Here is a 72,089-nt window from a genome sequence, read left to right as displayed (position 1 = left end):
ACCTCTGTTGATCGGACAGACAAACAAACATTTGTGTGTCAATACAACCAGCTACTCTGTCAATGGAAGACAAATATACTGAGCACAACAACAGACAAGATTCGTAGGTCATTATCATGTGGTGGCATAAAGGACAAAGGGCTGTTTATATTGGATATGGATTTAAAAACTCCAAGGAGAACTTCCATATCATTTCCGCAGAAACAAAAGAAAATAAACAGTCATCTGTGAAAACGGATACATTGTACTTTATAATGGCTTGTATACAGATATCTGGGTCTCTGGAGTCTCTGCCCACCCATCAAGTGTGAAATTAAAGAACCAAGTAAACCTTTGCGTCAGCATTTCTGAAAATGTGTCTTTTAGCAAGCTGTTCTGCACTTTCACCCCATCTTTATGTCGTCATTTACATAATAACCACCTCCACAACCATGGTTGGGTAGATTGTGCGCTTTTCATTAGTAGTCTGGATGTGGTGGGGTGAAAAACTCCAGCTCTAGAGGAAGTCTCAGAGTCTCCAGAAGTCTCCAAGTTTTTTGCTTTGAATTGTGAGCGCTTTGTGGTGGCGGTGAACGCAATTCAACTAATTCCACAATAAGCAACAATAAATAAACAATTCATTTAAAAAAAAGAGGCTTCAAGCTGTTTAATGCCCCTCCAAGTTGGAGTTTACTGTCAAAGGAAAGAGAATTACACTTTACATATTTGAAAGAACCAACCAACATTGTCTTAACAATGGCCTGCTAGCTTAATGCTAACAAACAATGGAAATCCCCAATGAAATGCTAACAGTTGGCATCGGTGTAGCTATTTAGAACCCTGGAAGCGATTGATAATTGAACACAAACTGTGGCGCAACACATGTAGACAGATAATATAACAATACTGACAGGCATATATTCTTTATCCTCTACGAAATATGACTAATATTACACCATCTTACTGAGTCACTTGCAGTAGTAGTTAGATGGCTTGTTGGCTAGCTGTGGACGACCAGAAGAAGTAGTACTATTCTTCTTCGTTTGTGTCTTACAGTGTTTTTCAGGTCAATTTAACTAGGTATAATTATGACAATGCTGTCTTTAAATGAAATGATGTCAACACTGTGATAGGTCGGAACACTTTCCTACAGACACACGTGTCCAAATGGTGAATTCCGTCAAGGGATGTCCTTTTACAGATGACCCTTGAATCAAGTGTCTTTAAAAACAGCAACAGTGGGCCTGATGAGTGCTCAAGCAGGCCCCCCCCCCCCCACCCTCACCCTCCACATCCCAGTGCTGTGATTAGAGACGTTGACCCTCTTTAAATATGCGAAATTCCCATTTTCTTTGATTCATGAGTAAGAGCCCTCAGGGGAAGCGCAATGAGTGGCAGTCTGCCAAAAAGGCCTTCCTTGAAGCAAAGCTCCATAAGTTGTGGTTGCGCACCGTTAACATCGCTTGTCTCTCGCTAACTTTGTTATTGTTATTGGCAGCTCGCAATTAGGGAAGGGGGTTACACAATACCACCTGGTCTGGGCTTTGCAAGCTATTTGGACTGTTTACCTTTGAACATTAGCAGATTACACATAAACGTATTGGGGAAAAAAACATGAAAAATGAGTCAAATTGTGCACATAAAAAGACAATGTTGTATTACACTTAGCTTTAGAAAATTAATTGTCACTGAATTATTCACTGATGAGATGCTCTTCCCTTCTAATTATAGTTTCCCTCATGGGTTCAACTATACAATATCTGCTTCCTGTCTATCTGTGGGAATGCAGTATTGTAACATGCCAATTAAAAGACATGCACATCAGTTCCAGTCCAGACTTGCCGTGTGTTATGTTGTAAAATGATGTGATCTTCTCCCTATTAATGGCCGTGTTAGATGAGCTTGAACCTGACCTTTCGCTCGTCATACAGAAGCCATCCGCACACATCAGCACGTCCTCCAAATACTAATCTATCATCAACGTGATATTTGACACATTTTCAGGCTCACTGTTCGATGCGAGGCAGGTTGGCGGCTTAATTTAAGGTCTCGTCTAGAGTATTATTTTCATCCGTGGGTTAAAGGGTGTGCAGGCGGCCAAGCACACAAGGCCCACTGTTGGAGAGCGGGCACGTGATGACAGACCCACCAAGAATGTTGCCCCGACCGCCAAATGTAATAGAGCACCATGGTTCTCTTATTAAGGGGTGAAATAATTTCCACCAAAGTGGTTGGCGGTGCTGACAGCTCAGATGAATGCTGTCTGTACAAGAGCCAACATAACAACTGCTCCTGCATGCATGGTGAAGGCTGAGGGACGCCTGCCAGCTCCACATTCATGCATATTTGCCTCTGTGAACATCTGCCAGAGCAAATAATTGATGCTGTTCTCTGCGCTAAGGGCCGATGAATCCCCTCTGATAAGTTTTCTACAACTTCTACGTGTACTGTAAGCCTGACTCCCCTCCATCCTGACCACAGGTCACGCTGGACGGCGAGGAGCAAATTCCCAGCCAGCACTTCAGCGGGGAAAAGAGTCAACTGTTTCCTGTCCCTGCTAGGAGCTCTGGGTTAAGCAAGCTGTCAAGGCCACATACCCACAACATCCTCCTCAGCCGCGGGGCTCCGATGGAGCGTTGCCGTGGGTGGGATCCACACGGCGGCACTCAACGCATATTCGTATGCACGCACGCCACAGAGCGGTGAATATCCAATGAGCATGCTTGGAGGAGGATCAAAACATTTGAGTCCAACAGCGCTGTTGTTGTGTTCCAACACTACGCTATCAGGTGATTAAACATCCAAAGGGAGTCTGAAACGCCGCCACCAGCAGATGGCGTATTAATCATTAATTGACTCTGTGCAATTTCTGTAGCATCTAGACCAGCACACAAATGTGGGAGAATTTAACGTGGTGACGACAGCCAACCAACAATATGTGGACTAAATTACTGGGACATGTTTCCGAATCAATTTATTAGTCAATCAGGGGTGGGCTACTTGCCCTTAGTACCTAGTCATACAGTGATGCCTTGAGATAAAAGCTTAATTTGTTTCGTGACCATGCTGGTAACTCAGAACACTCGTATTTTAAAGCATCTTTCCCCATTGAAATGAACGGAAAGGCCATTAATCTGTTCCAGCTTCTCACCCCCATTCTTATTTTTTGTGGGGGACGGGGTGGGGGGGACTATACAAATGACACTGTATAGTATTTTACTACTTTTTTAAAATCTTTGTAATTAAATAGTAATAACATAATTAAAAAGAATGTAAAGAATTAAACAGTGTGCATCATGATTAATTCATTGTGGCTCCTTCTGGTGTGCACGACTTCGCCACTGGGACGCAGTATAACAGTCATGGAGACACATACGAAGAAGAGTTTCACAACTGCTGTAAGTGACTCATTAAACTGCTGTAATATTAATTGTTTTTCGCAGCGGATAAAGAATATAGGCCTATGAGTATTGTTATATTTTCTGCTGCGTTGTTTGTATTCAAATATCTGTTTAAAAGTGTTACATACAGTGTTGCTGCTCCATACAGTAGATGCTTCTCGTTAGCCCATCTATGGCGGTGTGTTACCATTCAACTAGCAGATTTCAAGGGAAAGTTATGTGGTTATTTTCAATACAGAACGTGTAATTCTCTTTGTTTTATGTTTCGTTTAACAGTAAACTCAAACTGGGAATGGAAATAAACAGCTTGAAGCCTCTCTCTTTTTTTTTTTTTTTTTTTTTTTATTTAGAACTGTGCACACTATCTGTCAAACTCCCTCTTGTTGTGAAGTTAGCTGAATTGAGTTCACAGCAAATATACAGCACTTGTATCCAAAATTTCTATTCACAAGTCAGAGCACAAAAAAAAATAATAAATAAATAAAATCTCGAAATACTTCCATTGGTATCTCAAGGCATCACCCTATTATCAAGGCATCATAGAGTATTGTGTGCTACTGTGCTTTTAAGGAGGGAACACACACATTTTGCAGCATGGTAAGTCTAGTGGCTAGCACATCCGCCTCACAGTTCTGAGGTTTGGAGTTTGAATTGAAGCCCATGTTAAGCGCCCGTTTCTTTTTAACATAAACACTCGACTAAAAGTAAAAAGTATGCTTCATTCAAACTATTCTGACAAGTACAATTTATCCAAAATGTTACTTGAGTATATGTAACACCGTAAATGTAGCACGTTCCTACCCACCTCTGGTGGTGTCAAGTTTAAAGTCTAGCCTGACTAAACTAGAACATAGAATGTGAGCCAGTCACAAATATTCCCCTGGATCCACTCCCCAAAAAAAAAACGACTCTATATTTTATTCCATTTCCACTTCCTAAAGAGGTAATAGGGAGAGGTGTCCCAATACCCCAGTACCAATACTGTGACTTGCCTCTTAAATCATAATAATATCCAAACCTCTCTGCTCCCAGAGACATACTATCCTCCATTACATAAGACTGCATTTGAAAAACAACACATAAAATGTTAGTATACACCTGAGGAGTGATTATAGTGTGTAAAACCCTTGAAGGGAGAGTCAAGCATCAAATGAACACTCACACAGGGGAAGTGGGAGTGATGAAAGTGCGGAAACCCTCATTCGCGCGCACACGATAAAAGTAAACTTGTACACTGTGTGTATGTGTGTTTGCGTGTGTGTCACTCAAGGCAAAGAGCTGTCGAGAAGTTTTCCTCGTTACCCCTGCGCTGCTCCCTCCACGCTTCTGCAGAATGGCAGGAGGTCAGCGTGGGGCCTCCGGCCAGCCGTCCCCAGAGGGGAGCCGCTGTCAACAAGCGAGGAGAACAGTTAGAACACCGAGGGCATCGCCTCGGCTCGGCGAGGTCAGGCCCAATCACTCGAGCCCGAGCTGACCGAGAGCGCAGCTGGACAACATGTCACGACTCAGACCTCCTAATGACCTCACGAGCCACCAATCGACTGTACACCGCTGCGTGTGTGTATGTTGGCGGTCGTACGAGGAGATCACATTGTTGTTTTCACTTCTATTTATGGACCTTGACCTCACATTTCTAGCTTGGAATCCACAGTGCAACATGAACCTAAATGAAAAGCACATTTTCTGGTCTATGAGAAACAAACTGTTTCATCGTTGGAGAATTAGGTTGATCAAGCTGTACTAGTATTGGGCTACACCGTGAAGTAGTGGTCAGCACGTCTGAGCAGATAGAGGAGGGGATTTTTTTTATTTAAAAAAAACAAAACAAAACAATCACTCTCAACACAGGATAATGTTCCAGAGACTTGAAGAGAATTGGGCCTTCGCTGACTTTGATCAGAAGGGCAGCAAAATTATTAGATTCGGCTCGATTATCGGTATATGGTACGTGTGTACCCATTTAAGTGGACCCAAGTATAGCTTAACCAAAACACCCAAGTTTTACTATTAACACGTGCTACTTGTATAACAACTTGGCGATAGCTATTTGGCTTAATTTCTTTGATAGTCTACTGGGAAAATATAATCAATATTTTTTTCAAGGCAGCACATGGGTCTAGTGGTTAGCATGTCTACCTTACAGTTCTGAGGCCCGTGTTTAGATCTCAGCTCCTGCCTTCTTGTGTGCAGTTTTTCTCTTTTTCATGGTTTTCTCCCAACGATTCCAGCTTCCTCCCACATTCCAAAAAAACCCCCACGTAAAGTTAATTGAAGACTTCAAACTGTCCATAGCTGTGAAGCGTTGTTTGTTGCGAATGCTCGTTTTATCGCACTGAACGAGGTTAAACCAGGTGACCAAGGAACTACCATTTACAGCTTCAGTTTCTTTTGCAAACAAGTCTGCTCTCTGCAGGTTAAATCGGGAAGCACGTCCCTACAATCACCCCACTTTAATAGGCACACCTAAAGACATGTGTCTCCTGTGGAGCTAAAGTCCTACTGAGCGACGGTTTCTTTATTTTGTCCAGCTCCATATGATCAAATAAAGTGAGAAAATATGCAAAGGTTCCTTTGTCTTTGGTTTTCTGTTAATAACCCAGTGATTCCTGCATCCACTACCAATCAAAGTAGCTTGAGTGTTGTTTAAAATGTGTAAATCAGAACATAAATTATATGAAAATTGAGTTGAGGTTTAAAAGAAAGTGTCGGGAAATGAGACGGTACAGATAGCTGTTATTGGCTCAGGCCGGCTGTTAGGTGGCTAAGCGTTAGCCAGTCTGCGTGTAGAGTTAGTGTAAGTCGGCAGCTCTTGTATGAATGAATGAATTCTTTGATTCAATAATTGCATCGTTATGCTTTGCGTAAGTATCAATGAAATTAAAAATAAAACAGATCTGTCCTGAATGAAACGCTACACAGTACAATGGGGCCCTCTCCGAAGGTTTAAATGACACGTGTGGTGTGCATTTTACTGTATGTCGTGAAGGGCCTCTTGAGTGATCGGTCAATCACGAAACATCAACGAATGTACGCGAGCGCTCAAGAGACCGAACAAAGAGGGGACGCACCAGGGAGAAGCACATGAAAGAGGAGAACATTAAGCTGTTTGCTAAGGTGCCATGAAAAGGTCTTTTGGCTGCGCCTAATGAGGGACAGAGTGGTGGGGCTGTGGTGTTTTATCTTATTAAATATTCCAAGCTGACACTTCAAAGCCATTACAGTCATGCTCACCATTATGGGCACCCCTTCCTTTTGTTTGTTTTTTTGCATAGCCTGTATAACATCTTCATAAATAAATGGAAATGTACCAACATTATATCATCAGGATCTTTAATTAATTTAAGTAAGATTTTTTTTTTTTCAACTTAGATTTTGTAATTTCAAAGGGGAAAAAGAAGGGGGGAAAAACCAAAAAAAAGCATGTGCCGCAATGTTGACACCCCTCCTTAATATTTGGTTGCTCACCCTTTGGCAGAGAATCTTTCTTGTATCCATCGATAAGCTTTTTGTACTTCTCAGGTGGTATTTTCTCCCACTCTTCCTTTGCAATTGGTTCTAGCTCTTCAACATTTGCAGGGTTCTTTTCACCAACGACAAATTCCAGCTCCCCCCAAAGATTTTCAATTGGATTTAGATCAGGACTCATTGCTGGCCATTTTAAAACAGTCTTTTTTTTCTTTTCCTTTTCAACCATTCCGGTGTTCTTTTGGATGGGTCCTTTGGGTCTTTGTCTTGCTGGAGGACCCATGATCTTTGCCTCAAACCAAGTTTTCTTACTCTGGGTAAGACAACATTTCATGATGCCTGTGATACAGTCGAGGCCTCCAGTACCAGATGTGTCAAAGCAGCCCCACGGCATTATGGATCCTCCACCATGCTTGAATGTTGCCAGTTGTTCTTTTCCTTAAAGACTTCATTGCGCCGTCTGTAAACATACTGTTTGTGTGCATCGCTAAAAAGCTCTATTTTTGTTTTCATCTGTCCATAAACTATTGTTTATCATTTGCTCTTTTGTAACAAGCACAAGTTCTCTCTAGAAGAATGATGTGTCACGATTATTTTTCTTCACCAGATATTCCACATTTAGTACTTAAACTTCATGCCAATAATGGCGATCACGACTGGACATCCATCCAAACAAACGACAGCTCATGCATGAACACAGAACATTTCACTGGTGGGAAATGTGCGCAAACACGCCAGCACTAGCGTGTAACTGTCCAAGTTTTACTGCACAATCCTTACTTTGATAAAGTCTATCAGAGATCGGGGGACTTAAGTCAATTGACTTGACGCGAGTCAATTTACTTGACTTGAGTTGCCAGTTTTATGACCTGCGACTTGCTTGCCAAATACTTGAGACTTAACTTTGACTTGAACTACATGACTTGACAAGTCATCGCGTTTAGAATTGGAAATCAGCATTTTGAAATAAAGAAACGTTTTGGGGCGTCATTTGGACCAACGTGGCAACACAGTCTGCGTTGTTGCCCACTTGCCAGTGTGACGTAGACACCTACATGAACAACGATGGAAGGAGCTCCAAAGATAAAATTTGGATTCAAGTATCATGATGTCGATGAAGTCTGCAAAAAGAGAATGGCAACCAGCATGGGTTGCAACTTGCGCATTAAAGACACAACAACAGCGTCGTCGAACTTCTTCCATCACTACAAAACTCACAAAGACAGCTAAGCTAATTTACCAGTTTAGCTTGGTGGTCAAACATTAAGCTTCACAGACTGGTTTGGGATGGTTAAAAATAAAAATTATGTGGTTGTGAACGTTTTAGTACAGATAAGTAACGTAACTAGGGGTGGGACGCTTTATTATGATAACCTTTATTAACCTTAGGTTCTTAGGGCTGCGTGCCTAAGAACCGACACGAACAAAAAAGAGAGCATAAGAGAAAAGAGATGAAAAAGATTTGTTAATTTTGTGCTCAGACCTAAGCCCTGTCTAGTATAAAAGTATTGCTTTGCCACCATCTTGTAGCATCTTATTGCCAAGGAACTATGTTCAAGTGAGTTAAGGCGCTTCATGCAGTGCTTTTCTGCCATCTTGTGGCATCGCTAGGCAATTATAAACCATTCTAGGTGTGTGTCATTTACTCAGATTTTCGCTATTTGCAGCAAGACCCCATTCTATCACAGTAATAAATATATACCCCTCTGACAGTGTCAGTTAAAGATGTTAATGCAGTAGTAGTACAATGCACACATTAAAAAAATCTGCATGGTAAATGTCTCGGAACAAGCAGCAGACACAGGCTAATTAAACATGTGATGTCAAAGCTAATTTGGAAAATGCCTCAATGTGTTCTAAAGCTTTAATGAATTAGCCTCCCACCGAGCAAGATCCTGTGCTCGAAACCGCTTCAAAACTGCACCGCTTGCATTGGAAACAGATGGATCAAACAGCCCCTTCCTTTTATTTGGACTGTACTGTTATTGGAAGGACTTTCAGCAAGAACAGCCAACACTGGCTGCTGTTCAGCAAAACAAATAGACACAGATGTAGTTTTCCATTTTACAGGCTGTTTATGTTGTGCAAATTCCTTCCCCCCGAAGAGCTGGTATGTTCTTTCATGTTTTAGTGGCTCTGAGTGACCGCAGCCCTTTGTGGCGAGTGTACTTTTCCAATACTAATGACATGCAGTCACACAAAGCTCTGGCAGCCGTTCACTGGCAAGACTTGCCGCCCAATATCTAATTAGTCCACCACTAACTCGCAGTCTGAGGAAACATTCAGTACCACATTAAACGCTGGCGGTTTTTCACCTCAAAGAGTCCCGAGCACATGGATTTGCTGTTGAGGAATCATATGAGGCACAAATCGCCTCAATCAGTCAGTTAAAGTGACATTTGCGGGGCTGCGGTTGTCACTCATCCTCTCTCTTGAATTGATGCATCTTGGAGGGAGCAGAAGATTGGAAGATAGTTTCGTCTGTTGCAATGACTCTATGGTGGTTTGTGTGCTTGCATTTCTATCTTCACGAAAACATAATGGACAACAGTGGAGTTCATTAGTGACAGACACTTTGTGGAATCCTGACATCTAATGGCTGCTTTACACCACAACAACTCCAACATCCTAAAACATGCACTGTTTCGCTGCAGAATAACCCAATATCCATTTCTGGCGCAGGTCGACTGTTCAGGGTAAAGGGAAAGGCTGAATACAACGTGGACTGGTCGCCAGTCAATCACTGGGTGGTTGTGCCAGGGCACCGAGTGGGAATTGATCCCTTGCCGTCATCTTTGTGAACCACCGCTGGTGCTATGATTGAATGTATTGTAGAACCCTAATTCCAATGAAGTTGGGACGTTGTGTTAAACATAAATAAAAACAGAATACAATGATTTGCAAATCACGTTCAACCTATATTTAATTGAGTACACTACAATGACAAGATATTTAATGTTCAAACTGATAAACTGGTGGGTGCCATGATTGGGTATAAAAGAAGCTTTCCTGAATTGCTCAGTCATTCACAAGCAGAGCTGGGGTGAGGTTCATCTCTTTGTGAACAAGTATGTGAGAAAATAGTGGAACAGTTTAAGGACAATGTTCCTCAATGTACAATTGCAAGGAATTTAGGGATTTCATCACCTATGGTCCATAATATCATCAAAAGGTTCAGAGAATCTGGAGAAATCAGTGCATGTAAGCGGCAAGGCCGAAAACCAAGATTGAATGCCCGTGACCTTCGATTCCTCAGGTCGGCACTGCATCAAAAACCGACATAAATGTGTAAAGGATATCACCAAATGGGCTCAGGAACACTTTAGAAAACCAATGTCAGTAAATACAGTTCGGCGCTACATCCGTAAGTGCAACTTGAAACTCTCCTATGCAGAGCAAAAGCCATTTATCAACAACACCCAGAAACGCCGCCGGCTTCTCTGGGCCCCAGCTCATCTAAGATGGACTGATGAAAAGTGGAAAAATGTTCTGTGGTCCAACGAGTCCACATTTCCAATTGTTTTTGGAAATTGTAGACCTCCTGTTCTCCGGCCCAAAGAGGAAAAGAACCATCTAGACTGTTATGTACGCAAAGTTCAAAAGCTAGCATCTGTGATGGTATGGGGCTGTGTTAGTGCCAATTGCATGGGTAACTTACACATCTGTGAAGGCACCATTAATGCTGAAAGGTACATACAGGTTTTGGAGAAACATATGCTGCCATCCAAGCAACGTTTTTCATGGACGCCCCTGCTTATTTCAGCATGATGATGCCAAACCAAATTCTGCACGTGTTGCAACAGCGTGGGTTCGTAGTAAAAGAGTGCGGGTACTAGACTGGCCTGCCTGCAGTCCAGACCTGTCTCCCATTGAAAATGTGTGGCGCATTATGAAGCGTAAAATCCGACAAAGGAGACCCCGGACTGTTTAACACCTGAAGCTGTTCATCAAGCAAGAATGGGAAAGAATTCCACCTACAAAGCTTCAACAATCAGTGTCCTCAGTTCCCAAACATTTGTTGAATATTGTTAAAAGAAAAGGTGATGTAAAACAGTGGTAAACATGACCCTGTCCCAGCTGTTTTGGAACGTGTTACAGCCATAAAATTCTAAGTTTCATTGGAATTGGGGTTGTGTGTAAAGGCAGTACTGGTTAGCATGTCTACTTCACAGTTCTAAAGATACAGAGTTAGAATCTCAGCCTTCCTGTATGGATTTTGCATGATCCACCCCCGTGCTTGTGCAGCTTTTCTTTTAGGTATTCCAGCTTCTGCCCACATTCCAAAAACATGCACGTTAGGTTCACTGAAGACTCTGTTATCTATGGATAATCATGTGCGTGTGAATGGTTGTGCCATGTGATTGGCCAGCGACAGCCTCCAGAGAAGCTATAGAAAATTGATTGATGGAAGTATTTTTGTGCCGGTAAAGTCGGTCTGATTAGCCATCCTATGAAAAGCATATATTTCAAATGTTATTAAAAATACATAGAAAATGTGTTTTGCAAATGCATTCAAGTCATTCTTGATTATTAAACGGCTAAATTATTTGCGGTTTGCATAACCCATCGAGATACAGCACACTCATTTGTTGGATGGCTTTGGACATTTGATTTGTCTTTGAATTACTGGAACGTTTAAAATATTTTGAAAAGTAATGTGGTAAACCATCTGTGTTTCTGATATTTAAGACTTTTTGGGCCAAATCTAAGAGTATGTTAAATGAAGAGCTGCTTATGATAGATTATCTGATTTAAAATATGAACCGGATCACTCCTGCAAGCCAGATTGACTGGTCTTCAGCTGGGAGACAACAAAACAAAACAAAAAACAAACAAACCAAAAAAAAGATGTGTCAGGGCTGCGCACGGAGCAGACACTCCAGTGAAGCTACATGTGTCTTTTGTTTACGTCAAGGGGGGAATGGTATTAAACCCAGTCAGCAGATATAAAACCACAAATCAGTCTGAAAATAACATTTTTCGTCTCCATTTTTTTTTTTTATTTCAACTACATCACAGCAGTTGAGGGGAAGGCCGGTTGCTGCCAAACATCTCAAAGCCTGACACATTTCTCTCTTCAGTGTCACATGCTTCCCATCATGTCTGCTGGCAGCAGAGGCACACAGGGACATAATCAATGCAAACCAGAGATCAAATAGGCTCCATGTTCTTTGATGATCATCACATTGGGGCTATTGGACAGGCCTTCCAGTTTGAGATACGATCAATTGATCGCTGGATCAGATGTTCATCCAGTTAACCATATGACGGGCCAAAACAAACCAATTTAAAATGTGATTCTCACTCCCCTGCCATTTTTCTTTTCAGGACAACGTCCAGATTATGCCAAAGTGTGAAACACATTCCATCTTATCTCACTTTCATTCAAGTGTTACAGCCAACAAGCTGGAGTTCGGAGAAAAGTGGAATCTTTCATAGAAGTCCCATAAAGCAAAGCAAAGACACATGAAGAAATGAAGTAGTTTTATTAGAAAATTATGATTGTATGTGAACAAAAATAAAGAACCAAAAGGTGAAATGTTGAAGTTCCTTGTCAAAATACCTGTCATTGAAACTAAAGGGTGGTATTAAAAAAAAAAAAAAAAAAAAAAAAAAACAATACAGGAAGAGTGTACTTAGCAGCTTTCCAAACAAAATAAACTTGACAAGTTGGTCTGAGACTTCCTTGATGAGCCACACATCCTGATCCAATATCCTCTCCCTTACTCGCAAAGCTCAAACAGCCTTGCGGTGGTACTCTGGCGGAGCCACCTCGTAGTCGCTGGCGCTGAAGAGCGTTGCGGAATTCTTGACGAGATACCTGCAACAAAGCGACATGTCTCACACGACTGCTTTGTTGTACAGGTGAACTGGTGATGATCCAGCTAAAAAATATATGTGTGCAGATGCTCACTTGAGGAAGTCTTGCAGGTAGGTGAGCAGCAGGGCTAGGCTCTTCTCATCCAGAGGAGTGTAAGCCAGCATGGCTCCGATTCGCACTTGCAAGACCAAAGAAGAAGATATTACAAAGAAAGGGCTATAGTGGCAAATTCCTCAGATATCGGATTGGATAGCATTGCAATATTTATGCAAATGTTCCAGCACATCGCAAAAGGTGCTCTATTGAAATCTGGTGACTGTGGAGGACAACTGAGTACAATGAAGACATTGTCGTGTTCAAAGAACAGATTGGAGATGGTTTGAGCATGTCCAGACCCTATCCAAAAAATTTGAATATCATGAAAAAGTTTATTTATTTCCATAATTCCTCTCTTTGAGCCGCTGCTCCTCCACATTGAGAGGAGCCAGATGATGTGGCTCGGGCATTTGTTTAGGATGCCTCACTGGTGAGGTGTTCCGGCCACGTCCCAACGGGAGGAGACCCCGGGGTCGACCCAGGATACGCTGGAGAGACTACGTCTCTCGGCTTGCCTGGGATCCATCCCCTCGGAAGAGCTGGAGGAAGTGGCTGTGGAGAGGGAAGTCTGGGCTTCCCTGCTAAAGCTACCGCCCGCCGCGACCCAACCTCGGATAAGCGGAAAATGGATGGATAGATTTCCATAATTCCAATCAAAAAGTGAAACTTTCATAGATTATAGATTCAGGGCCCACAATTTTAAAAAAATTAAAGTATTTATTTGTTTATTTTTACATCCATTTTATTTCCAGCTCGTAAAACCCACAAAATCAGAAATTCAAAAATTTTAATACTGTGACGAAGTCACCATTTACTTCTCAGTTTTTGTAGAAAAAAAGAAAGAAATTAGGGTCACATTAAAATCAATCAAAATATGGTCCTTTCAAAATCACTTTGCTTTAATCACTGCCTCGATGCGCAGTGGCATTGAGACAATCAGCCTGTGGCATCTCCTGGGAATTATGGAAGCCCAGATTTCCTTGATGCTTGCTGTCAGTTCTACTTTGTGGGTCTGGTGCCCCTCATTTTCCTCTTGATAATACCCCATAGATTCTCAATGGGGTTAAGATCCGGCGGGTTGGCTGGCCACTCAAGCACTGTGATGCATGAGCATCAAACCAACTTTTGGTGCTTCTGGCGGTATTGGCAGGGGCCAGGTCCTGCTGGAAGATGAAATCAGCATCTCCATACAGATCCTCAGCAGAAGGAATCATGAAGTCCTCTAAAGCATTCTGGTAGACTGTTACGGTAACCTTGGATTTAAGAAAGCAGAGTTTACCAACACCTGCACTGGACATTGCACCCGAAAATCATGACTGAATGTGGATATTTCACACTGGACCTCAAGCAGCTCGGGTTCTGTTCTTCAACTGTCTTCCACCAAACCCTTACACCTTGATTCCCGAATGAAAGGCACACTTTACTTTCATCGGAAAAGGGGACCTTGGAACACTGGCCAACAGTCCAGTTCTTCTTCTCTTTGGACCAGTTGAGACAATATGTTGGCTCAGGCTCAGAAGTGGCTTGACCAGAGGAACCCAACAGTTGTAACCCATCTCGCGGATGCGTCTGAATGTGGTGGTTTGTGAAGCTGTGACTTGCGCCTCAGTCCACTCTTTCTGAATCTCTGCTAGATTCTTGAATCTTCTCTGTTTGATAATCCGCTGAAGCCCACGGTCATCTCTTTTGCTGGTACATTTTGTCCTTCCATTAGACTTTCCATTGATATTATTGGACACAGCACTCTTTTGTGCTCAACCTTTGTGGCTTACCCGTCCTATGGAGGGTATCAATGATGGTCTTCTGGCCAGTTGTCAAGTCTGCAGTCTTCCCCATTTTGAACCCAACTGAGACAATTGAACCAAACTGAAGCAATTTAATGAGACCTGGGGAAACCTGTGCAGGTGCTTTGAGTTTAGTAGTTTTGAATGGAATTATGGAAATAAACTTTTCCATGATATTCCCATTTTTTGGAAAGGGTCTGTAAGATCATTGCATAACCTCCTCACCATGACAACACCGCGGCTAAAGTGTTGATACGACGCAGGAGGGATGGATTTTTACACCTAACTCAGATCCAACTGTTCAGATGTTGCAGCAGAAGTGGAAACCAGACATTTTCCTACCTTCTAGTGTGCAATGTTATGAGCAGACAGGAGCCCATTGTAGTCCTCTTGTATTGTAGTTCAAGTCGGAATGTGTTTTTCTGCATATACCTCACTTGTAACAAGTGGTTATTTAAGTTGCTAAAACAGGCTGGCCATTCACCCCTGATATTGACAAGGCGTTTATGATGATGTTGATCATCTTGACCATGTTTATTTATACACAACGATGCATTAAGTTTGTTGTCATGGCATTGGATGATAGACATTTGCATTGACCAGAAGTTGGATGGGTGTACATAATGAAGTGACTGGTGGATATATTTTAGAATCACACACCTTTTGTTGATCTCAGACATGCACTGATGTCGCGTTGGAGTATGTGAGTATATCCGGTGTATCGAGATTATGCTGTACTAGTTTGCTAGCAGGTACTCAATCAGTGAGGATAGTGTGGTGCAAGAGGGTTTACCAAAGAGCCTTAACAGGTGTGGGGCGCCGTAGATCTGTGACATGGATGTATCTGGGTGGTTGGCCAAGATGTCTGCGTACTGTGGTCTCTCAAATTTATAGAGCAGCTGGGTGCCCAGCATAACGTTAAAATATTCCCGCACTCCGGCAACAACCTCACTCACGGCAAACTCCCTGAAAGTGAGGAACATAAGAGAACCTTTAGACTCCGGACAGTATGCTAGAAAACAAGTAAATTTCTGTGAACATTAGAAACAAGTCTTACTTGCTGTCAGAGGTTCCTCTCGATTTCTTGTAATTTGCGTAATCTTCAAGCACCACATCAACGTTCTTCTTAGCAGGCAGATGGAAGAGCTGAAGACAGAAAACAATCAGAGGTTGGTGACACTGTATGGAAAGGTCAGAAGGTCCACTGCCCTCTGTGCTATGCAACTGAACGCAACTGCGGGCCAGGGTTGTGCAATAATTTGTAGCCGACCATCACCAACAGGTTTTGCTGCGATTAAAAATTTTAAATTGCAGGTGAACAACATTGCAACGTCGCAGATGAACAGCCAATCAGCAATGCCACGTTGTATCACATGATATTTAAAGGTCCCATAGTTTGGCTATTTCGACCTCCAAAGAGTAACTAACATGGCCCACGCCATTAAAGCTTATTGGCTTCCCAGTGACGAGGACTGGCTAAGTGTGGCTGAATGTTTAGCTACACACAAGTATGGCTAGAATAATTTGATACTGTTTAGCCACATTGGCTAAGAAGTTTCATGACCTAATGCCAACCCTGCTATGGCTAAAAAGCAAAGCGTGGAGAGTGTCTTTCACCGAAATGCACAAATGCAGTCAATGAATGGGGCTATCATTCCGAATACCCACTCAAACATCCAGACTCTCTCTTTTTATTTCTCACAAGTTTCCGCTCTTGCTGTATTATAATAATACAGCTACTGCAGGCAGGGCAATCCACTTCTTCCTTAGAAATTGCACGAAGTTGACTGTGGTACTGTACTATAAAAAAATAATACACTACATGTGAAGCCTCAAAATTTGGTTCCCTGATAAGAACACCATGGTCACTGTTTTCCTGGCAGCAGGTGTCACCGACTGTACTTTGGTTGCAATTGTTCAGTTCAGTAACGCTGTTCGGTGTACAGCGGCCCTAAGACAACAGAAAATAAATATACTACTAACCTGTTTTTGTCGTGTAATCAAATCCCAGTCATCTACAAGCCAAGGTTTCAGCTCCTCAGGGATTTTGACTTTAACTTCCACTCTGTTTATGAAGGTCTCCTCCTGACCAAACAACATACATCAAGTAACATGATATTACACAAGACAACCAGCAACACTTACTACCACACACAGCACAAACACAGTATATGATGTGATTTAACTTCTACGTAGGAGAGTGGTGAACATACACTTTCAACAGTGGGGTCAACACGAGCCCTCTTCTTTCGTGGAGGGTGGGCTGGGTCCCCTCCTGAACTCGGCCCTTCTCCTGGACCAGGAGCTAGAACCGACAGACATACTTAACTCTTGCTGAGGAGGGCTGTACACAAGAAATAGCCTCAAAATCTGACGCATTTTGTAGAAATATGTAGTGTTTGTAATATTGACATAATGTGCCATCATCTCTATCCAACAAAAAGGATGCCCCCCCCCCCCCCCAAAAAAAAGTATGTTCTGTGTATTGTGTTTTGAATAAAAATATTAAAAAGAAAAACAATTTAGAAATATAATATATGATTTGTGTTTGACAGCAAAACCGTTCCGCAAAGAGATTGAATGATGTCATTTAGGGATGCACCGAAAATTTGGTCGCTGAACATTTTTGGTTGAAAATGGTCCGATAGTGCCTTTTTGGTTTTCATCTGATTTTGTCAACAAAAAACAAAAAAAAGCCGCAACGCCACTCTGGGCAGGCTAAGCAGTGCAAAATACCCAGTCTCTGTCGCACTTGGTTGGCCACAAGGCACTACCTTGGAGCTCGACGTGAGATAGACTTAGAAGAAAAAGGTGGGTGGCGAGAACTAGCAGAGGAGACCGGTGTTTCGTACTGGTTAGCCCGCTCAGACTGCACGCATGCCGGCCACGACGAAGTGAATATCAGGGCGCACTGCCATTGAGCTCAGGGTAAGATTAGACATAGGAGAAAAAAAGAAACAGCCAGTTAGCGGTGCGTCATTTATCATAATTTCTTTCTGTGTTTCAATGATTAGTTAGTCTTTTTTTTCCCCTACATAACCTAGATCCATCCACTGCAAGTGCAAAAATATTTCAAAAACGAATGCATTAAGTTAAAAATAAAGCTTGTGTAACAATTTTAACACTAGCTTTATGTCAGTCTACAAGCCTGATGAACATGAACATGCGACAAGACATGATTGACTCAGTTACTCAGTTATACAGAGAAGTCAACACTTTAACATGAGAAGCACATACTTTTTTGTTTGTTCTTTTTGGTTTTCCTGCAATAGAAAAAAAAAACATTATTTACAACTGTAAAAGTATGATGCAGCATTACAAAGCGTGAGCGCCAATGAACACTGAATGTTGCACTTACACGTCGTTTTTCTGTGAAGTAGCAGGTATCTTCTTATTCGGTGCAGCACCCCTCATTCTTCCTTCAACATAATGGTCTCTAGGATAAGAAAGGATGCAACAAACAGTCAACGTTTTGGAAATCATCGCTATTATAAATGATTGATCATATGCAAAGTTAGATATGTGGGTCTCTGCCTCTGCACATTTGTATATAAGTTAGGTAGTTACAGTAGATCAAAAATATGTATACACCCCTGTTTAAATGGCAGGTTTTTGTGAAACAAAAAAAAAAATTACCATTTATCGCAAAACTTTAAACCATTAATGTGAACATATAACCTTTTATTATCTTTTTGAGAGGGGAGTTAAAAATAACTGAATAGTGTGGTTGTACACACCCTCTTATAACTGGGATTCAGCTGTGTTCAGAATTAACCAATCACATTCAAACTCACATTAAATGGGAGTCAGCAAACACCTGCTTCTATTTGAAGGTATGGTGTTTCATAACCAGGGCTCGAGACTGTGACCAAATTGGTCACGTATGAGACCCTTTTCTGTGTGAGCGAGTAAAGTTTTCATGTGGTTGCATTTTTGCAAGTGGGTGTTTTAATGCTCCCTTATCACAGTCACACTGTTTAGAGACATTGTGGTTGAAAGTCACCATCTTTTTCACTGCTTTAGTCAATCTCCTCCACCTACACGCTGTCCTTTCTGAAGATAGATACAGTGCCATCTCATGACTTATATTCAATTGCGCTTGTGAATTGTTGAAGGTTTCATTTGTGGATCAGCAGGCATCCATGTTTGTTTTTGAGACAAACGTAACAGTTTTCAAGACACACACAATTTGAGACTGTTCACACGTGTGGGAAGGTCCGTCCCTCCATCCACTAGGTGGCAGTGTTGCTGTCTCCGTTGACTGCAAGTCATTTTTATGTGAATCCAAAAGTCTATGGTCCGATCCTTAAATACATGCGCGCATGCGCGCGCATACACACACACGTACTGGTGCGACCAACTGAAAAAGACCAGTGCAAAAGTTAGTGTCGAGCCCTGGTAACACACTTTCTCCACTCATGTTTGGGAGATTTAGTTATGGTCCAATGAAACAAAGGCTGAACTTTTTGGCCATGAATCCTTAAGGTATGTTTGGTGCAAGCAGACCACTGCGTAGCACCAAAAGAACAGCATACCTAGAGTGAAGCATGGCAAATAGCCCAGCATACTTTTGGGCTATTTTTCTTCAGCTGAAACTGGGGACTTACGCAAAGGTAGATGGAATTATGAACCGTTTAAAATGGCAGTCAGTGTTACCACAAAACCTTCAGGCTTCTGCTAGAAAGCAAAAAATTTTTTTTAAAAACTCTGGAAAAGCTCACTAGGACAACTGAAGAGGCACTTTAAATGGTGGTAGGTGTGTGGTGACTCCCTCATGACTAGTTTGAATGTGAATGGATAATTCTGAACTCAGCCACATCCCATTTATAAAGGGGTGTGCACACTTGTGCAACAAAATTATTTCAGTTTGTTTTTGCTTCCCCTCTCAAAATATTTTTAAAGCATTGTGTTGTACAAGTTATGGGTCACATTAATGGTGAAAAAGTTTTGAAATTATTTATCTTGGTCTCATTTTTTTCATATTAAAAAAACCCTGAATTTTGAAGAGGGGTGTGTGTAGACCTTTTATATCCACTGTACACACTTTTTGAATGTGTTAAACTAAAGAACTGTAGAATGGACATACTGGTTGGCCTTCTGAAGCTCTTTCTGTTTCTGCAGATTGCTGTCCACATACTTCAGCACTCTACTCTCAGGAACCCATTCGTCCCAACTAGAAAGAATGATGTAATAGACAATAATGCATTTATGTCAAACCAAAATACAAATGTTAACCGACTCACTTACTTTTTATTCCACCCGCTATAATGAATGAAGTACTTGATTTGTTTCTCCTTGACGTTTATCTTAACACACTGCACAGAAACACATTTGGTACACTTACAGAAGGAGACATAAGAAGGAGGCTTTCAAAGAAGCAGGGAAACTTGCTGTGGAAATTTACCTTAGCTTCGTAGAGCAATGGCCCATGAAAACACAGCACTCTTTCACCTGGAAACAACAGTCATTCATATACAGGTCAGCCTTGTATAGGTGTGTGTGTATCTGCCGCTAACTGGCACTCAAAAGGGGGCACTCGATGAGCCACACTCACGATTGCGCATATTGAGTGGCAGCAGAACTGCTGTTGTTCTTGATTTACTGCGTTTTCGTTTCCCCCCCCCCCACTTTACCAACATACACCACTAATGATGACAAAGAACAGATGTCCTAGTCTTAACAAGACTTAAACATTTCTCGACAGAGCAAGTGCATGCATTATAATTCTCACACAACATTCCCCGAAGTTAACAACTCCCCCCAAATGTCGACATGAGTAAGGCTATTTTTCAGATCCATATAGACATCTTTATTATATATTTTTTAGGCTTTACACGATCAGGATTTTTGGGGTCGATCACTGATCAGCGAGTTTAAAATAACGATAACAGATCACTGATCCGATCACAAGATGGAGCAAGGAGCAATGTGTCTATTTAAATGGCTTGTTCATTTGCTGTTTAGACTTGTCTACTGTATACTGAGTATCTTCAAAAGTATTCCCTAGTCCAGTGATTCCCAACCAGTGCGTCGTGGCACATTACTGTAGCGTGAGCGATCTTCAGGTGTGCCGTGGGAAATGATCACATTTTACTTAACTGCTCAAAATAAAATATTTGTTTACAAGAAATAATGCATCTTTGTTTTCTCCATTTTGTTCTTATATTACACCCAGTCCGATATCGTCACCATGGTAACGAGGGTATCCAATCGCGTTTGAGTTGACAAGATAAAGCCCCGTGATCGTAAAAGACGGGAAGCGAAGATTTTTTTGCAGTACCCTGACATAGTGCAATCATGAAAGACCAAACTTGTCTTGTAGTCTGATCCACGCATTACGTGCAGTCTGTCTCAGACGTGTTTTCTGTCCCACACCGCCGACATGTTCATTTTTTAAAATAACTTTATTGGCTGTCAGATATTTACAGTAGTACATCAAAAGACATGCGACAACGCTAAAAATAAATTAGCTTTTGGATTCAAATATACTATACACGATGGCGGTGCGGAGTAAATGTCTTTTGCGCAGCTGATCAATGACGTCATTGATCGCCTCGGCGAATGACAAAGCTGATCAGCATAAAATGCTAATTATCGGCCGATACCGATCAAGCCGATAAGATCGGTGTAAAGTCTAGTATTTTTCTATGCTTCTGAAAATTTTTATGTAAATTGGTGGATGAACAGAGACATTATTGAGACAAAGAGCTGGCCAAGTCCCTTCATGTGACGTTACTCTGACCCCTCGCCCTCCTGGCTCATATTTTCCCATCCGTCGCTTCCAACTCTATCCATCCATTTTCTGAACCGCTTATCCTCACTAGGCTTGTGGCTTTGCTGGCGCCTATCTCAGCTAACTTCGGGTGAGAGGCGGAGCACACCCTGTACTGGTCGCCAGCCAATTGTAGGCTTCCAACTCTAATTTTATGAATTTTATCAACTACCAATGCCGCTTAACTGTGCTCTATTAATTCCTTCCTATGTAATTTAACAATGGTGTGTTTGTTCATTCTCGACACGTTTTTTTTCTTCTATGCATGGTTGAGTGTCAAATTAAACCGCACATCACCTGACTGCCATCTGCAAACTCTGTTTGGCGTAGTTGTTTTTTTTGTTCTATAGCACAATAGATGTACAAATATATGTACACATATACAAGATGTATTGCTTGATTGCACCATTATAACAATTACAGTGGTGTGAAAAAGTCCTTCCGGATTTTTTTATTTTATTTTCACGTTTGTCACACTTAAATGTTTCTTATCAAACAAATTTAAACAAAGACAACCCAAGTAAACACAAAGTTGAGTTTTAAATGAAGGTTTTTATCATTAAGGGAGGGAGGGGGGGGGGGGGGGGGGGAAATCCAAACCTACATGGCCCTGTGTAAAAAAGTTAAGACATTTCTAAAGCTTTGGGACTCCAGCGAACCACTGTGAGAGCCATTATCCACAAGTGGCAAAAACATAGAACAGTGGTGAACCTTCCCAGGAGTGACCGGCTGACCAAAATTACCCCAAGAGCGCAGCGACGGCTCATCCAAGAAGTCACAAAAGACCCCACAACAACATCCAAAGAACTGCAGGCTTCACTTGCCTCAGTTAGGGTCAGTGTTCATTACTCCACCATAAGAAAGAGACTGGGAAAAAAATGGCCTGCATGACAGTTCCAAGATGAAAACCACTGCTGAGTAAAAAGAACATTAAGGCTCATCTCAATTTTGCCAGAAGACGCCTTGATGATAATTTTTGGAAAATACTTTGTGGTCATTTTGGAAGGTGTATGCCCCATTACATCGGACGTAAAAGTAACACTACATTTCATAAAAAAACATCATACCAACAGTAAAATATGGTGGTGGTAGTGTGATGGTCTGGGGCTGTTTTGCTGCTTCAAGACCTGGAAGACTTGTTGTGATAAATGGAACCATGAATTCTGCTGTCTCCACATTCCTCCACAGCGCTGTAAGAGACTCATTGCAAGTAATCGCAAACGCTTAATTGCAGTTGTTGCTGCTCAGGGTGGCCCAACCAGTTATTACGTGTTTTGTCACACAGGACCATGTAGGTTTGGATTTTTTTTCTCCCTGAATAATAAAAACCTTTATTTAAAAACTGCATTTTGTGTTTACTTGTGTCATCTTTGACGAATATTTAAATTTGTCTGATGATGGGAAACATTTAACGTCACAAACAGGCAAAAAAAAAAAAATCGAGGAAACACTTTTTCACACCACTGTATGTACAGCAATAGTCATATAGCCTTCGTTGCTGTCTTTTACTACATTTATATTTACATTTTTACATTGTATTACTTTACTAAAGGTCTTTAGACTATTCTGTGTTGAACATTTTAACTGAATATTCATTGTTCTTTTCAAATTATGATTTTTGTTATCCCAAGTTTTTCCACTTCGATCCTTTCGCTTAGTGACTAGAATTAATTACTTCCCTTAGACATAACATAAAAAAAGGGTCACACTTAAAATCATTGACTTCGTATAAGCGTTGGCCAGAAACGGGTGCATTTTCATCAGTTTTAAAGAGTCGTACCTTTTTTTATATACTGCACGAGCCAAACGATTTCTTTTGACAAACTAATTATACTACATTCTGAGAAACAAGCGCACGGATACTGTAATGGACCGTTAACTAATAATTTAGTTGCACTAACCTGCTGCTTGTGCACACGACAAACAACCTCGACTATAGATTTAGCCCAGCTAAGCTAACAACTATCTCAAGAGGGAGCTGGGGCGTCTAAATGTCGCTGGTCAAAATGTTTTTCAATTGATTAATGGGTTGACTTTGACGTTACGATGATATAAGTCGTACATTATGCAGCAGAAATGAAGATAATACCAGGAATAAAGACATGGCGATGTGCCCTGTGCTAATAACAACAACAATGAAAGCTAAGCTGCGGCTGAGAGGCTAGCTGATGTCTGAGCTCCATTCCATCGATTTCGACGCTTACTATCATCGCGGTTCTAAGACCGCACGGACAGAGAGCACGGTACCTTCTTGAAATTTAGGTTTCGGGTCCTGTTTCGGCGCCATTCACGGATTAAACGATCAAAATAGGGGAAAAATCGCCAGCTCCCATTCCAATCTGAAACGGTGCCGCTCACTTATAGACGTCATCACCGATGTGGTGACGTCACTAAACGCGACCAAGCAGAGCGCGACAAGGTAATACAGATTTAAGGGGAAAAAAATAAAAATAAAAATAAGGTAACACTTTACATTAAAAATAGCAAGGCAATACGTAACCTTTTTATTTTAGGGTTACGTTGATTGTGTGTCCTAAATCAGTGGTTCACCTCAAAAAATTCTTAATTCTGCAAGTACCACCATAATGCTAGTTATGTCGTTAAGTCTCATAGTGTCCATCAAAAGCGAGAAAAAGGTTTTATTTCTAAATATTGTATTTATCTTTGACGTCATGCAGTTTGATATGTATAATCTAATAATAATAATTCTAAAGTTAAATAGTAAATGCAAATGTATTGTAGGCCTACTCAAAAGTTAAATACAACCAACTATTCATTAAAAAAAAATATTGTGCATGAAAACTAAAAACTGCACTGTACTGGATTTACAAAAAAAAAAAAAAGTTTAAACGGGCTGTATATTTACAAGCTTCCTTATAATGTACACTGGCATTGATGTATGAAGTTATGAGCAAAGATATATTTGTAAGAAGCTTTAGACAAATTAAGTGAAATTTAATAATTTCCCATGGCAACCTTCATGATCTCTTACAGCACACTAGTGTGCCACTTCACCCTGGTGTCATAGAGTTTGGAGGTTAGATTTTGGTCTGGGCCGGGGGCTGAGCCATTCCAACCCATTTTCCCCCCTCAGATAGGTTAAAATAGCGTTGCTATATTTGGAAAAGTCTTCATCAGTTTACCTATTCCTCAGCCTGTGAATCGCAGCTTGAACAAAACAATAAATTATCAGCCACAGATGCACATTTTCCTGTTTAATTCTTATAAATATCAAACAGCACAGTAGACCTCTTAGCGGTTCAAAATGGTCAAAGCCTCTATTAAGTTATTGACATCATCTGAAAGGTAAAACGGACAGAGAAACGGAAAATGTTACAATGTATGTCAAGCAACAATGACATTTTTTAAATAGCATTAATAATTTCATTATAAAAGAAATCTCACATACGACAGCAATGCATAGCCACAAATCAAACAAATGCTGAAAATATATGAAAATAAATAATAGTAAGCATAAGTTGAGAATAAAAACATGGTGTCCACGTTGACTTCGATAGTTGGGCTAAAAGGTGTCTTGAAGATAAAGCTGTCACCAAATATCTTCTAAGTTGAAAAAAGATAACACTAAATAACGTATGGCTTCAAAGAGCAGAGGAATAGCCATTTAATGGGTGATCTTTGGGAGAATTTTCATTTTCAGAGACGCAAACAGCTCTCAAAGTGGTTGCTACTGGTCAATGCTTGACTTCTGTGCAGAGCCTGAATGGAGAAAGCAAGTGCTCAAATAAAACATCAACAAGTGTCACATCCATTTGTTGTATTCAAGCTGAAAGGGAAGTGGTGAGTCTTTCTACTTCCCTGACATTGATCTAAAACTAAATAAAAGCAGCACTGGAAGGAGGAAAAGAAACACTAAATTTCCATTTTCTATCAGACGACCATGGTGACGCTTACCGGCTCAAACACATTCATTCACACACCGAGGAAGAATTTTCCTACAATACTGACTATATATACTTAGCTTCAATTTATGCTGGATAAGAATCTGCTTGATCTGACTTAAAATAGCAAGCAAAGAGGAAAGTGATGACAGGAGGATCTGCTTTGCATTTCTAGTGGCAACAGTTCGAGGCGTAGGGAATGCTTTTAAAAACCAACAACAGTATACATCCAACATAACTTATATCATAAATAAGTCTTAAAATAATGTGACCACGGCATGAATGTCTACAGTGATGGCAAAACACTTTCTGCTGTCTGTTTTCTTTTTTTTTTTTTAAACAGAACTGTGCAATTTAGAAAAAGTTACCCTTTTTCCTCATTTGCTGACTCGCCTTGTGAATGAACATCTATGACAATGCCCATTTTATTTTTATACTGAATATTGTTCCATAAGGTCTCACCTCATGAAGGTTCTGTGCACACAATATAATAAACTAATGCCATTGACATGAAATATCGAAAACAAAACTGTAAAAACCAAGTACAAAAGGTACAATATAATCAAAGGACCACATGAAGAGGTGTGAAAAAGTCTTCAGTATTCACAGAAAATATTGAACTGAAGCAACTCACCGGACAGGAAGTGTCCTAAGTTCATATACACATGATAATTAAATTGAAAATAGATTTTCCTCTCTGTACATAGTACATTATTCTTTCATCTCTCTCTTCTGTATTTACAAAGATCTTGTCTCAATGTCTCCCTTGTGCATCAGTTTTGTGAGAATCTAATCCAGAGAGATGACGTCAGATATTGAGCCATAAATGGCTGCCGCCTCCACCGAGGATCTCGACAATCCTGAGATGGTGTGGCTGTCTCTGTCGCGCTCTCGGTCTTTGTCCCGCAGACTGCTGGAAGACACTAAACTACTAGTGCTGCCACTGTTGCTGCCTCCGTTGGTGGCTACCAGCGTGCTGCTGCCCGGGGTGCCCGGCGGCTCCCGCAACATGGGGGACGAACCGTAGGGCAGGTAGCGGTTGAGGAGCAGGTCCGAGTCGTCCGAGGCCGACGCGGCCGCCGCAGCAGCCATCACCATATTGTAATGCTAAAAGAAAGGAGGAAAAAGGACGTTGCACGGGGAAAGTGTGATGATCTCCACATGCAACCAAGGGTCATGATGAATGTACCTGATTGTCGCCTTGGAGGAAGGAGAAGAAATTTAGATCTGCAAAAACATTAAAAAAGCGTTAGCATTATTTGTGACTCATAACAACATTGACATTTTAGCTAGGCAATATGGCCTTAAACGGGAAGTAAACCACATTTTTCTTTTTCTGCTAGAATGCGTTGTATGTGCCTCCACTAGTCTAAACACAGTATTTTGATTAAAATTGCATTTGTGTAATAAGAATTAAACAGATTAATTCATCAATTTTCATCCATCTCATGGGGCCGCCATGTTGGATGATATCGCCCTCTGTTGTCAACCGAAATTCAGATTACAGGAAGTCCTTGAGTTACGACACACTCGACCCACGACGTTTCGACTTTACGACGCCCGTGCCTCGTCCGCCATTAGGGCCCAGCACCATAGTGTTTCTGCTTAGCTAGTGCATAGTGCTTGTCTGTGTTTGTGCGGCGGGAGTATCTTTGCCTTTTTCACCCTCCTTTTTTCACACTCTCAGCAGTAATGGTAAGTACAGCATCTTATTTTTTTTATTTTAATGTATTTTAGTTTCTTTATATGAAGTGTTAACCTTTCCTGCTACGCTCACCTGACCGTGGTCGGGAGACGCAGGGGTTAACTCCCTTCTCTTGTTGGACAGCTGAGCTGGGGGGCGGCACCAATAAAGGCACGAAGCACCAATTTGCTGCTTTAATGGCTTTATTAGCTCCTCTGCACATTCAACGTCAACGGGTCCTCCGCTACTCTTCCCCGGTTGCCGTCACTACACTTGCTAATGTACACACTTGCACCGGCGCGCACTCGTTCCTCCTTCGCAGTCCCGTCTCACTCACACGCCCACACACACTGAGCTTGCTGTCACAATCACGTGGGACAATACCTGTAACAGAAGTATTTCGCCGTAAATTTCGACTTTAACGGTGAAATCCGACTTACGCGGAAATTCGTGTTACGTCGCCAGCGTAGGAACGGAACTCGTTCGTAAATCGAAGACTTCCTGTACAATGTCCCTCGGGCTTCCACGTACAACATTCATATTCTTGCAAAAAGGGCTAAGTTCCTTTTTGAAATAAAATCTATGATTTTAAAGGCTTTTTCCATTTTTTTCCACAGAGGACAATTACATTATTCAAATCATGTTTTGTGTTGATAAAACAAGGTTTTATCCCACCCACCCCCAACCCCCAAGCATTAACTTGCATCAACTACCACAGAAATAAACTTTTTTTTGCGAAAATAAGCCCTTCTTTTTTGGGGTGGGGTGGGGGAATCCCTTTTGTCAAAAGATCTACGTTAACAAACTCCTTTATAAATTAAGTCTTTGCAGCTTGGAAGCACACACCTTGGGTCAAAAGTAATGTAGAAATTGGCATTATTAGGCTCTGGTTTCCTAGTATGTGTGTGTGTGTGTGTGTGTGTGTCCTTGTGGACAAGTAGTGAGGGCGTGGGTTGATTTTGATTCATGTAAAGCACTTTGGGTTGCATTGTATTTATGAAAATTGCAATACAAGTAAATTTTGATTGATTATGTCTTTGGAAATGTTAAACTCGATTGACTCCATGACAATATGAATACAATTCAGCTCATGCTGTCTGTTTCTTAGCAGGAATTAAACTCTCAATCGATAAAATGGATTGTTTGGGCAGCCCTCCCCTGGACTGGTAGCCAACCAATCGCAGGCCAACATCAAATTCATAAAAAACAGCCACTGAGAGCCCCGCCCCCAAATTATTCTACTCAGTTCACTTCCTAATTAAATTGAAGTGGAATCCTTTCAAGTCAAACAGGTTGGTTGCTCAGTTTAGCAAGCAAGCACCAAATAAATCATGTGTGCATGCATTTACACTTTATAGTTATTCCAAAAGAAGTGCCAGTCTCAACAAAGTCTGTTGGGATAAGTACAATATGAGAAGAGATTAGTACTCACAGAGTTATAGTTTATGAGATAAGGGGACTCACATTCAAAGACTCCAGCTTTATCATATGCCCCTTCCTGTTGCACTTGTGACAAGAATGTGAAAGTTAATCAAGTAAGTTAATCTTGTGAATCACCTTCACGTTACATCCCGTCTTCATTAAAGTCAAGACCGAATTTTTGATTGTTTTAACGGTTCTTTTTTGACAGTTACGAATATGAAAATGTTCATTAAAACTAGCTCTAGGGGTAAAGGTTTTACAATAGCATCAGTTTCACCTTGAATGTGTTATTTTTTTATTATTCATTATTTCCTATGGAAAAAAAAAATCTGGTTTGGCTTGAGTTTAGAGGTTGTAATGTACTTGGTAACACACAAACAATACCAGTGTGGAAACGGGGAATATTTACAGCAAGAAACAGTCGTTTGACGAGATGTACTTTTAACATTCCGGGCCTACCTGGCAGCTCACTAGCTGAGTGATAAAAGTGGCGGTAGTCCTGAATAAGTGGCGGCGGTGGAGGAATGTAGCTGGTCTCCAAAGGGGGCATGCTGGGAGCTCTTGTCACTGGTGACGTCTGGTTGTGAAGGTTAAGTACTCTGCGAGGAAAAAACAATGTTACACCATGTCATGAGTTTCAACAAGAAACTTGACAGGTGCTTTTAGAGGAGGCTGCAGACTGACCCCTTAGTTGGAGGTGGAGAGATAGGCGACAGTGATGGACAGCTCCTTTTAAGAGGTGGCTCATCGTCCGGCTCATCTTCCGACGAGCTGTCCAGTGTCAGGTCAATCACGTCCACTTTCTTACTGTTCTCAACGGCTGACCCCCGTTTCTGCTCGTGGTTTTCCATTTTAGGCACATCTGCACACAGAGACCCAGCAAATTCACATTGATTCCACATAAGAAGACCGCATAGGGTTGGAAACCTTTGTAGTACGCACCGCTGTCTACTCCATAGTAGGAGGCTGACACCTCCTGCACTTCTTTTTTTGACCTCATGGGTGCCCAACTTCCATCCTCTTTAAACTGGATTTCATCACAGTCAGAACAGCTGTTCAGGATTTCCATGAACAACCTGCAAAATAGCATGATGACTAAAAACACATCCTTTCATCATATGACACCTGGTCCAACAATACATTTCAGATTCCCCCCCCCCCCACCCCCCAAAAGTCCGATTTTCAATTTTAGTCGGTTTTTTACCCATTTGCTTACTTATTAAAAAAGAAAATGACAACCAAAACAAGTTCTGCTTTTTGTTAGTTCCCCTTCTGGGATTTGCTTTGTTACTTGAGATACCACTGAAGCTTTGAAACATAAATGATCAAATGTTTTCTTTACATTCTTGACAGATTAAAAAAAAAATAAAGTACTTCCTCTTACAAAAAAGTCCCTTTCAGTCAAAACATGCACTGTATATAAACAATCTCAATTTGAAATGTTTTCAATTTAACATAAATAATGCTTCAAACTGGATGGTTCAACGAATCCATAATACAAGAGAGATGGTTAACTCTACGACCCTCCAGCCCTCTTACACTGTCTTCTCATGTAGTGTAGTGTCTCATGTGGTCATGTTGTGAGGCAAGGCGACCTTGGAGAAATATTTGCGGCTTGAAAGCACAAACCTCGGGTCAAAAGTTTACAACATGTCCCTAAATCACTGCTTTTGTAATATATCAATGAGTACCATGTCATTCGCAATGCTTGGCGCAATTGTCCCCGTGATTGGCTCCTCTCTAGTCATACGGAAAACAATGCAAAAATGATTCCACTCATGTTGTGTCTTTCTTAGTGTGAATTACCTCGCTACTTGCTTTTTTGAACAAAAGGTTCGCTGGAGAGGTCAGAAAAGTCGCTAAATCTAGCGACCAAAATGCTAAGTGAAAGGTCCGCTTGGCAGCATGCAAGGACGACAGCCTGAACTTGGAAGTGCTGACGTAGCAGCCTATAAGGAAGTCGGTAGGCTTTCCCGCTGGTGGATGAGTAGTCCACAACTTGGCAATATCTATTTGTCATTGCTGCAAAAGAAAGCCCTGGCTTTGCTCATTTTGAGGCAATAAGCAGCAGCAGCAAAAAAACTACAACACTTTTACACCTTCTGTCAGTCCATCTCAGATGAGCTCGGTCCCAGAGAAGCTGGCGGCGTTTCTGAGTGTTGTTGATATATGGCTTCCACTTTGCATGGTAAGAGTTTTAACATTTGTAGATGTCGCGACAAACTGTGTTAACTGACAAAGGTTTTCTGAAGGGTTCCTGAGCCCAAGTGCCAATAACCTTTACACACTGATGTTGGTGATTAATGCACGAGGGTTGGGCATTGTTTGAATTTGAGCGATTCCGGTCCTGATTCCGGTTCCTCATTTCGATTCCAGTTCCAAACGAAAAAAAAAATGGGGTGTCAAAATTATGAGCATCCATTTTCTTAGCAAAAGTGCTTACTACGTACCACTAATTTAATTTCTGCCACAACTGTAGGCTATTAATTGCACCACCTCGTTCTTCTTTCATGTTTTTCCGACGGGTGTCATGTGTAGCTACCACGCTGTCGCCAGCATGAGCACTATTCTTGTTGGTGACAACTTCCACCAATCCAAAACAAATATACAGGCGATTTTTTTTATTTATGTCCCGTGCTATATTGTATTTTTGTTTTAAAAATGAAAATTGAAAATCAAACCGTCATTTAACTTTTCCTTACTTTTTACAGACAACAGAAAGAAATTCAGGCTACATTTGTATTTTGGTTTATCTATTTTAAAACGCAAATAAAAAAACAGTCCTTTTTCTATTTTTAATATCTGTCTCCAAACATTATAGCCAATTACCAAAAGAGACAGGGACCAAGATGGAACATTATATTGTCTTCATTTGACTTCTCTTCTCCCACACATACTGCCTACAAATCTCATTAATTGCTTCATCCGTGTTTTCCGACGGTTGGCATGTGTAGGCACCACGCTATCGCCTTCTACTGGCCAGCATGAGCATGTTCTTGTCAGTGAAAACTTCCACCAGTCCAAAGCAAATACACAGGCCATTTTTCAATATGTCCCGGCTATATTCTATTTTTGTTTTAGAAATGAAGTTTGAAAATCAAACCATTATTTAACTTTTCCTTACTCATTCCAGACAACAAAAAATAAACTGAATTGTTCCAAAATGTTTTTTGAACATTCCTCAACTTCTTTTGTTGCCCCTGTCCCAACTTTTTTAGAACCTGTTACAGGCATCCAATTCCAAATGAGAGAATATTTGCAAACAAACAATAAAGTTAATCAGTTTGAACATCAAATATCTTGTCTTTGTCGTGTATTCAATTGAATATAGATTGGAAAGGATTTGCACGCAATTTCATTGGAATTTGTAATTTCACGGCAGGATTTCTGAGTTTAAACTCGTCTGTGAGCTACAGTTCCACAAAGAGCACTTTGAGGTGTATTTCATGCTGAGTAGGGAAAGCCAACTGCAGAGACATCTCTGTATATCATTTTTCTATTGTCCTAAAAGCTCTTGATAGTGTGTCAACGCATTTATTATGACTTCCTCCATTTTCGCCTTGCTATCTACAGTGCAAGTCCACTCACCCATCAATAATGAGATGCTCGTATGGCGCCTTCTTGTCACACACTGGACACACCCATGTGGGCTTCTTCTCATTCATTTGGATATAAAGCGTAGCATCAAAGCACTGGAGGTGGGAGCATGTTAATGCTCGACACGCGATTGTCAGCCTCATTTTTCCAAGCTTTAAAAAAAAAACAAAAAAATAACATGAAGTACTTCCCAATGATGATAAGTGTATTGTCAGGCTTAAAATAAAAGTGGCAAAACCTACAGGACACAGAAGAGACACTCGTAGACTGGTGGTGGCAATCTCGCTCTCTGGATCAGCTGTCAATTTCTCTTTGACTGCGAAGAAATCAGTAAGGTACAAAAATGAAAAGCGAGCCAAGTATAAAGATAATCAATCACATTTTCTCAAATATTGGCCTTGGCTGTTTGTTTATTTACTTGAATGCAGAGAGTACCAGCCATATATTACAAAGGAACTTTTTTTTTTTTTTTAAAAGAATGATACACAATTAAAACAATACATACAACAATAGTCTAATAGAGGTAATTATGGATTTTATTCCACACTGGATTATAACTATTATACCAGTATAGTTCCATTATAATTTTTCAGTATCAAACATTTCAAACACTGACACTTGCAACTTAGTATCAGATGTTATAGTAGAAGTCTAAGCACCTGTTTTTTTCTTGACGGGGAAAAAAAGGTTTATTTGATATGAGATATTTATTTGTGGCAGGATGGTGAAACAACGGTTAGCACATCCGCCTCACAGTTCTGAAGACCCGGGTTCAAATCCGGCCTCGCCTGTGTGGAGTTTGTATTTTCTCCCTGTGCCTGTGTGGGTTTTCTCCGGGTACTCTGGTTTCGTCCCGCATTCCAAAAACATGCATGGTAAGTTAATTGAAGACTCTAAATTGCCCGTAGGTGTTAATGTGAGTGCAAATGGTTGTTTGTTTATATGTGCCCTGCGGTTGGCTGGAAACCAGTTCAGGGTGTACCCTGCCTCCTGCCCCCGCAGTTAGCTCAGATAGGCTCCAGCATCCCCGCAACCCGAGTGAGAATAAACGGTGTAGACAATGGATGGATGAATGGATATTTATTTGTTCAAGTGTACAACGTGCCTGGCATCGACTAACACGTAAGCCACAATTTGAGGACATAAGGTGTAATATATAATACGGCATTTGTCATCATTTCAAATTAGTTTTTGTATCCATGATTAGATTTCAGGGGCTTCCTGTGTGCTCTGATTTGTTCAATCTGGCAAAGGATTTTTTTTAAAGCATTAATTAGATTTTGGTTTGTTCTATACTGTAGATATATGTTTGTCTTTCTGTATTTTTTAACAAAGGTGCGTTAGACAAAATTGGATAAGGGAACAAATCTACAAATAAGAAAAGCGACAGCATCAGCAACTGAGTATCAGTCCTGAACTGAAGAAGATGAAAAATAATTAGCAAGTAGGCTGTGTGGTTTGGATGGAAGTAGTGAGGAATGTTTATATATTCACTGGCAAACATAACGGGGCTGAATGTTTTTTCAAGAGAGGACATTTTCAGAGGCTGTTGTGTGTGCAAGTGCTGTAATATTGTGGTAAAAGTCAAACAAGCAGAACACTTGGATAAATCAATGTCTTTGCAGCAGGGCAGCAGAACCTTCTTGCCTTCACACTGGCAATGGAATGAACAATGATACGAAAAACACCTTTGATGCTTTATGAACTTGTCACAAAATACTTATTGAGACAGACAGTATGCTGCTAAATTGATGCATCAATTCAAAGCACCATGTGGGAAGAAAACGTGAACCATTTAATACAGCAGCAAGATGATATTGTTCCATTTCCTGAGTCGATTAAAGTAGTGCTGCTTTATAGTACAAGTACTATTTGTGATGTTGCTCAGCTAAAAACAAAAGAAATGCAAAACGTGAATAGAAACAAACAAAAATCCGCAACAAGGTGCTAGTTGTTGTGAAGTGTAATTGTGTGAACACGGAAAGCCTTCACACATTATTTATTTTAAAATCCTAATACAAATACAAACATGTTATTTTTAAACTCAAGGGTAGTCAATATGTCATTAAATAAGTTTGTGTTTGTGCGTGCCCGCATTTGTGCGTGCGTTGCACGTTAGATAGGCCAGTACACCATTGTGTCTGGCCAATGGCACCACGTAACTACTGTAAAATTCTCTTGTATGATGCGCATTTTTTTTCTCCCAAAAAATGTCAAAAGTCAATGGTGCGCATTAGACCATTTTATTCATGTATGCCGCCATCTAGAGGTTATGAAAAAGCTATACATTTTCCTTCCAATGGGGGGGGGGCGTTGCTGTACGCTAATTGCAAAGATTGCCTGCTTAATTTGTCTCTTGTTTTAATTTTACTCGTTATAACAAATACAGTCATGTGTAAAGGTTAGCTAGCAAATCTATCTTTCTATGTGTATCTATATTAAATAACCCTCCCAAATCTGTTTATAGCATAGATATATGAAGGTATGTCCAAAGTTAAAAAGCCGAGACTCAAAGAGGATTGTATAGAACACAAACTGTCAAAATAAAGTGCTACAATTGCAGTAGTAATGATTTATCCATGTTTTGTTTGGACGATGATTTTAAATAGGTAAATTGTTTTGTTTCGGTCGTAAACGATTTGCAAAATAGTGTGAATTATCATAAACAGTATTTTTATATGGTAGTGGTACACTTATGCAATCGTTTCTAAATTTATGTCAATCACATGGTTGTGGTAATGCTCATAATTAAGTGGTTTTACCAGGGGAAGAGTGTTAGCAGTCCTCATTATAAGAGTTGGCTGCTGGCCGCTCTGAGTCAAACAAATGATCAAATAAAAGTAAAGCCTTTGGTTTTTCTTTTTTGTTTTTTTTAATTAATTGACCTGTTTTGTCTGCCACTGCTTGTTACAGACAAACTTTTTGTTCACAGGAAAATATTTTGCAAATATACCTCGAGTCACTGTCAATGACTTCATTCGAAACTATGGTAAGCCATGGTCATCCTGTACCTCCTCAAAAAAGGGTGCGACCAAATCATGTGCTGGTGCGACCAACTGAAAAAGTTGGTCCCGCCAGTGCTACTAGTGCAAAAGTTAATGTTGAGCCCCGAAACAGAATATGTCCTGACAAAATCAAGTCGGACAAAAGATCTAAAAACGGTACAACAAAATGATACGATGCAAAGAAATTCCAGAACAGTCGAGAAATAAAGTAACTGACATCTATCAGTCTGGAAAGGGAGACAAAAGCATTTCTAACGCTTTAAGATTACAGCGAACCACAGGGAAAGCCATTATCCTCATATGGAGAAAACATGGAACAGTGGTGAATCTTCCCAGGAGCGGCCGGCCTACAAAGATTACCCTGGGTGAACAATCACGACTCATCGAGGAGGCCAAAAAAGAACTCGGGGCAACTTCTAAAGAACTGCAGGCATCCCTTGCCTAAGTTAAGGTCAAGGTTCATGACACAACAATAAGGAAGAGACTGGGCAAAAATGGCATCCATGGCAGAGTTCCAAGGCAAAAACCACTGCTGACCATAAAGAACATAAAGGCTCATCTTACATTTGCACAAAAACATCTGAATGATTCCCAAGACTTTTGAGAGAGTATTGCATGGCCCGACGAGATGAAAATTGAGCATTCTGGAAGGTGTGTGTCATTACATCAGGCATAAATGTAGTACAGCATTTCAGAAAAAGAACATCATACCAACAGTCAAACATGGTGTTGGTAGTGTGATGGTCTTGGGCTGCTTTGCTCCTTCAGGACCTGGACAACTTGCTGCGATTAATGGAACCATAAATCGTGCACTTTAACAGAAAATTCTGAAGGAGAATGTTATGCCATCAGTTTGTGACCTCAAGCTGAAGCGAACTTGGGTTCTGGAGCAGGAAAACGATCAAAAACACACCAGCAAGTCAATTTCTGAATGGCTTAAAAAAAAACAAAATGAACGTTTTGGAGTGGTCTCGCCAATGTCCAGACTTGAATCAGATTGAAATGCATTGGTATGGCCTTAAAAAGACCGTTCATGCTCGAAAACCCTTCATTTTTGTTAAATTCAAACAATCCTACAAGGAAGAGTGGGCCAAAATATCTCCACAGAGATTTGAAAGACTCATTGCCAGTAATAGAAAACGCTTGATTTCATTTGTTGCTGCTGAGGATGGCCCAGCCAGTTATTAGGTTTAGGAGGCCATTACTTTTTCCACACAGGGCCAAGTAACTGAGTAGTTTTTTTTCCTTAATACATGAAATCACCATTTAAAAAAAAAAGTATTTTAAGTTCACTGGGGTTATATTTGTCTGATAGGAATTTGAGAAAGGGGCGAACTTTTCACAACACTGTACCATAGAGAAAGAATTCATTTCAAACCTTTTTCCACAATTTGGCCTATAACCTGTTCAACAATCTTTTTGAGAGGGGAAGTAAATAACTGAAACAAATGGGTTCCACAAGTGTGCACACCCTCTTATAACTGGGATGTGGCTGTGTTCATAATTAACAAACTACATTCAAACTCAAGTTAAATTGTAGTCAGCACACAACTGCCACCATTTACAGTGCCTCTGTTAACCCCAAATAAATTTCTAAAATTCTAGTCGGCATTTTTTTTTCTTTTCTTTTCTTGTTTTTTTTTTTTGTGTGGCTGACTCTCATTTCACATTAATTTAAACGTGATTGGTTAATTCTGAACACCCCAGATCCTAGCTATAAGATGGTGTGAACGTTTGATATAATTTATCTTGTTCTAATTATTTTGATATCACAAAATCTGACACGTGAACTGGGGTGTGTAGACTTTTTATCCCATATGCATTGCTGTAAGATTGATGAACAAATATATATTTGTAATTGAAAAATTATTTTCAGAAAAAATAAAAAAAATAGGATAATTTACTGTGAAACCCCTGAAGACTTCTCACAGCAGTGAGAAACACAAGTGTGGCACAGCACCCTGGTTGGGAATCACTGTTATACGCTACGTTCACATTGCAGGGCATGATGCCCCATTCAAGTTTTTTGTTCAATACGATCTTTTTATGTAATCGTTCACATTACAAAAACAAATGAGACTTCTAATATGAATGAAATTCGTCCGTTAAGTGAGACGCACAAAACAGGACACCACGTTCCGCCTGCACGCAAGTGAATCCGGTCCCTCGTGTAGGACTCATGAAGCATTTATGACAAGTTCAAGGATTTTGTGTTTGAACTGACCGGTCCCCCCATACAGTTATCAGTTCTAAAGCAGACTGCAATCGCACCTGATTTATATCCACATACAAAAGAGGCCTGGCACAGTGGGATTTCTTGGGGGGGGGGGGTCAGAATTTAAATTTACACACTGACATGACAAAAATCAGATATGTCACATATGGGAGAACAAATCGGAATTGACCTGCAGTGTGAACATAGCCAGAGTCCGAAAGGTAGTGAACTGTGGTTGCCATGGCAACAGCAGAGCCACTACTTTCTTCATTGTAAACTGTGGCTTAATAAAAAAAAAATTTGAAGCCGTTAATTTTTTTCATATGACAATGTGCTCAAAAGTCTTTATTTTGATATGCTGTCAAATGTAATCTAGGAATCAGTTTAGAACGTGAAGACACTTTGAGTTGCATTTTATGTATGAAAAGCCCTGTATAAATAAAGTTTGATTGATTGATTGTGATCCTGCTTGTCGTGAATTAATTTCTTGAGTTTTTAAAGAAAATAAACTTACTCAGCGCTCTCGAGTGGTCGGGGTTCCTAATTCCTCTGGCTCGTAGTCTTTGCAACAACACCGCAGAGGACTGCTGCATTACCAAATAAACAGCCATGGAAAAACTCTGACGAGAGATGTGAAAGAGGGGTCATGTTGAGGTGACTCGCATTCTCCTCAAAACATCTGTTTCACAAAGTCTTTCCGATGTTCTCACCCTCCCAATTTCTGAAGTCCATGACACAACAATTGTGTTGGGGACTGTTGTGGACAGTCGCACAAGGGAGGTTATGTTTATGGGGCGACTCGGTCTTTTTGGTTCAACTCCATTTTTGGTGGGAGGAAGATATCCCTGCAAGGAAAAAAACGGCACGTTTCTATTATTCCACACCCTTCGTGGTGGCTAACACACTTGAACAGACAGCACAGTCTGATGATGGAGAGTCTGAACTCACAGGGAGATTGCAGGGCTTTCCGTTCACCTTCACACACAGATTTGGAGGGAAATGATCTTCTTGGGGACAGCTTGTCTCTGATAGACAAAACCTAGGAGAAAAAAAAAGCTAGAGCAATGCTGTTGAAATTTTTCTGAAAAAGAGTGACCTATTTGCTCGTGGCAATCAACAGGCCTCTCTTTCTATGAGATTGTTGTCGAATACAATTAATCCACAAAGGAAACAGGAGGTGATAATAAAGGAGATTGTTGAATGAATGATGGAATATTTTACACAAGATGAAGGGCCAACCCAAATGTGGTATTGCTTTAACACAAAAGTAAAATAAAGTGAGGTCAACCAGATTTCTTGCCATTTCAACAGGCATGGCAATATCTTCCGGAAACTGTTACTCAAAATGTACGACTGACTGGTCTATGGAGGAGTCAATATGAATCACCTGTCAGTGTCAGAAGTTATGCTTGCTGATGCTAAGTTGTCTTACTGTGTGTTACATTTATGCAGAGGCACCAGTCTTAAAGATTAGGTTATGCATTTAACTCAAACTCTAGTTTGTTTTCACAAGTTACGGTTCATTTTGACAAGTGCGAACACAGAAATTAAACCCCGTGCAGCCCAAAACAAATGGTCCGAGTTGAAGAAGCGGTCTCGGTACAGTTCCAAATGAAGAGAAATTAAAAAGCACCTCCATCGCATAATGTGATTTAACTAAAGGCAGCGAAAACATTTTTCGTTAAATCTGATCTTTTTATGTAGTCATTCATACGACTAAAAACAAATGTGGCTTCTTCTGTGGACGGAACGCATCTGTGACACATCTCACGCATGCAAACAAAACAGGACGTCATGCGCACAAACATGAGTCGCCGTGTTGACGGAACTAAATATGGCCCCTCGCGTAGGTCTCGTCATGACACACCTGTGGCAATTTGAAGGATTTTGTGCAACCGAAGCCAACATATTCTTATATTTATCAGTTCGAGAACATCTTTTCACCACTGACTCTTTTCTCCTCCTTCGTCCACTATTGCCGTTTTGTGGCGTGTCTGTTTTGTCGAACAATTGTCACATTTGTCGCCGTTGGATGACGTATGGGTCGGTCGGATATGTGCCCCATTAGCGTCCATACTGCTCTCGTGTCAAATATATATCTGATTCATATCCAGATATGAAAGAGGCCTGGGTCAGATATGACAAAATCTGAATTGTACAGTTCATATTGACATGAAAAAAACAGATACATATCACATTGGGCAAAAAAATGGGAATTGACCTGCAGGGTGAACATAGCCTTATTCGGAGCAGAGCAAGTGAGCTATCGGTGCTGATGACCACCACACACCCAGCGACACTGCAAAACCATTGGACCATGGTGAAATTTTTTTACAGCTGGCGACTTGACACCCCCTCACTAAACGATTGAGCACCGCACCTCTACCGTGCTGCAACAGAAAAAAAAAAACTTTTCAAAACAACCCCAACTACTGTGCTGAATAGACGCTGGACCTCCATCTTGATAAATGATGTCACGCTCTGATGAAGTGCAAATGTCACACGACAAATGTTGTGCACATCATGTATACACTCAATCGGAATATATCACATCACATGTAAACAGTTGACCAGAGATCTTCAATTGGAATGATTTCAATCGGAATGACAAAAACCCGGCTACTCTGTGGTGGGTCCGCTAAAGATGAGCCCTTCACCTGTCAATCAAATATACGTTGATGTTCGCTGTAGTTAACTATTGGCTAAATAATGTGTGCACTGAAGGTTATGCTTAATAAAAAGTTAATGTTCCCATGTTTGTGTTAATTTAGGACTAAGACAGACAATAACTCGGACAGGCGCTGACGTTTTAAAAGACTTTGCTGCGGTGGAGCGAGATGTTTAAAAGCTTCTTTATACTTGCGCGGGCGGCGACATTACTGCAGTTTTGAAAATGTACTGCAGTTCTCCTCCAAGTCAGGGTGTCGCTACGGCTGGTATTGGCTAAGACACCACAGGGTGGAGCTTCCTCTGCATCTTTTGGCCATTTCCGTTAGCCATTTTTACTTTCAATTCCGTAACAAGGACCAAAGCAACAAAAATGGCGACCGTGGAACAGTGTCTACTAGAACAACTGGACCTAGATGACCAGATGATACCTTTAATTATGCTGCGAAATCGATCAAGAAGCCGGCGGCGTAAGTGCTATGTGGAACTGAGAGGAACACTGAGTAAGTCATCACAGCATGTGACTAAAACGGACCAATCACGAGAGATGATCTCCGCGGCATTCTTCGTGGAGCAACAATTTTTGCTGTGTGCGTGTCAAGTGACCCAGGTGGGCCACGCGGCCCAATGCGTCGGTCACGAGATATAATGCGGGCGTTGTCGGCCGCGCGAGCGTGGGAGTAGAAAGAGGCCTTAACTCCTTAGCTTGCTAGCCCATTAGCTCGTGGGCTAGCGAACATAATAAACAGTCAACTTTCCCGTGTCTGTTAATTGGGGACTAACACACACACACAACAACTTGACAACAAGAGTGAACCGCTGATGTTTTAAACGACATCGCCACGGTGGAGCAGGCTGGTTAGTTCCTTAACTCACTAGCTCGTTAGCTCGCAACTGGGCTAGCAAACACAACAAACAGTTAACTTTCCCTAAGTGTCTTTGTTGTGTAAATCTATGTGCTGCACATGGAACAAGGCTGAGCAGTATTGGACGAAGCAAACACCAGATAGAGTGTCCACCAGCGTTCCATGAGCCCACTAGTGGCTAATGACACAGCTGTCCAACTCTGTCGGCTCACTGTGTGATCGACACGCTGGCTCACCACAACAATGACAATTTATCGAGTCCGAAAAAACTATAGTGTCCATTTTATTTATCGAGCGATAAATCGATATAGTAATTATCGTGACAGGCATGGATGTGACAACGCTGTTCACTTACGCTTCAAATTTTGAATAGCAGCAAAACAAGTAGCTGAACCCGGCACACTGCGCAAAAGGTCAGTCGGCTTTGGTACCATCGCTCAGTTTGCGGCGGGCCTAAGTATGCCATGCTGCTATCTCTATTTCCACAACAAGATGAATGAAAGACTTCTGGTTGCCCTAAATTGATCTTTCTGTAATTCTTTCTTTTAACCAAAAGATACCACACTATACTAGCTAGTTTGTACCTTAATTGGACTTGAACAGCAAAGTCACATTTGGTCCCCGATATGTCCCTAAAAAAAGAAAGAGAGAAAAACATTGATGTCAAGAGGGAGTGCTTCCTTCTGTTCCACCCTCATTGAATATTGTTGGTCATTGACAGTATTAACAAGAAAGCTGTGTTGCTTACATGGAGCTGCTGATCTGTTGAACTTGTAGTGGTGTTAAAGCGAAGGCATAACAAGCTTCCTGGAACCGCTGACTGTTGTCGGAGGCTAGAATAAACAAATGAGACAGTGGTCAGCGTAGTGGAAACCCAAAGAACCTCGGAACATCAAACTGTGTCAAGTCAAAATAAACTCACTCAGACTGGTGGGTTTTATAAGCTCGTCAAGCACGTCGTAAAACGGCAATCTCTGAAGTTTGACGTCGGGGTGAACGGGGTGCAGGGTGGAGGGCAGGTGAGGCAGACTGAGCTCGTGCTTTGGCCCGAGCAGTGAAACAGGCAACAGTGGCGAAGGGGAACCATGGCTGTCAAAGAGGCCCGCGGGAAGGCTGGAGGCAGAATGGACGCCGGGCATTGCAAGGTCCACCGGCGAAACCATCTTAGTTGGGAATCGCCGTCTGTATAGCTCTTTAATCTTCATCTGCATGGCGGGGCTGCAACCAGCCTTTACTAGGTGCAGCGCTTTGGTCAAAAGTTCGTGTTTACGCCCGTGCTTATTCCGCCCAGCAAAACCCAACAAGACTTGCAGCTCTGAAACTCGAAGGCTCATTACCATTTGCTGGTGGAAAAGGAAGAGTCAAGTTATGGAACGCATTCTCCTACGCTTGCTGAGAAGAAAGAGCTACTTGTTTGACTGATTAACGGTCATTAAAATCTGTCAGTGTACAGTCATTTAAATAAAGAAAATGAATGTTTTGGCTTTTTTCCTCCTATCACAGTGAAAGCTTCTTTTTGCAGGCTTTTCATTATTCACACAGGAACAAAAACGCCACTCTGAAATTAGCCAAAACAAGATACAGATGTTTTTTTTCTTAAGAGGTTATCTACTTTTTCAAAGCTTTTAGTCATAAAGCATCACCACATGCAACACACAGTTTCACGATTACAAGAGGAGACTGGGACATGAGTTCAAACAATCTGTACTGAGCATAACATTGTGGTTTACTTAAAGGAACGCTGCAACCTTCAGAGTTAACATTAGCAATCTGACACGATTTCCCAAAAACTACAGTCTGTCAAAAATGACACTTCAACCTGAGTTCAACGCACCCGGAATATTGAAAATCGGTTGATGGATTCCAGAGAATTGTATTTATTTTTTTGTCAGTAAAACATTTTTGTGCGTTAACGCCCTAGAAAATCAGGTCAAAAAACAGTACAACGTCATTATTTTTCAACATATCTCCCTTATCCTTTCGTTTCGTCTGCTACTTCACCCTGCCTCTGATTAGCTGATAAATTTCAGTTAAAATATCCAACAATAGGATGGTTAAGGGCCGAAATTCCCAGAGGTTCTCCAAGTTGACGAGTCAAAATTACTGTGACATTTAGAACAACGTTACTTGCTCCAAAAACTCTACTTAAAAAGCACAAACGGAAAATTATTAGTGAGAAGAGTTGCTTGGGCAGTAGAACGGGTCATGTACTTTAGTCATCAATTGTTTTTTCGTGAATCGATTTGTCATGAAGGATTTGCTGCTCATTCCATGTTTTGTTTTGTTTTTTAGAAAATTCCACAAAGACGGCAGCCACTTGTCACGTTGCTATTAACATTAAGCTATGGTTGTCTGTAGGAGAAACAGAACTTCACTTCAGTCTAAAAGTTATTTTACGTTCTACTACAGAATAAAATTCTAATATGGATTACATTTGGTTTCGCAATTTGCCTAGATGACCTTGCCTGATAATGTTTTCAAAGTGCTTAATGTTAGTAATTTTATACCACGGACGTGTGTTATCAAGAGAGTCATTATGAACCACATGACTACACCGTCTGAAAACTTGCATGTGAAATTCAGGTAAAGTCAAGAAATTGTTGGATTTTAATTAAGGAGCACTTTTTTCGCAACGTTATCATATGTAACCTATGCATGCCGTCACAACACATCTGAAAATCGTGCGCGCAAGAGTGTTGTCAATATTACAAATTAAACATTTACCGAAAGATTATCAAACATAGTGAGGAGTCTATACAACACGGATTATGCTGCAACAAACACTAAATTGGCAGGAGATGACACAAGACAGCTATGCTAGCTAGCCGATTGATGGCGGGCAAATTACAAAAACATAAAAATGTTCCACTTAATCTTCCAATAAATACCAACAAATATTTCTGCTGGCCAACATAGTTTTAAGTATGATAATTTCCCGTCATGAATTCAAACAAACCAAACAAAAACAACGCTACCTATAGAACGAGTGGTATGCCAAGTTCCAGGGAATAGACAGAGCCCGTTTATATAAGATATAGCGGTCTGATTGCTTAACTTCATGTAATGTCAGTGGGAGCTGGCTGGTGTGGGGCTGTATTCAAGGCGTTGGCGTTAATGGAATCTCTGTTTAAGATCCGAGGCGGGATGTGCTCGTAATCTGCAGGAGAACAGCACAAACACAAGCTGACTAACGGATCGTCGGCAACAATAACAAAGCTAAGGCTAGCAGGCTAGCCAGTCAGCTAACAGTTTTTGCGCTGTCCGTCCCCTTCCTGTGGACGTATGTGAAGTGATAAAAGTACTGGTCGCTTACTTGATTGTCGACAAATAGTGTTTCCGTTATTTGAAATTCAAATGTGACAGTGCTAAGCGCCTATTTGTCAACCAAGTGGAGGGGCTCGCTTTACCTTCAGTTCCGTACTCTCCGCCATCTTGTGACATTGTGTGCGCATGCGCAATAGCCATCCTCGGGGGACAGGCCGTTCAAACGTTGGTTGTGTCGCTTCCTCATAACACACGACAGGGGGCGTAGTTACTCCATTCAACCGGACTACAACGCTCTCATGAAAACCTCTCAAAGTAAACTTTAAATTGCCATTTTCATCTCTAAATCTGATCTGTACACATATTGAAGTACTACTCAAAAGGTGTATTGGCCCATCTCAGGCAACGGTTTTTTTTTATGTCAGAGTGAAACTCCTCATTTGAGTAACAGGACTGAAAATAACGTTTTTAGCTGAGAATTAGCAAACACATGAAAAAGGTCATAATTGCATGTTGATACTAAGCACACTACAGAGATTCAACAACAACAACAAAAATCTTTAAAATAATCAAATAAAAGTTTCGGTAGCAGGACTGTGCCGAGAAAGTAACTCCTTCTAAGCATCGTGGAACTATCAAATATACAGAAAATAAATTAGGCGAATTACTTGCGCTCTGCCAATGATCTGAATGATCCAACTTCCTATGTGGACCATGTGACCTGTGGAATATTCAAAATTTCTGAGAGGGGTTAACGTGTTAGGGCAATGCTTTTTCAACTTTTGACATCAACAAGTACCACCTCAAAAAAACAAAAAAAACTTGGCTTGCCAAGTACCACCATCAGGAGCACCATTAAAATACAGTAGCTAGAAAGCCTAAGTGTTCATCAAAAACAAGACACAGGCTTTATTCGCAAAACTCGACACAATTTTATTTATAGATCATATAACAATAAATCGAACATAAAGTATGTGCACTAATATTTTAAACCACTGTAACATTATGCACAATTATCACTAACAGTTAACATCTAAAGCACCTAAACGCTATTGCCATCTCTAATGGCTCTGTGGTGACATTTTGTGTTAAAAAAAGGACATAGTAGACGTTTAAAGTTCCAACGGGTGCTATATATGGCGGTCCCTATCGTCACTCGTCCCTGTCTAATTTTAGGAAGCAGGGACAGGCAAAAATGCAATTTATTTAGTTTTCAAGGCAGTTTAAATTCATCTTGGAACATATTAAATATGCAATCACATCAACGTGCAGGACACTGTTTGATATATATATAGATTTTTTTTTTTTTACTTTATAGTTAAGATTTATCATGCATTTATACATTTTATTTCCTGGGGATGCAAATGGCACCAATTCGGTAGCATGGCCCATTCATAGACAAACCACCATTCACACATGGACAATTTTATAGTCTTCAATTACCCTAACATGCATGTTTTAGAATGTAGGAGCAACACACACACACACACACACACACACATGTATATATATATATATATATATTGTATATTATTCTGTTCAGGGTCACGTGACGGGGTGCTGGAGCTGGTCAAGACAGTTGCTCATGAAAGTGACTCGCCTGTGACAAGTACGTAAACAATGTCTACATAAAGCACACAGTGGGAAGTTTGGATGCATTTTGAACATGTTGAACACTTTTCAAACATTTTCAAGCTTTTCAATGTTTTTTTTTTTTATTTACAATGACTTTGTACTGTATTGGGCGTTTTAGGCCACGAAAAAAAAACATACAAAACATTCATTTTGTACTTTACAGTATTATGGCTGCATATGGCCACAAAAAATAAAATAAAAAATAAAAAAAAGCTTCAATGTACTGGACAATCGGCTATAACGGACGATCTCCGAGGTTCCACTTGAATGTATGTCTTATTTAACTCTCGCATTACATGTATGTTGCACCCCCCCCCCCCCCCCCATAAGACCCTGACTGTGGGTTTTATGCAATAGTCAGGTGACTAGTCAAGTCACACCTTGTATCATTTATAAAAGTAGTCGTCATTATAAATACGTGTGAATCCTGACATATCTAATCGTGAAATTAAAAGAAATGCATGTAAAATCATATCACCCACACATCATCTGGTAATAAAATGATTTATTCACGGAGGATGTAAACAAATACCACATGAACAAACAGTAGTTTTATAGAATATGTGCTTTACAAGAGAAAGCGATGTGGAGCCTATACAGTATACTTGTCAGCAAGTCTTCAAAATTCACGTCGTCCGCAACATTTTTTATTTTTTAAAATTATTATTCGTGTTGTCATGGTTTCACTCATTTAAAGTGCATGATGTCCAAAATGAAGTCAGCGACCGGCCTGTAAAGAATTAAGAACACGGCAAATGTACGCTAAAAAAAATAAAAATAAATAAAAATTAAAAAAAACAAAAGCCACCAGACTGAAATAATAAGGAAGCGATGAGAGAATTAACAACCTCTATTAGCTAATACAACTTAGAAATACATACATTGTCATTGCACGTTGCCACAAATCATAAATATACATAGTTTCCGTTGGAGTCAAACGAGAGCGTCACGTAAAGGACGGGAAGTACACTTTTTTTATTTTTATTTTTTTTTTGGGGGGGGGGGGGGGGGATAATTATCACAACAACAAATGAGTCTATTTCTCGCAGGGTGGAGCTAAGGTTCCGTGCGTGTTTGCGCCTTCGCGCGCGTCAGGGTGGGAGCAGAGGAGACTTGAAGGTGCACGAGCCCGTGCAATGGCGAGGAGTTAACATCTTGCAGGAGAAATGGTGCAAGGCGTCGTGAGCTTCTGAGGGGAACGACAGCCAACAATCAACCGTGGCCGCGACAATTGCCACCGCGTGTGGATTTGTAATTGTAGTGGGGGAAAAAAATATATAAACTCAATCGAATGAATGCGAGGGAATGGAAACCTTAATAGGAGGTCCTCGGTTAACGACGGAGTTCTGTTTCTGCGGTGGCGACCACCTTCGACGTACCCCAATGATGTACGTAAATCGGAGCCCGCCGTCAAGAAAAAAAAAACAAACAAGCACTTATAGGCCATGAATATCAAACAATCAAATACAAAATAACAATAAAAAATGAAAAAAAAAACGAATGAACTACTCGTACGTCACCATACAATTCAGTTCGTGCCGTTTGTAACCTCGAAACGTCAGAATTACCGTAAATATTTTTATGGAAAAACACTCCTCGGCCACAACAATCAGTTCAAAAACAATTATGATGAGCGTGTCCGATACGCTGCTTGCTGCAAACTAATTCATGATGAGGCGTTCGTAACCTCGAAACCCACGTATGTCGGGACTGTCGTGAACCGAAGACCCCCTGGACTGGATTATTTTAGTTTTCTCACCTCTGACGATGTGCAGCTGCTGGACCATTTCCTCCCTGTAGGACAGTTCTCTTTTCATCTGATCCTGGAAATTATCTGAAGTGGCGAAAGGATGCACATTGACTCGTACCCAAAAGGTGACGCTGTTTGCAAGATGAAGCAACTTAGAATACAGTACGAATTTCCCACCAACTCGCGGCCACGCGTTCACTCAACTGCAGACGTGGGAGCCATCTTGCATTCTTACAAACACATTATTAAACTGAGTTTAAGAACAAAACAAAACAAAACATAGTCTACGTTTCCACATAACATAAAATCATCTTTTGTACCGTGCAGGGACAACATGCGACAGTCTCCACGTTGAGATACATCTGAAAGACTGTTTATTTGAGAAGGTGCTACTGTTTTGGTTAGCAACAGAGTTCAAACGGGCCGCGCTGCCAAGTATTTAATGCCGATGTGCAAACAATAGTGACAATTACAGTTACCATGCCAGCGTCTGAGAAAGGCGCTTGTTTTAAGTGGGGCATCAAGTCGACTTGAGGAAATACAATAAATCCTATAACCAGGCCACAAAGCATGAGATGGTGATGAAATAAATAGATCGGTGAAATACGTTTTAACAGGGAATAGTAATGCATTCTAAAAAAAAAAGATTAAAACAAATAAACTCATTGTAATACCAAGGCTATTTTAAATTAAGTTTAAGAGATATTGGTGTTAAGAATGGAGATAAATTAGAACATAACAAGATGAGACTTATTTGAATCAGGATGTATTTCGATCATCGGTCTAAAAAGTGTGCATGTGGCCTCTGGTGATTAGATTGGCTCATGCACTGTAAATATTTGCAATAAATGAATGTTGCGGAAGTCAAAGAGCTCTGCGTGTACATTTGTTGTGTTGTGATGGAAAGTAAAGGAATGTGGAGGTCAGACAGAACCTCCAAGTGAATAGTGCATGTGGGAATGTTGTATTCCAGCATGAATGCCAGCGTATCAATTTTCGCTGCTGCACAAGAGGTGAGCCGTTTAAAACCCGACAACATGCACTTCCACTGCAGGTTTCAAGGGGTCTAGAGTTGTTCAATCCTCCATGGATGCAATTGTGTGGCCCTTTGAGCCACCGAGTACTTGCTTCATTCACGCCTTCCTCATTCAAAATATCCACTCTTGCAGAGTAAAAAGAAGTGACAGACATCTGAGCACATGCATGTCATCCGAGTTACTTGAAGGCTAAAATGAAAGAGAGAGCCGTCTGCTAATGATGCTCTCTTTGGGCATGTGGAAACACTTAACTGTCCAGGTTTTATTTGGCCACTCACTGGAAACTGGACACATAATGAGATCCGATACAAGAGCTGCCTCAAATGAAATAATCTGCCTTTGCAAAGATAATAATGCACATTTGATGGACACTATTCGGAGGTATTATCAAACGATATTTATTAAATGTAAAAAAAAAAAAAAAAACTGTGTCATACTGAGAGCTGTTTGACTTTCATCCCAAAATATTAGCGAAAAATTGCATTGCAGTACAGTTGTAGCTACTATAAGCACAATATTCAACATTGAGGTAAATTTATAAAATGGTGTACAACATGGTGTAAGTAACATTTGCAAAATATTTGTAATCATGACAATTATGATATAGGGAGGTGTGTAGCAAATACTAACGATGGCTTGAATAAAACAGAAATCAGATCAATCAGGCCCTGCGTGTGCCACATTTTGTATTTTGGGGGCCTCACCTTTTAAATGTTGAAATTCACGTTCCAGCTTTTTCCTCAGCTCGACCTGCTCTAATAATTGCTTCTGTAGTTCCTCTAAAAACACACACATAATCATTGGCAAGTCATGCGATGAGCTTTCAATTGGAGCTTCTGATGTTGAGGTCACAACGTACACGATGCAAATACGAAACGCGACAAAACAATAGCATAACTTCGTTAATTTCTCATTTCTTATATTTATGTGTCAATACGCCAAAATACAAAGTATTCAACTGCAAATTTCAGACATTTTTTCTTTCAATTTCTTTTTGCCGCACCGTCCTCAAACTATTGGAGATTATCATGACAAATTAAAAAAGATATATAAGTAGAGCAGAATATGTGAAATGAATCAAATACATAATCAGAAATAGTAATAAGAGCAATTAAAATAATCACAAACATAAAATACAATTAAAAACAATGGTACATGCTAAAACAATTACCATCAATCTAATCATTGTTATTTTATTCAAATGATACTACTACTAATAATAATCAGACCTTTTGCCAGAGTTCGTATGCCTCTTTGTGCGTGGACAGCTCTTGCTGAGTCTTCGTCTGGATAAACACAAATAAACATTTGACAATTTAACTGTATTGGGGAGAAAATGTATTTTGCATAAAAATGGAAAATCAATTTATTGCAAAGTCTTCTCTGCTAGTGTACCTTCATCCTGCTCTCGATGGTTTTGCTCGCTGCTTTGTTCCAGTAAAGATTTGCTTTCCACCTCCTCCACCGTGGAAGACGGCTCCTCTTTGCTGGCACCCTCATCTTGCATGGGGAAAAAATTAGAAATTAGAAATGGTCGTTTATTTCAATCATTTCTTCTGTTAAACGTATTGATTAGGGTGAAGTCAGACCAGGAGGTAAAAGCCCTGCAGGTTGGTAGCTTGCAGGTCTGAAACGATAAGGACTGCTCCTTTGTTGCAACTCGCTCCTCTCCTGTGTGTAAACCTGCGAGATTATTTTTTTTTTGGGGGGGGGGGGGCGGAATACAGGAAATTAATTGAAAGTGTAAAACAAAAAACCAACAACTGTATTTATCCTATTAATTAAGCAAAATAACGTTTTATATTATTTTAAAAAAAAAATTTTTTTGGGGGGGGGTAAATCTAAAGTCACGTTATTGTGTCACTCACTTGGCTAAACGGTGCAGCAACGTGTGCGTCTGCTAAGTGTTTGCTCTGCACCTCTCTATCACAGGACTGCGGGGCCACGCGTGGCCCCGCATCCTGCGATTCGAGCGGATCCATCTCCTGTGGCGCCCCCTTGCAGTCCGAGTCGCTCGGGGACACGCTGCGGGTGAGCCCCGGAGGGCTTCGGGGACACATCAAGGACAGGGGCCTGCAGGGCTCCTCGTCCTCGGGCGTTTTACTGGTTTCCACGTCCACGTCCGCCTCGGCCTCGCTGTCCACGCACGGAGACACGGAGCGGTAGCTGGAGCTCTCGCTTAAAAAGTCTGGTGATAAGTACCCGGTTCGGGTGTAGGCTCCTCTGCTGCCGTACAACTTGGCGATGCAGTCCGCGTCCTTCACCACAGGCCGGAAGGCGGACACGTAGCTGGCCTTGCGTGGGGCCAGGGTGGGCCCCTCCAGCGGCCTCCCTTCATCCCCGGACTTGTCGTCGTCGTTGCGCGCGGACTGGGTGCTGGAGCAGCGGTCGTTGTCGGCCAGGCTGTCTTTGGACGTGTCGGTGGACTCGGAAACGTCCACGTCCGCGTGTCTGTGGAGCGGTAGCATCTCGGGTGGAGGTTTGTGCGGGCCTTGGGCGTAGGGAGGCATGGGCAGGGCGCCCGCTGTGGGCCAGAAGACGGGGAAGGACGGGTAGGCGCTGTCCTTGGTACCGGGCCACAGGACACCCGGGAGGCCCGCCTTGCTTTGCTCGCCCATGATGCCGTCGTCCTTTTTCGGACACAGGCCAAATGCCGGGAAGCCGTAAGGGTGCGGGAAGAGCGGCGGAGGGATCTTTTGCAGCATCCCGAAGCCTTTACTGGGCACCGGGATGACCGGGTAGCTGCGTGGGCCCACGCTCACCCGGTTGTCCTCACAGTTGAGGATCTTTGCGGGTATCTCGGGGGACTGTCGGTGCAGGTTCGGACCGTGCGACTTGAGAGGCGAGCTGGACTCCGACCCGCAGCCTGGCAGCGTCCTTTTTCGGCTGCCCCCGTTGAACATGGCCTTCACGTCTTCCCATGCGTGTAAAACATCAGTCTGGTTGTTTTTATCGGTTAATTTAAGGTGTCGCCTCCACGAGTTGAAATTCGCCGCGTCTGGCTGCGTGTACTTGGACTCCGGCGTACGGTGCGAATGGAATATGAATTTATTTGGGGAGAAATACATGTTGCAGTAGGAGCACTTGATGCACTTGGCCCTGGAGCTGTTGTACCTGGCCGGGATGAAACTGCCTCGGCTGCCCCACGCGCACTCGTGGCACACGTCGAAGGCGAAATTTTCTGGGAGTTTGGGAGGCGAGTGAGCCCCCAGAAAGGACTTGCACAGTCTCTCGGCCTCGCGCTTGGTGATCATGCCGCACCTCCGGGAGGAGATGGGCATGGCGCCGGCCCTGCGCAGGATCTCCAGCTGGACGGGGGTGCACTGCACGCAGGTGATGCCCAGCGCCACGCGTCGGTTGTGGATCTCGTTGTAGCTGTAGTTCTTCAATAAGGTGTTGGAGATCTGCGCCAGGCACAGCCTCTCCTGGCAGTCTATCACCAGGGACACGATGGGTATTCCGTACAGCACCGTCTCGCCCACTTGGTTGGGCTTCAAGTTGTTGGAGGTCGGGTAGGAAAGTTCTTGCTTGGAGCCCGGCGAGGAGCTGGAGTCGCGGCCCGCTGGAATGGGTTCCATGTTGTGGAAGAATGGAAGCTGCACGCGCAGGATGACATTGGACAGTGGAGTGCATGTTGGAGCGCATTGCTTTTAACGTCATTCTGATTATTAATTCATGCATTTCCTCATAAAATATACATGTGGTTTTTCTCTTTCCAAATTAAAGCAACAAGGGAAGTACTGTGAACTCACCTTCAGTGCTGGTGCTGCGCTCCTCTCGTCTTGCCCCACGCAGCCGCGGTCACACGCGTGGTGGAGAGACAAAAAGAGGAGTGTGTCGGTTGCTGCTGGGGTGTTTGCTTTAGTCATGGGACTACGTGCGCCGCCTTCCTGCCTCTCCTTCCCTCCCTCCCTCCCTCCCTCCCTCCCTCACTCGCTCCACTTCACTCACTCCCACCGTGGCTGCAAGTGCATGCGCGCCTGGTTTGGGTTAGACCAGAAGTGTGTTAAACTGCGAGATACACACGCACGCACGCGCGCGCGCACACACACACACACACACCTCAAGTGGCAGCCAAAGTATGGATTCATGGCAGATGCTCGAGTACAGGTGAAATGTGGAGGACAAAATTACCGACGTCTGCACTATAACTACTACAACAACAATATGCATTATTATTGTATTAAAAAGGACACTATAATATTATTACTACATGTAATTTTGCAATACCAATAATACTGTATAATAATAATACATAGTATTCATATATATATATATATATATAACTATTATTATTATTATTCTAATTATTATAAATTCTAATTATTCTCCAGGGACTTGCAGAGAGTTCAGGTGTGTGCAGAATTATTATTATGATAGAAAATTATGATGATTATTATTATCGCTGTTGTTTTAAAATTATTTCGTACTTCCCTATACGAAACCAAAATTGTGAATTTATGCACGACATTTTGTTCAACAAACAGCATGGGCTCATTGTGTCAGGGCCGCCGTCACGTGCGGCGTTCCCACGGAGTCGCAGTGCGCGCGCATCACACAGACGCACGCATGCAGTGACAAGCAAGCCGCTCTTAAGATCACGAGCTGAAAGGAAGCATGCAACTATCAGAGACACGAGGCACAATGCAAAACGCGTCAGCCGTTTAACAGTTGCAAGTCAATGAAGCTCGGGGTTAATCGTTTGCATTTGGTCACCATGAGTGCAATATTGATGACGTTAACAAGACCCCTGCAGTGGGTCAGAGCTGTCCGGCAATAATGGCAAAATGTCTACAAACACAAATTTTATTTCACAGAGGATCATGTAAATACACAAATTGGCTAATATATGCTAAGATAATAAATACAAATTATAACAATAATGGGGTAAGTAGGTAACCTTACATGATTAAAATGTCATTTTTATGCTAATTGTTATTTTAAATGCGAAAACTGAACTAAAATGAATTCAAAGTGTCAATATTCATATGAGATCCATTTATACGATATTGACATCCACATCCCTCCATCCAATTTCTATAGCACTTGTCCTCATCGGGGTCATTCATGGGTGAGCTGGAGCCTTAGCCAGCCGAAGGTGGGGTACACCCTGGCATTTCTTGATGATGTTTTGAGGACATTCAAAATCATTATTGTCACACTATACCGTCACACAAATTCCCAGTCGCAGCTGTTGTCATACATTTCGTACGTCGAGGTGAGATGAGCAAAGTCAGCAAGGTCATTATCTGGTTTGTTCTACCATTTTTTGTGCAAGAGAGAGCAGCTCATTTAAAAGTGTGTCTGCATTAATCACAGTGTTGCATCAAAGTATGATAATCACCTGAACACTATTAAAATAAAAGTGGCAGCCCGGGGGAAATCTTACCTTACTCTTTAATTGTTTTGAGGCTTTGATAGGCTTTTTTTTTTTAAATCTAAGATTAATTTATGCATCCTTAAATAACTCAATATATGATTAATAAGCTCGAGACTGAAGCAGTTATAACAAGTGGTTGGTCATCACCTCATTAGACGGTCTTAGAAAGATGCAGTTTGTAAGCGTGTCTTTGCCTGAGTGGGTAGCACAAAAATTAACAGCGGAAGGCTCGCAGAGATGACAATTACAGGGCTGCTGGCTAATAATTGTGAACGTGCGCGCTGTCCTCAAGTCACAGTTATTTGAGTGATGGATTAGTGATTGCAGTTGACCTTGTCAGTTGTTGCAGCCGCAATCCCAAAATCATTCAGCGTTGATTTGTGCGAGGACCAACAAAAGACAACTATGGCTGTGAGGCCACCGGAGACTTGCTAAATGTCTGCTAATGTGTAAACAAGACATCACTCCTCTGCTGCTCTCATGTTTGTTTGCCTCCTAAAAGCCCACCCATGGGTCTTGACCCCCGTCCCAGCGACACCCTCTGTTGCTAAATGGAATGTTTCTTCTCAGAAAGTGCGCGTCACACTTATGTGTATGTGTGTGTGAACAAGAGGATGAGGGTGTGTGATCGGGAATGAGAGGGGAGGGGGGTGGATTTCATCACTGCATCAAATGAGGTTGAGCGCAGGGACCCTTTTGTCACAGAGTGGGACTCATCTGCCAGTGGTGAGCTGTGAGGTCCTGAGGGAAAGAGGAACAAAGGTGCTAAAAGGCTGTGTGACAATGAGGGGAACCTTCAAGTGTGGGACACAGGCTGCACGGGACAAGCTGTGCCAATCATGCTGCAATTACTGTTTTGTGCAAGGCAGACGCCTCACGTGGGTTTTGGCGGAAACGTGCAAGGACGCAGGCGGCTGCGATCCGGGGCCTTGCTTTTGTACAGCTGACCTGAACCTCATCGTGTCATATAAATGCATAAATAACCTGGTCGGCATGTAAGTCACATAGTGCAAAAAATGTGTTACACAATGACGGCAAGACGGAAAAAAAAATCTTACATTGCGGATCACCCGTTAAATGAGTCCTTACGAGACCTCAAGCAAGGTTTATATGAAAAAATAATGCACAATTACCCGAAATATTTGGGGTTAATGTGACTTTTTTTTAGGATAAATACTGCTTATGAAAATAATGCGCTTCAACCTTGATTTACTGACCAACAACTTTAAATTACTGTATATGGTTTTTAAGTAGTGCATATTTGCAGCGTTTTACTGCTGGAAAATGGTCCACTTCAACCATAAAGTGTGTGCATTTTTTGTATGATTTCCTACAAGCAAATGTTATTGTGTGCATTTAGGAGTTGTAAATTGGACTTCACAAATTATACAACTGAAAGCTGATACATGTGTCAGAAACTACAACATACAGTCCACCAATGAAATCTAATGACAGTTATTAAAGAGCTGCATATAAAAATGAATTGACATGCGGATATTCAAGAGTTTAAAATCGGTCTTCATAAATGATAATTGACCAATCAAAGACTACAACATGCGCCAATGAAGTCCAATTCGAGCTGTTAACTCACTCAGTCCGCCATGTTAACATGGATATTTGAATTCAATAGCCATCAATGGCAGTGAATGAGCGAGCAGTATATAAAAATGAATGAACAAAATTCTGAATAATAAATACATTGTTAAATAACATCGCTGATGGTTTCAATCAAAAGTAAGCATTGCACTATTATATTTGTGAGGGCAAAGTTACAGCTCTTTTGTGTACAGTAGAATCCCATTAGAATTTGCAGGTGTGTCTGATGTTCTCAACAATGACTGCAGTACATTTAGAAAATAAAATAAACTGTCTCGCGATTGAAAGATGAAATATTCACGGAAAGAACCAAGTTCAGTTTTCTTTGAGTCTACTGTAAAAGAGACAAAACGGAAGAATTGGAGTGAAATCTCAGTCATATAAGTAAAAGAAGAGTAAAAAAAAAAACAAGCACACAAAAGATAAATTCTGTGGATGAATATAACAAACGGTGGAAGCAAAAAGGTTGTATACATATGCTGAAATGTCGCTATCATCTCAAAGGCGTTAAGGTTTGTGCATGGCTAAAGGATGAGTAAAATAAACAAAGATGCAGGAATTTGTCCATATCCAACCCTAAGCGATATGACCACTGTAATGAGGAGTCAAGTGAGAATGGGAATTATCGTAATGATAACAAAGGTCTGTGCGCCATATAGCTCGGGGCTGCATTGTAGGGCATTACCATAAAGATGTGATGTGCTTGTATTGCAGGGGACTTGAGTGAGAGCAGCCCAAAGAGATAATAACTATTAGTAGATGACAGTGCTTTGTGGGATTCCAGCTGTGGAACCCAAATTTCCATACAGATAGAATGGCTCTGGGTGGATGATATGCATACACTGGGGGGAAGGGCACTGAAGTGAGCGCTATGTCTGGGCGTTCAACAACTCAGATGGGGTCTGGAGGTGGCGAGTCTCAATGAGTTCTCGGTGTCCCCCGTTGGAGTTGAAGGTGAAGCGAGAGCTTCTGCTTTGAACGTTCTGCAAGTCCCGGCCGGGAGAGGAACTCTCCAGAGTACTGAACTAACTTTCTGTCGCTCTGTTGACAGTTTCCCAAGCAGGAAGTGAAAATATGACTGGGTGTCTGAATAGAGGACCAGACATTCACCAGATGAGAGGCAGTGCATTCTTTTCAAAAGAGCTGGCAAAAATAGATTGCAGAACTGAAAATTGTTCGTGAAAAAAGAGCTACAGGGAGACCGGCGTCAGTTGTATTACTTGGAAATGATCCAATCAGGAGCAAGTTAGGAATCACCTGATTCACTCTGCACATGCTCAGTTTAGTCTCAGTCCACACATGGAGAAGTGGCCTGAAGCAGAAGCAGCATGAATTGTGTGGGAAAACATAATTTTGAGGTAAGAAAGTATTTTTTTTTTTAAAAAAATTTATTTACTCAAATTATTTCGTGAATATATTGCTTGCTTCCTCGTTGAACTACTCACCAAACATATCACGTTGATTATGTGTCTGTGTATGTTTTCATTCCGATTGCTTGTGGTAAGCCAAGTTAGCTCGTTGCTCATGCACTCAGGGAAACTTGTAACAAAGAAAATGTGACAACTTCCCCCAAGCTTAATTTGACAGAATACATGAGGACAAATTTGAGTACTTCTTTTTTTTATTTCAGCATTCCGAGGTCCCAGAAGAGAACGACTGATTGCGGAATGACACTAGACATTTGAAAGGGGGTAGCACTGATGTAAAAGTCCAAGGAAAGTCAGTCAGATATGTAGCAATTTTGTGTGATATAAGAAGATCAGGGATCAAGCGAACTTCCACATGTACAAATACACACTGAAATGTTCGATTGTTGAAAGTAGTCCACAGTTGCACCTTTTGTACAGTTATTATTCTAAATGTTCAAATGTTAGTGTAGTTTAAACTCCTGTACTCTACAGAACCACATCAATTTTGTTTAAAAGTTTTGAACAAAAATCTTTCACTGTCTTATAGCATTGTTATGGTCTTTATTTCATAATATTATATTTCACCACAAGGTATGGTACAACTGACCTCTGGGCTCAACTGTAACATTTAACTCCTTCTATTTGACATTAAGCCATGCTTTTTCAGTTTGTGTCGCGCAGGCATTTTCTATGGCATTTATTAGCAGACACTTGAAGCGAGTTTGTATAAATCAGTTTGAACCCGCTGGGTTAAAAGAGCTCAAAGTGAGAGATAGAAATGTCAAAAATGTTACAAATCCCTCCGGCCGGTCTCCCCTAAACGGGCTACCCAAAGGGGTACCATACAATCCAAACGCAAAAAAAAAAAAAAAAATCTGCTTTTGAAACATTTGACAACACTCCCTGTTGGTTATTGTTATTGTTACTGTCTGATGCATTCAGGGCCAAGCAAAACAGAGCTTTATTGGTTTTGTATTTCTGTATGGGTTCTCATTTTACCGTGTAGGTTTACATAATGTTGCCAAGTGCATGAAAACAAAACAGCCGCATTAGTCCAATTGAGTAAATAAAAGATGCAAAGTGTATTTCAAAGTGGCATCAGTTGCTTAAATACTATATATAATAAGGGTCAGCTTGGACCTAATCATAAATGTACTGAATTAAGCTTGTGTGATTGTTCCATCATGACCCAGAAAGGACGTGATGATATATTCAGGGCTGGGAAGGTAGGTGTGATGAGTTATCCATGAGAGAAGGTTAGTTTAATTATAGCAGTGCTGGAGAAATTAAGTTTGCCATCATCTGCCCTCTATTAGAAAGCTGCAAGTTTTGTGTCAACAAACTAGGCCTCAGCATTTCAACAGGCAAGGGGGACAAGGTCTCGGGAGTGTTTCCACAACGTCCAGCAGCAGGCATGTTGTGTGCATTTATGTAAGGTGTAAAATTAACACAGCGGAGACACAGATAGTGAGAGCAGGAAGCATGGGGACACCAATCACCCTCTAATTATCCCCCCAATGTGCAAACTGCCCAACTCACTGTCATTGATAGATTCTCCTGACCCATTAACACAACACAGACCACAATGGGCTGGAGGCAGGACGGTAGCAGACGACTACGCCGTGGATCAGCCGAAGTAAGACCAAACATCTGGGGGCCGCTGTGAAATTAAAGAACTGAGAAAGTGAACCAATCCTGTTACAGCTCCCCATTAATAGCCTGGCAGCTTCACAAGTGAGGTAATGCACCATTCGATTTCATTTGGTATTAAAGAAACACCCCTTGGCATCTCTCTCTGGCTCTTGCACTCCTTTTCAAGATGCTCTTTTACCTCAGAGTGATGTATTAAGCCATTTAAATTAACAATGGAATGACTTATTCTCATACATGGCTGCATTGTTTCCTCGGATGCTTTCCGGAGTGGGACGTGAGTTTAGCATGCGGCAACCTCAGGCTGGGCAGCGAGGCATGCAGACAGCCCAAACATGGCAGGCATTCATATGGGGTCATTACAATGGAGAAATGAGCTAAGAATATGGCTGAGCCCCATTAGAGGACAGGAAAACTATATGAAGTTAATTAATGTTAGGAGCCACCAGGGCCAGGCCTCGCCAATGTGACGCTCCCCTCCATCAACAATTTACATACAGTACGCCGACAAAAAAGTCAAATAGCAAAAGTTTTTAACATTTCCTTGAATTTATAAGATGACATGATACACAATTTAAAATAGAAACTACAACATGTTCTTCATTTCAGATGGTCACTGCCAGACAAAGCCTGTGAGTAACTTACTGTTGCAGCACCTCACGGGACAAACCAACAACTTGACCTCTCTTTCTCCCATTTCCCCCCCTTTTTTTCTTCTTCCCTGTGTTCCGGACACTTTTGGTTGTCTTGACATTTTTCCAGAGTTCTCTGGTGTCACTTCAGTAAATTTGCCCCTCCCCCAACAGAAAACGCACAGTAAACCAATCAGCCAGAGGAGGGAGGATTTTGTATTATCATTTGTAATAATATTCTCAGAAAATTGATGGATGGATGGATGGTCTTTATTTGAATTTGAATCTGTTTTCCATGTTAAAAGTTAGTCGTCAAGTTATTGCTAATATGTGTAGCTTCTCCTCTTGAAAGAGATTGAGTCGGTGACAGAAGATTTCGTCTGGATATTAACTCAATGACCAAGAAGCATCTTCCTATTGTCTCATTTTATTTGAGCATTCAGCAGTTTGACAGTTCATTAAGAAGTTTCATTCCTTACTCTTGTCTGGAGCACTGAATTGCTTTAAGTGCATTGGCATCTACATTTTAATTATATTGAGGATGCTGAGAAATATCTACAAAAACAACATGAGAAAATATGTTCAGGGTGTACCCCGCCTCCTGCCCGATGACAGCTGGGATAGGCTCCAGCACGCCCGCGACCCGAGTGAGGAGAAGCGGCTCAGAAAATGGATGGATGGATGGATGTATTTACATGTTCCTTTTGCTCTTTAATATTGCAATGAACTGTTATGTGTGTTTCTTGTTGTGTGTTGTGAAAGCATGAAGTGTTCTGTTGTGTTCTGTTGTGCTTCGCGCTGTTAATTCAGGGGGGCGTTGGATGCATCGCTCTGCACATTGTGGGGAAAACAGGAGACAGAGAAAGAGCCTTGAAGTGAGTTCATTTCAAAATACTGCAGATAGTTTGCCTTTCTCCTCTTCTTTGATTTAAATGTAAGGCCTTGAGGCCGTGGCACCCTTCGAATTAACCCTACGGGCGGCCAGCCCTGGGAGCCACAAATAAAAGTGTCGAAACTGATCAATTAAGACAGTTACACACAAAAAGTAACGATTCTCAGTCAGCCAATCAACAGACAGCAGCGTGTCTAGCTCCACCCTAACTCAAGCATTTGTCCAAGTGCAGTCGGACCTCCATCCATCCATTTGCCGTATCGCTTCTCCTCACTAGGGTCGCGGGCGGGCTGGAGCCTATCCCAGCTATCTTCGGGCGACAGGCGGGGTACACCCTGAACTGGTCGCCAGCCGATCGCAGGGCACAGATAAACAAACAACCATTCGCACTCACATGCACACCAAGGGGCAATTTAGTGTCTTCAATTAACCTACCATGCATGTTTTTGGGATGTGGTAGGAAACCGGAGTACCCGGAGAAAACCCACGCAGGCACGGGGAGAACATGCAAACTCCACACAGGCGGGGGCGGGATTTGAACCCTGGTCCTCAGAACTGTGAGGTAGATGTGCTAACCAGTCGGTCACCGTGCCGCGCAGTGAGACCATAAAAGTTTAGTATGTTGTGGGACCAATCTTGTAACCCAATTTACGCGTACATCAAATCAAATTTCTCCATTGAAAATAACTGAAATGAGTTTAATCCTTTCCAGCCACCCAAAAACCATTCCCCCCTTTTTTTAATCAAGAAAAACAACATTGTAGTTAAAACATAATAAGACATCATAAGAAAATTGAAAGAAATAAACTGTTTTATTACTGTAGTATTTGTGTGTTGTATGTGTGCCTTTAAGGGGCGTGGCCTAGTGAGCGATGTCAGGAGCTGTAGTCTGTTTGTCTGCATGTGAGCACTTGTGTGAGTCGTGGTCTACAGCAGCTCCTTGAGAGTGTTCTCATTTTGTATTTGTGTGTTTGACTGTTTTTCTCAGCTAAAATTGCATCCGCGACTGTGGCTCATCTTGCCCACACGTGATGGCATTACAGTACCTTACCTTTTATTTTCCCTTTTCTCAAGCAATGGCGTATCTGAAGCTTACTCGTAACTCAAATTTGGTCTCGCAACACTAAGCAAATAAATAAATAAATAAAAATCAACCAAGCGACGGCTCGTAACTTGAAAAACTCATAATATTGGGGCACTCGTAATTCAAGATACCACTGTCATGCATTTACTGTAATTTTAAAAAATGCTCTCTGGAGCCGAGTAAATAGATACGGCCACTATTGCGTCTCAATAACACAAACAAATCATGTGTGGTCTTTTGTTTGTCTGCTGATATGTTAGATAGCAGGTGACTTCCTGGTTCATGGAGAAAGAGGTTAGCTGTTAGGAATAGATGGATTGGACTTTACCATTTATATTCTGGAGCAAGGGCAACGGTTCCATCGTGCCTAGAATGACAAAAAGAAACAATACATTTGTCTTGGAAAAGTAAAAAAAAATCATGGAAGGCCATATTTGTGTTTGCCTGTTCGTATCCTAGTCATCTTGATGAAACCCAACCATTTCCGAGATGTTAGGATTAGACTATAGCATTTGTATAACGTGGGGGGCAGGCAGTTCCTTTGGGAAATACCAAAATTTAGGGTTCTTTCTCGGCCCCCCCAAATCCTGGCAAGTAACAGAACAAACAATAGGTGATCAAAACAATAGCTTTCCGCTTGGCAGAGGTACAAAGTGGCTTTGTTTAGCGCTCTAGGGCTTGTTATGAACTTCAGCAGTAGCTTGTAAATCTCATATTAGTGCTCCTCATGCGCTCTGTGAGTGATGCAGAGCGCTAAATCATTCACACGGAGGCCTTGGTCAGCTGAATACAAATGAGGATACAGTGGGTGCTCCGTCAGTCCCTCAGGGGGTGTACAGGAATAGATGTGAGAAAAGCACAGTTTGATTGATGCCGCTACTCTCTGAGTAATGACTGGTTCAGAGGTCAAACTACTTCAGCGGCATGCATTATATCATTAATTACAGACATCAATAAACAATAGGACACAGCACATATGTTTTAAGTGCGTCTATCCAGCTGCATTATTTCACAATTATTCACTGCGACGCTGCAGATTGAAGAATACGAGAGAAAAAAGGGCAACAGTCTGCTCCAGAGCGCTGTTGATCGCATCAGGATATCGCTCTCGAAAACTGTGGCGTAGTAATTACACGTGATAATAGCAGCACATTTGGATTTCACAGTTACATATGCAATTAAAATATTATTCATTACCTCTTAAATAAAAGCCTGGCTCTCAAATCCCATTAAATTTGGGATAATTGTGTGTGTTTAATTATAAGCAGAGAGGCAGGAGGGAAGGAAGGAAGGAAAGAAGGAAGGAAGGAAGTTTGGGAGAAAGTGAGGCAGAATGTGACCTAGATTGTGGAAGGAGGCATTTTGTTTCAAAAGTGACCTTGCGGGGAAACCTCAGCTTGGAATAGCTCAGCTTACTTTGACACTGCGTGTAGCTCACTTCAGGGCCTGCTTGAATGGAGCCTGCAGCCACGGAGAGCGTCCCAAAATGTCCACCATTTCTGCGGTGAAAGTTATTGCGTAATATAATGTGCTGTAAAAACAAAAGCAACTGTGCTCTGTACAGGGAAAACAGAATCGTATAATAGTAAAAATAAAAACAACTAGAGATGCTGCATGGCATTTATTTGATGGGGTAGTACATTTACTGATAGTTTGTGAAACATAATTCAACTGGATATAGACCAGAAATGAGAACAGAAGTATGTTGGTCATGTTGTTTGGCCATTTAAGTATATTGAATATACTTTTCTCTCCAGTACATTCTGCATGCTTTTCAGTTTTATTCCAAAGTATATTCAAAGGGCACATATAGTAGGCATCTAAAATTGGCCAATAAATTGGGGTGTATTGGAGGGACAGAAATGGTTGAACTTTATAAAGGATTATTGTTTTAGGATTCTTTTGGCTTGCTCAACTGTGGCTTTTGTTTTCTTCACACAGAGATTGTGCCTAAAGCCAGGTAGAATAAATCTTGTCTAATGTGAGCAAAGTTAGGGGAAGCTACAGTAAACATGGTTAAGTCAGGTAAACTGATCTAACACAAGGTTAATTAAGACGAGCTTAATTTAGGCAAACTAAAATGATCTACGGCACGGTGGGCGACTGGTTAGCACATCTGCCTCATAGTTCTGAGGACCCGGGTTCAAATCCGACCTCGCCTGTGTGGAGTTTGCGTGTTTTCGCCGTGCCTGCGTGGGTTTTCTCCGGGTACTCCGGTTTCCTCCCACATCCCAAAAACATGCATGCTAGGTTAATTGAAGACTCTAAATTGTCCGTAGGTGTGAATGTGAGTGCAAATGGTTATTTGTTTCTATGTGCCCTGCGATTGGCTGGTGACCAGTTCAGGGTGTACCCCGCCTCTCGCCCGAAGATAGTTGGGACAGGCTTGAGCACGCCCCCGACCCTAGCGAGGATAAGCAGTATGGAAAATGAATGAATGAATAAAATGATCTAGGATAATGGCATTAATAATCTAATCCCAAGACCTTTTCCATTAAACATTTTAACTGAACAACTGTGTGCAATTTTTGGATGTTTATTTACATAAGAGCGAATTGGTGCTGAAAACTCAACGTAAGAAAATAGGTCTAAAAGTTTCTGACAACAAGACAGTTTTAATTTCTGTCTTTTAGTTTAATATGTATCAATGGAGGACATGGTTGTGAAAGTGTGTCAAGTGGCCATCATGCAGTGCACGCAGGAGTACTGTATGTCACAACCAAGCGTACAATCGTTGACCACAGCTGTGGTATTTGCAAAGAAAGGTAAGAAGCGAAGTGTACATGTACTTAATTTCGTCTGCATCCAGTGGAGTCGTAACCCTTGTGTACGTCAAAGTTAATGACAAAAAAAAAAGGGCATTCAAAGGCAGCTAAGATGGCAATTAAAAGATCACACAAGGTGCAAACCCCAATTCTGATGAAGTTGGGATGTTTGGGAAATACAAACAGAATACAATGATTTTTAAATCCTTTTCAACATATATTCAATTGGATACACTACAAAGACATGATATTTAATGTTAAAACTGTATATTTAATGTTAAAACTGATGAATGCTCTTGTTTTTTTGTGTTTTTTTGTTGTTGTTGCAAATATTCTCTCATTTTGAATTTGATGCCTGCAACAAGGGCCAAAAACGCTGAGATAGGGGCAACAAAAGACGAGGAAAGTTGAGGAATGCTCAAACATCTGTTTGGAAGATTCCAATGGCGAACAGGTTAATTGGAAACAGGTGAGTGCCGTGATTGGCTATAAGGAGCATCCCCGAAAGGCTCCGTTGTTCAAGAGCAAGGATGGGGTGGAGGTTCACCACTTTGTGAACAACTGCGTAGCAAAAGAGTGCAGGTCCTCGACTACCTGTCTGAAGCGCAAAATACAGCAACGGAGATCCCGGACTGTTGAGCAGCTGAGGTTGTACGTCAAGCAAGAATGGAAAAGAATTCCACCTAGAAAGCTTCTACAATTATTGCCCTAAGTTCAGAAACAGAGCAAAGTGGCCAACTCGTTAGCACATTCACCTCACAGTTCTGCTACTACCACCACTGATGAAAACACCAAACTGCTACAGCGGGCTTTAGCGCAAAGCCAGGGACGTAACTGGAAGGCTGCACTGGACTGAACTGCAGTTGGGGACAGAGAAACGTCAAAAACGTTTATATGGGCAAGGGAATGATATGCTTACTAAAACTGCCTAGCCTAAACTCTTACATGCTGATGGCTTCATGTCTGCTCAAATGATACCTGTAACGAAATAGAGAAAACAAAAGTGTATGGTGACGTTTTGGACACCCTCTATAGGCAAACAATTCACAGAAGACAAATGATTGTACAAGCAACTCAAGGGATATAAGGTGTTTCAAATGTGCTCCTTGTCATCCCGACCAAGGAGCCACTTAATGGATTCTTCCTGATTTCCAAATTAATATTATTTTAGCATCCATTTCATTTAAGATCTGCATCCACTCTGACACCAAAACTAGACTTTTACCCAGAATTTTCGGCGGCCTGCCTGTAAGATATAAGCTGTTGGCCCGGTCTACCCCAGCCACCCCCCGCGGACTCTTTGAGAGCTGCTTGGTTCAGGCCGCTGGCTCCAACCTGCAGGCAGTCATAGGACAGGCCAAGCGGAGCTGTCTGCCACTCCTGTGCTTCATTAGGAAACAAAATATAAGGTTTCCACTCCATTAGGAATGACTTTAGGAGTGAAAGCACATAAGACGCCGACTCACCTCATCAACAATGCATTGCAATAACGGCGGAGGATGAATGAGTGTAAGCGGAAAGGGAGCGAGGGAATGGCATTAGCTTGTGTGCAATGTCTTTACAGCAGAGTGGAAAGGGAAAAAAAATCATTAATGCAATAAAATGTGGTCAGATTAATCAAATGCCTCCAACTCTTATGAAAATATAACATGGGGAGAGTTTTCTATTACATCTAATGGTATCTAATCTAATAGTGGCAGTTAGAGGCTTGGGCATCTATTCATTGTGAGGCACAATTTAGGAAGTTTAAAGGGAAGCACTGAAGCATGAGTGCAACATAGCCGTCAGGAACACAGGCAGACATCTTTTGCTGCATTTTCCTTTCCCGCAACTCGTAAAAGCTCACCATTAAGAGTGCAGGTCAGGGGAGAAAACAGAGACGAGAGGCACCACATAATTAGCGTGTCATAATCAAAATGACCCACTCGGACATTTTATGATCAGCCAGACCAAATCACTGCGCCACTGGTGGCAATCTGTGGGCATGTTTTAACACCATTAACATAATGAAAATACAAACAAATGTTAATAGCCCACCTCTTCGCGCACAGACGAGGAGATGAAGCACAATGTTAATTTCACAGTGCAGTTTCACTAACCTATTCCTGAAAAAAAAACAAAAACCTCCTCCACCCCACGCCCCCTCCAAACCAAATGTAGAGAGAACAAAAAAAAGTATCCTTGTTTCTTCGAACAATCTCTGAAAAGCATCATTCCCATGCTGTCCATCTCCAGTGAGAGTCACCATGAAGGATCTCATTTTCAATTAAAAACTCATTTGCTTCCAAGTTAAAGTGAAATCATGTTGTGAATTAGCACACGAATATACATACTGGGAAGCACGCCAGTTTGGTCTGATTTATTTGGATTTTTCAACAAAATATATACATAAAAACAGGCATTGATGGTGTGAGAGCAATGATGCATAAGTGAAATGTAGATGAGAGAAAACATTTACCAACATCCAGCGTCAACGAACAACTGTATTGTGAACTCGTGTGGGAACGCTGCAATTTGTTTCTACTCATGCGGAGAACAAACAAATTAGTTTTTGCAAAGTTTCAAATAACACAAAACAACAAAAAGGTCACAGAACTGTTGCAACCTTTGCAGACGAACACTGTAGGATTGTTGGCGCATCGAAGAAAAGCATCATTTAGTAATCACAAATTCACTAGTCTCTTCCAGAAGTATTGGAACAATGAGGTAAAGTCTTATTTTCGCTGCAGACTGAAAACATTTGGGTTTGACTTAAAAGCAATATGAGCCACATGATCAACGTAATTATCGTTTTTATAATCTTTTATATTAGATTCTTTTTTATTGGGTTTATAATGACATATATTAGCATTTAGGGTATTTAGATCTGATGTAGATCTGATATCGGGAGATGCCTTTTGTTGAAATGCACTCATTTTTCATTTGAGCAAACGTTACGGAACATGTGCCGAGTATATTTGCTTTGTTGCCTAGGGATGTCTTATTATATTAATTATTCAAATAATAAATAGCACTGTCCACGCTCAGTTTAAAACCCCTGGAGAACGCACGAGGTCAAATTTGGCCACTGTTAATTGCTGCCACTTCTAGCCCCTGCATAGAGACACCTAGTGGATGAATATTGAACTGACATGAGCCAGAGCGGTTGTGACAAGATGGCTGACCGCATGCTGTTGTGTTGTGCTGGAAATCTACCCAAACAATATCGTCTTCTCAGGAAACCAGCGGTTGGTAAAATGGTGTATTTTTTTGATAATCTATTTAGTATTAGCTTGCCGAATGCCTAGAAGTACGTTTTATATTCATTTTGGATAAATTAGCGACGATGAGCTAGTTCAAAAAACAAGGGGCCAAAAATGACCCACACAACTACATTTAACATTGTTAAATGTAGTTGTGTGGTTGACTGATTATTTTCCTCAATTTAAAATAGTTTGCATTGACAGTGTTTGTTATTATGATTCTTTGAAATTATACGCCTAAAACCCAATGGGTAAAATTTGGCCCTAATACTATATTAGGGAATAAAGGGTTAAAATTGAAAAAGTGGATATTTTGGTATTCAGTGAACTTACAGCAGTCATTGAATGCATCGTTCATAATTTTCCAAAGAAGAAAAGGGTTCTTGGGTTCTCTAAGGTTAAGATTTGGGTTTTGCCTCTGAACAATACATTTGTACTAGAGGTGTAACTAATATGAAAACCAGAGAGCTGATGCAAGACACAGTATATGTGGTTGCTCAAAACGTTGTTTCCTGATAAGAACACCACAAGTTACACTTTTTCCATTGCAGCAAATAATAATATCGCGATCGCTAGCAGTTTTCACTTTCTTTGGAGCCACACTCTTTGGAGCCTAAAGGCAAAAAAAAAAAACGAAGATGTGACACACACACCCAATAATGTATATGCGGCACAAGAAAAAGCACAACTGAGACTTTTGCAGCCATGCCAAGACTGTTCATGAACCAAATACAGTGAATCAAGCGAGGTATTTTTACTTGGAAATGTTTCTACATAAAACAAATTGTTCATCAACCGGGTTATTCGTAAACTGAAGTTCCACCGTATTGTGGTCGCCGGGACGAGAAATAACAGTCTAGTCTGAACTTGAACATCTGAGAGAGGCGCAGCTCGCGCTTTACGGTTTTACACCAGAACTGCAATCAAGATTGTACAGAGTAAATGATTTGCTCATTTCACAAGGCCTTCTGACAAAGTGCTACAGCTGTTATTGATCCATTCTTTCAATTAAATAATGCTTTGCTCTGCCCTCCTTGTACATATCCAGAGACTTCATATGCAACATAATAACCCATTCTTTGTACACTGCTAACATTATCAGTCTGCATGCGAAATTAATTCCTCCGCTATTGCTGAAACAACTATAATTGCAAACTACACAGAGAGAGAGAGACATTAGAAAGGTTTAATATACATTTCCAGGTGTATTTTTCCATTTGTTCGAGTCAATAACATTTTTCATTAACATTTGTAATAAAAAAAAGCTATGTCCCCTGCTCATTTCCTTTTTAATTCAGAAATGAAATCAGCGCACTTTGCAAAATACCTATGTGGCCCACTTTTTCCATTTAATTCCGTTTAAGACATCCAAATGAGATTAATGTTGGCTATCAACAATAAAACATTTTAATTTACATATTTATCAGTTGAATGAGCCATGACTCACAATAGGTAAGATCTATTAACATGATTGCATGTTGATACAACACTTTAATATAATAGAAAATTGATATATGGATGATTATGAATACAAACTTTGATAGTGGGTAGCTCCTCAATTTTGATAGTTATCACTTTTATAGACTTGGTATTTGGACGGATGTCTATTAAATGACTCGGTGCGTGGGTACATTAGGTTGGTGCCTTTGTGTATCACTAAAGAAAATGCAGGGGGATTGTCAGCTTGCAAATAGATATACTCTGTAGTAGACAGACAGAGTCGCTGCTAGGGATCATTTTTCACTAAATCGGTTGCCAATACCAATACTGTTGGCTCACACAAGCCAGTTTCTTGAGATTAGTAACTCATTGTTTAGCTTTTGCAAGTAAAAAAAAATACATCTTTTTGACCTCTAGCCCAAGTGTAGGCTTTGCTACAAACTGCACATCGTCATCTTTAATAAGTTTTGGAAAAATATTACTACCAAGTAAGCTTGTAGGTTTTGTCAAACTAAAGGCTCCACTTTAAAACGTGTATTATATTCAAAATATAGTTACTCCTTCTGAAATATTCATCGAGACTAAAATAGACCATAGGTCCTGGGTTGCCTTTTAAAGAAATAATTCAATACAAAATCCAAAAGGAGCATTCCGGTTATACATGTAAAGTCTTTTTTATTTCATAACTGATTATAGTTTTAATAATGTGTTAATTGGGAGATACTGGATGCTTGGCCCTCTGATTAGGGGCTAAACCCCCTTAAAAGTCCGCACTCAAAAGGTCCCTGGTTTCCACAGAGGTCAAGAAGAAAGGAGGTGTCATCCCACCAACCAAGCTTCAGGCACGCCAAAATCAGCGCGTCCTGCCCCTGAGCTGTACTGAGGTTAGCGCTGCACTTGTCTGTGCTGGAATTATAGGTTGGCCTTACGCCGGCGGTGCACAGATTTAGCTGTGACCCTGTGCGGGGCCTCCCCAAGAGGTTGACAAATTTTATCACCACATTTTCCCAACTTTGCTCAAAAAGCCCATCCTGGCCCACAAGTAGCTTCCCTTAACCTCACATCTCATTTCAGACATAATGGAAAATGAGACCTCTGTGAGCTGGAATCATGGTGTGATGATGAGGGACACAGAGCTCTTACAGTCTTTAAGGTTGGAAATGATTACTGGCGTGCGATCGTTGCAATCACTCACTCAATATTTTCCATCTTTGACACGTTGCCTGATGTAATACTAGATTCTTATCCTGATATACATTTTTCGACATATCTACTCGAATGCTCTACTGCAGTACTGCTATGTATGGAGTAGTACTACTGTCAGCGTTTGCACACAGTCCAAGTCCAAGATGAAGAAGAATTAACAAACATAAGGGACACAACAAATGAGAGAGCTCTTTGCTAGTGGCTGCATGTACATTAGGCAAAGCGTTGTGTAAAACCTCCATTACTTCCTGACACACCATGCAAATGAATCACAACATGGGGTAAGATGGAATTAAAGACCCTTCTCTAATCAATGACAAGGCACAATGAAAGCCCCTCTTCTGCTGCTGCGCCATAGGCAAGCTGCAAGCCCCCAGAAAATACACACGCACATGAACACATGGTACATGAACTCTTTGGATGTTTTCCAGCGTTACGTTGCCCCATCTTTTATTGTGATGGTTCCATCTTAACGTGCCCCTATTTTTACATTCCGCTGTATTTCGGAAATAGCACCTGGCCGTGTCTGCTGGATGGTGCACGGTACCGGAAAGGTGACGGGAAGCATCGTTCCTACTACTTCCGACAGCTGCACGGGCCTGTGTAAATGACAGGCTGAGCCCGAGGATGTCTGCTGGCTGCCGCGCGGCCTGCTCCATCCAGCCTGCTACAGCCTGCAGGTGAAGTGTCTGTGGCGCCATATGGAGCAGGGAAAATTAACAACGAGAGGAAATTCTCCACAGCAGCGGGAGGTCTCTCTAGTCTCTCCTCCAAACAAAATTTAAAGACGGAGAGAAACGAGAGAGGGGGAGTGATAAAATTAATGGGGTTCAACATTTTAACACAACACCGACGGCAATGTTTGCACAGAAAAAAACAAGAATTCCCTTTACAGTTTAGTCACATTGCACTCCTGCATTATAAATCAGTGCCTTGCTTAAGTAGTTTGACCCGTTCTATAAATATACATTAACCCTGCTGGTGGTGCTGCCTCTCCAGTTGCAGCCGCCTCCACCAGATCCACCACAGTAGCTGTTAGTGCAGGTGAGTTGCCTCTGTCCCCAGTGGCCCCCTGCACTTGCTTCCATCATAGCGCCCCCCCCCCCCCCCACCCCCATGGAGCCTCTCTTGGTTTGGGTCATTGATTACAAAGAGCCTCCTGGTTTTGTCTGACAGATGTGAATCCATGCTATTTAATTTGCAGAGTTACCCTCAAAGGGACCACCATTAGCTATCCAATCTGACCACAAATAGTGTTCCATTAAGCAAAGAGTTTGAGAAGCTCTGGTAGTGTGTCTCCTGACAGCATGGAGGACGCCTCGGCATATTACGTTGAATGTTAAATGCTCGGTTGTTTAAACAAAAGGGAGATCTTACTTTAAAGAACGTCTTTGTTTTAGAGATACATAAAGAGTGCCTCAGCGGGATTCTTCAGGCATATTAGAGCTGAAACTGTCCTTGTTTAGTGTCTAAAGAGGGTGGGGTTGGTAGTTAAAATGTTAATAAGTGCAATTCAGTTTTAATTTAACAGCCCTCTGCATTCCTAATTACTCCACTAGCTGTGAATAAATGAGGAACAGAGCTCATCTCCTGCCCTCTGCTTTCAAAACAAAACATTCTTTCCGTTTCCGATATGGAGCTGTGAGGAAGGCGACTCAAATCGTCGTCTCCTCACGAATACCAACGCCGCATGCTCACTTCGAGATTTTGGGGCGATTACCTTTTCAGAAGGCTGAGGCCTTCAAATCATTGTGAGAGCATTTGTTCATAAAATAAGGGGCCAAGTTTTTAAAGTGCAGATGCAGCATCTTCAAAGGAAAATAAAACAGATTTGATGACCGTGGAATATTCTTCTTCTTCTTTTTTTTTTTTCAAATCATTCAACAATAGGGGCAAGCGTCCCTGTGTAGTTGTAGATAGATAGAAGTGTGCATAAATTACTTTATGTAATCATACAATGTAGATTAGCATGATAATGGTGGGTGTTAATGGATGGCAGGAAGCAGGGAGTGACAGCACTTTCAAACGAGACATGCTTGGGGCAGTGGGCTCAAACACACACTCACTCACACACGCACGCACGCACGCACACACACACACACACACACACACACACACACACATACACGCGTACAACTTTGGGGAATAGCGACAAATGTGAGTGACGGGGAGGAAGCCACATCTCCCCAGCAGCCTGAGGACTCATACAGTATTTCCACAAGGCCGTAGGCTCCCGGGCTCTTGGGGACCTCTATTAATTGTGAGCAAAAAGGGCCGGCATTTGATCTAATGCTTCTGGGGAATGCAAAACCGCATTCCCAACCACCAGGGCCAGATTCTGAAGGTTGCGCATGTAATCTAAGATAAGCAAAAAACACCACCCACAATTCTGCATAACCGTGACTATTTCACTGCATTAAGGTTAAACGCC

The 72,089-nt window shown here is 41.4% G+C and overlaps 3 protein-coding genes across 5 annotated transcripts; all 3 read right to left on the bottom strand.

Annotated features, from left to right (window-relative positions):
* Nucleotides 1–12,326: 12,326 nt before the first annotated feature.
* On the bottom strand, nt 12,327–23,686 carry morf4l1 (mortality factor 4 like 1). Its single transcript, XM_061675960.1, has 12 exons — nt 23,566–23,686; nt 19,951–19,997; nt 19,794–19,861; nt 19,633–19,719; nt 17,905–17,982; nt 17,784–17,809; nt 16,760–16,851; nt 16,530–16,631; nt 15,604–15,692; nt 15,340–15,512; nt 12,760–12,844; nt 12,327–12,666 (listed from the first exon to the last, which is right to left on the bottom strand). Exons 1-12 carry the CDS (start codon nt 23,603–23,605, stop codon nt 12,582–12,584), a joined length of 972 nt encoding a protein of 323 aa, XP_061531944.1. The 5' UTR covers nt 23,606–23,686; the 3' UTR covers nt 12,327–12,581.
* Nucleotides 23,687–24,528: 842 nt separating this feature from the next.
* Nucleotides 24,529–44,128, bottom strand: pias1b (protein inhibitor of activated STAT, 1b). 3 transcript variants are annotated; one of them, XM_061675957.1, is made up of 14 exons: nt 44,084–44,128; nt 41,599–42,019; nt 41,425–41,509; nt 41,261–41,308; nt 38,092–38,182; nt 37,854–37,988; nt 37,658–37,763; nt 32,166–32,239; nt 31,915–32,075; nt 29,269–29,402; nt 29,011–29,188; nt 28,786–28,925; nt 26,410–26,447; nt 24,529–26,327 (listed from the first exon to the last, which is right to left on the bottom strand). In XM_061675957.1, exons 1-14 carry the CDS (start codon nt 44,126–44,128, stop codon nt 26,010–26,012), a joined length of 1,974 nt encoding a protein of 657 aa, XP_061531941.1. In that variant the 3' UTR covers nt 24,529–26,009. The 3 variants fall into 3 exon arrangements, with proteins under 3 accessions (XP_061531941.1, XP_061531942.1, XP_061531943.1); XM_061675958.1 differs by having other exon boundaries at nt 41,599–43,833; nt 44,084–44,116; XM_061675959.1 differs by lacking the exon at nt 44,084–44,128 and adding an exon at nt 43,652–44,047.
* Nucleotides 44,129–46,666: 2,538 nt separating this feature from the next.
* On the bottom strand, nt 46,667–51,940 carry skor1b (SKI family transcriptional corepressor 1b). Its single transcript, XM_061677183.1, has 7 exons — nt 50,231–51,940; nt 49,952–50,045; nt 49,758–49,862; nt 49,592–49,648; nt 49,067–49,141; nt 47,335–47,409; nt 46,667–46,764 (listed from the first exon to the last, which is right to left on the bottom strand). The coding sequence occupies exons 1-7, from the start codon at nt 51,938–51,940 to the stop codon at nt 46,667–46,669; spliced, it is 2,214 nt and encodes a 737-aa protein (XP_061533167.1).
* Between the last annotated feature and the right edge of the window lie 20,149 nt (nt 51,941–72,089).

This window comes from Phycodurus eques, chromosome 5 (genome assembly GCF_024500275.1).
Source record: "Phycodurus eques isolate BA_2022a chromosome 5, UOR_Pequ_1.1, whole genome shotgun sequence".
Classification (NCBI taxonomy): domain Eukaryota; kingdom Metazoa; phylum Chordata; class Actinopteri; order Syngnathiformes; family Syngnathidae; genus Phycodurus; species Phycodurus eques.
The sequence above is the reverse complement of the archived record's forward strand: the minus strand, read 5'-3'. Positions and strand labels throughout refer to the sequence as shown.

Excerpts from the sequence above, each read along its gene's own strand:
- morf4l1 (XM_061675960.1), bottom strand. The coding sequence starts at position 23,605 with ATGGCGCCGAAACAGGACCCGAAACCTAAATTTCAAGAAG. Across the intron at positions 19,998-23,565 it reads GAAACCTAAATTTCAAGAAG|GTGAAAGAGTGCTGTGTTTT; the intron begins GTACCGTGCTCT and ends TGTTGTTTCCAG. Across the intron at positions 16,852-17,783 it reads CAAAAAGAACAAACAAAAAA|CTCCTGGTCCAGGAGAAGGG; the intron begins GTATGTGCTTCT and ends TGTCGGTTCTAG.
- pias1b (XM_061675957.1), bottom strand. The coding sequence starts at position 44,128 with ATGCGCACACAATGTCACAAGATGGCGGAGAGTACGGAACTGAAG. Across the intron at positions 42,020-44,083 it reads CGGAGAGTACGGAACTGAAG|CAAATGGTAATGAGCCTTCG; the intron begins GTAAAGCGAGCC and ends CTTTTCCACCAG. Across the intron at positions 37,989-38,091 it reads GAAAGCCCTGCAATCTCCCT|GGATATCTTCCTCCCACCAA; the intron begins GTGAGTTCAGAC and ends TTTTCCTTGCAG.
- skor1b (XM_061677183.1), bottom strand. The coding sequence starts at position 51,940 with ATGGAACCCATTCCAGCGGGCCGCGACTCCAGCTCCTCGCCGGGCTCC. Across the intron at positions 49,863-49,951 it reads TGCAGGGCTTTTACCTCCTG|ATGAGGGTGCCAGCAAAGAG; the intron begins GTCTGACTTCAC and ends TCCCCATGCAAG. Across the intron at positions 47,410-49,066 it reads TGAATTTCAACATTTAAAAG|ATAATTTCCAGGATCAGATG; the intron begins GTGAGGCCCCCA and ends TCGCCACTTCAG.